This window comes from Poecile atricapillus, chromosome 23 (genome assembly GCF_030490865.1).
Source record: "Poecile atricapillus isolate bPoeAtr1 chromosome 23, bPoeAtr1.hap1, whole genome shotgun sequence".
NCBI lineage: Eukaryota > Metazoa > Chordata > Aves > Passeriformes > Paridae > Poecile > Poecile atricapillus.
Genome location: NC_081271.1, coordinates 2603178 through 2661149, shown reverse-complemented (window position 1 = coordinate 2661149; position 57972 = coordinate 2603178). Strand labels below are relative to the sequence as shown.

At 50.9% G+C, this 57972-nt stretch overlaps 4 protein-coding genes and 1 long non-coding RNA gene across 5 annotated transcripts; 3 read left to right on the top strand and 2 right to left on the bottom strand.

Moving 5' to 3' along the window:
• Positions 1 to 6077: 6077 nt before the first annotated feature.
• Positions 6078 to 10471, top strand: LOC131587572 (high affinity immunoglobulin alpha and immunoglobulin mu Fc receptor-like). The gene is made up of 6 exons (XM_058855573.1): positions 6078 to 6114; positions 6599 to 6716; positions 6813 to 7000; positions 8267 to 8596; positions 8668 to 8997; positions 9555 to 10471. The coding sequence occupies exons 1-6, from the start codon at positions 6078 to 6080 to the stop codon at positions 10469 to 10471; spliced, it is 1920 nt and encodes a 639-aa protein (XP_058711556.1).
• Positions 10472 to 13886: 3415 nt separating this feature from the next.
• On the bottom strand, positions 13887 to 17387 carry LOC131587840 (uncharacterized). The gene is made up of 3 exons (XR_009279443.1): positions 17316 to 17387; positions 15866 to 15958; positions 13887 to 14208 (listed from the first exon to the last, which is right to left on the bottom strand). It is a non-coding gene; the product is annotated as an uncharacterized LOC131587840 (long non-coding RNA).
• On the top strand, positions 15518 to 30639 carry LOC131587839 (polymeric immunoglobulin receptor-like). The gene is made up of 11 exons (XM_058856118.1): positions 15518 to 15674; positions 19184 to 19279; positions 19995 to 20324; positions 20483 to 20812; positions 21418 to 21741; positions 22412 to 22726; positions 23623 to 23743; positions 24222 to 24340; positions 28963 to 29082; positions 29198 to 29259; positions 30061 to 30639. Exons 2-11 carry the CDS (start codon positions 19198 to 19200, stop codon positions 30184 to 30186), a joined length of 1929 nt encoding a protein of 642 aa, XP_058712101.1. The 5' UTR covers positions 15518 to 15674; positions 19184 to 19197; the 3' UTR covers positions 30187 to 30639.
• A 3580-nt stretch (positions 30640 to 34219) lies between these two features.
• On the bottom strand, positions 34220 to 36413 carry LOC131587786 (interleukin-20-like). Its single transcript, XM_058856024.1, has 5 exons — positions 36255 to 36413; positions 36087 to 36152; positions 35535 to 35687; positions 35038 to 35112; positions 34220 to 34930 (listed from the first exon to the last, which is right to left on the bottom strand). The coding sequence occupies exons 1-5, from the start codon at positions 36411 to 36413 to the stop codon at positions 34853 to 34855; spliced, it is 531 nt and encodes a 176-aa protein (XP_058712007.1). The 3' UTR covers positions 34220 to 34852.
• Positions 36414 to 50247: 13834 nt separating this feature from the next.
• Positions 50248 to 56415, top strand: IL10 (interleukin 10). Its single transcript, XM_058855989.1, has 5 exons — positions 50248 to 50450; positions 51716 to 51778; positions 52041 to 52193; positions 54642 to 54707; positions 54936 to 56415. The coding sequence occupies exons 1-5, from the start codon at positions 50286 to 50288 to the stop codon at positions 55026 to 55028; spliced, it is 540 nt and encodes a 179-aa protein (XP_058711972.1). The 5' UTR covers positions 50248 to 50285; the 3' UTR covers positions 55029 to 56415.
• The last annotated feature ends 1557 nt before the right edge of the window (positions 56416 to 57972 follow it).

Sequence of the window (57972 nt, the reverse complement as noted above, 5' to 3'; positions counted from 1 at the left end):
CCTGCTCCTGTTCCTGCTCCTGCTCCTGCTCCTGCTCCTGCTCCTGCCCCTGCCCCTGCTGCAGGGGCCGAGGCCGCCTCAGCTCCACCTGGAGCACCTGCAGGTGCTTTCCTGCAGCCCAGCTGCTCCCTCTGCCTCCTGCTGCTGGAGACTTTTCTCCTCCTGGTACAGCTTTGTGTCAGAATAATTCACTTCATTGCTCAGCTACAAACCAGCATTTCCCTGCTCCTTTCCCTGCATCAGCACCTCACATTCCTTGGATTCTTTCCGTGGGTCAGCACCTGCAGCTCTGTACTAGGGTGCCCTCCCCTTGTCTCAGCAGCTCCAGCGAGGTTTGGAGAGGGATTGAAAGCCTGGCTTGTGGCAGCCTGAGCCTTTTTGGTATTCACAGACTGTCTTGGAAAGGTTCTGCTGCTGCAAGGTCAGGGATGGAAGGGATTGAGTGCAGCTTAGTGCTGCCAGCAGTTAATTAACATCAGTAAATTGTTTAGTGCAATTGCCTCCACGGGTCGGTCCCTGTCTCTAAGGAAAGCCTGCGGTAGTTTGGAAATGAAATTGCCTGTAAGGAACAAGGGCTCTTGCTTTGTCATCATCATCAAATCATGGAATGGTTTGGGTTGGAAGGGACCTTAAAGCTCATCCAGTTTCACTCCCCTTCCACAATCCCAGCTTGCTCCAAGTCTGGGTGGGGGACAAAGCAACACAAAATCTACCCCCAGGTTCAGCCAGAGCCCAGCAGAGCTCCTGGGTTCTTGTCTGGGGACCCCTGAAACCAAAATCTGATTTCATGCTCTGGCAGGGGATGGGATGAGCTTTAAGGGCCGCTCCAACCCAAACCATTCCATGATTCTGTGAATCTTATTCTGGGAATATTTAACTTGATTTGTGCCTGGAAGGCAAAATCCCAGCAGAGCCCAGACACAAAACAGCCACGAAGAGAGATCACAGCCTTGCAGAAGCAGCAAGTCTCAGAAGAGCTGGTAAATGTACCCTCAGTGTCTTCATGCAGATTATCCAGACTGAGTTTATGTGTCAACAACGTTAAAAACAACAAAGAAAACACCCAGCTTTGCATTTTGCACAGAATATTCATCTAATTCCTAACCATCAGTCCCACCCTGGCTCAGACGTGTCATTTCCATGTCTGCATGAGCCTGTCAGGACCTCCTGTCTCAGTTAAAAACACCTTTCATTAAAAGATAAAAATTCAGGAGCAGTGGCTGGTGGGATTCTGGCAGTGTCAGGGAACAGCAGCTGCACCAGGCCACAGCAGAAATAATTTGTGTTAATAACAGCTCTTGTGTCTCTAGGGTGGCACTGGGGGAGCCCTGGGGCTGAGAGGTGGGGAGGGAGGCTTGGATGCTGCTGAACCAAGCTGGGAAACACCAAACCTGGTGCTGAAACACCAAAGCTGGTGCTGAAACACCAAACCTGGTACTGAAACACCAAAGCTGGTGCTGAAACACCAAAGCTGGTGCTGAAACACCAAACCTGGTGCTGAAACACCAAAGCTGGTGCTGAAACACCAAACCTGGTGCTGAAACACCAAACCTGGTGCTGAAACACCAAAGCTGGTGCTGAAACACCAAAGCTGGGCTCCAGGATCGAGCTGGGCTCGCTCCAGCTCTGTGGGAGATGCTGGAGATGTCTGAGGCTTTTTATCCACATTCCAGGATGGTTTGGAGCTGAGGCTCTGCCCTTCCCTGCTCACAAGGAGACAAGAACCCTCTCCAACCCCACCATGCTTCTCTCCATTATCATTTCTTTTCTTTTTGCCCCTGTTCTTTGTTTCTAAAGGAATTGTAAACGAGAAAAGGCCCAACCTCGTCACTGCAGCTCCCACCCGTGCCAGGCTTGGCCCCACAGAACCAAGAACCTGCAAAGAGGAGCCCCACCAGGGACATTCCAGCCTTTTCCTGCTGTATTAAAACAATCAGGGTTTCTTGGTTTGGGTTTTGATTTCCTCCATTTGCCAGTGATGCAAACTTACCCAACAATATCTTCACCCAGAACCAGACCCGGTGTTCCTCGTTCCTGCTCTGAAATCCCAGGTTTGGGATCACCCTGGCAGGGCAGGGGATGAGGATCTCCACTCCCCTGAAACCTCAACTCTTTCCTTCCAAACACCTTTGGATCTGGAAGTCCAGGAAGAGACAGACAGGGGCAGTGTTGTTCCTTGCAGAGGGGTTCATGTGCAGCAAAACCACCCCTGGCTGCTTCCAGGCAGGAGTTTAATCATTAAGTGGGCACTGTGGAGCAGCCAGGGGTTGCTGTCATTTATTAATTGCAGCTCTGAGCACAGGCAGGCTGTGCTGAGGTGCTGGCAGCAGCCTCCACATCTGCACGGGGATGGAACTCCTGGGATGGAGCCTCTGCCTGTCCTGGTGCTGCTCCCAGGGAGAAGATTCCCCGTCCAGCACGTGTTTGTCAGAGGAAGGAAAAGGAATTTCCTCCACAAGCACAGCCCAGAGGAATAAATTCTAAAAAATTGAACTCTCCTTTAGCAGTGGAAGGTGCAAGGCAGTGCCCCAGGAGGGTCTCCTGTAATTCCATGGTTTATGAATCTCTAAAATAACGCTGGGTGTTCCCAGGGGGCTCTCACCATCGCTTGTATCCCATTTTATCACTCACACAAAGCCAGCCCTGGTGCTTTGCTGCTCTCATGGCAATAAAAACCCTCAGGCAGAGCAGCTCTGCTGGAGCCCAGCCAAAAGTGGGGGATTTTGGCTCAGCTTTGGTACAAAACACGACAATTACTGCCATATAAGAAATCATATCACGATTAACAGCGCAAAACTGCTCGGTGGGGATTTATCTCCAGCCAGGGAGGTTCCAAAGGCCTTCAAGGATTGTCCGACACAGGAAACAATCTGCTCTTCACACCCTGTCTGACCTGAGAGGGGAAGATCAAGGCTCTGGACCCCACAGGACTGGAGAACCGTGTGGTTCCTCTGAATGTCCCTCTGAACCCCTCACACTCCTCACCTGAGGATGTTCTGCAGATCCTGGAGCTGCTGGAGCCCCCCCACAGGTGCCAAGGGTGGGTTTTGTTCTGCAGCCAAACATTTTTAATGCAAGGCAAAGCAGCCCAAAGTCCCTGGCATGCAGTAACTGCGATGCCTCCGTGGTTCTGGAGCTGTCGGTGCATCCAAACTCCTCTCAGGGATTTGGTTCCTGCAGAAGAGGAATTGTGTTTGTGGCCAGGAACAAACTGCCCTGAGTTCCACCTTCAGACTCTGTCATCTGAACCCACCCTCTTCACACTTCTGCGACCGGTTTAGGACAAAAATTGAAGCAGAAATCGTCTTTTTGACCCCAAAACAGGATCAAAACACAGACATGAGCTCAGTGAAGGTCCAGTCAAACCACAGGTGGCTGAGGAAGCTTTCTCAAAGTTCTGGCTGTGAAGTTCTGCCTGGAAGTGCAGCAAACACCATTTCATTACATACTATGTATTTTATATTTCAATATTTTGTCTGCAGAGCAGGGGAATTCCTCTCAAACTCTGCATTTTCTGCTCCAGGCATCTTCATCCTTTTTTTTTTTTTCCCCTTCCATGATGTCATCACATCCCAAATAGCTAAAAAAGATCATTTTGGGGTCTTTTTGATGACATCTCTGCTACTCCTCTGAGTATTTTGACCATCTCCACTTTGCTCAGAAATGCACATCAAGACCTCAGAAGATTTTTAGTGCAATTGTTTTAAAATCTACACATCAATATATGGAAAAAAACATAAAACATCAAGAGAAAAGCAAATACTGACTGAGCTGCAAGCTGCAAAAATAACTTTATTAAAAAGAAAATCTGAGCTGGAGGTGGAGGAAGAGAAAATTTCCAGAAGCATCACAATCAAAGGTAGGTGAGCCTGAATTTGCCCTTAAAATACTGATTTTTGGAGTGATTGTAGGAGAGAGATTTCACCTACAGTCTGCAACAATTCTGAAATTCAACATAATTATTTCTATAAAAATAAAGGTAGTGATTTATGATGGTTTTTCTTCCCATTGTGCCTATTTTTTTTTTTTTCCTTTTAAAGCTATAAATTAAATTTTCTGCCCTTTTTGGCCTAGAACACCCAAAAAACGATATGGGTGAGGTAAAATGCATCCCAGTTCTGGATGGCAGCAGGATAATGGTTTAATCAGGTGCCAAAAATGGATCCTATAAACATTTTGACAATATAAAGCTGAAATAAAGACAGGAAAAGCCCAGCCATACATGGTTTACTCCTGGGATTTCTTTAGCTCCTTCTTGTCTCTTCCTGCTTTACATTTAATGCTTATTTGTGGGTTAGCATTAAAAAACAACTCCTTGCCTTAAAATTAACATTAAATGAGATTAAAACAGAGCTGAGGGTTCTGCCCTGCAGACCAGAAATGAGGAATGCTCTGCTGGACATCAGAAAATATTAAATAAGCACAGAAATCACATTTTTACTGACTTTTTTTATTTTTTGGATGGATAAAAGCCATTGAGCTCTTTACAGGGAATTTTTGTTAGCTCCTCATTGCTTCAAGTCCTCCAGCCTGGTGGGAATTGAGTGGAAATCCCTTTTTTTTTCCCAATTCTGTCTCTGTTGGCTGCAGTGAGGGAAGTGCTGAGGTTCTGCTGAACCCTCTCTGCCCTGAGTGAGCAGAGCTGGGGGGTCCTGAGATGTTCCCATTGCCCAATAAAAATAAAATAAAAAATAAAAATAAAAATAAAAATAAAAATAAAAATAAAAATAAAAATAAAAATAAAAATAAAAATAAAAATAAATATAAATATAAATATAAATATAAATATAAATATAAATATAAATATAAATATAAATATAAATATAAATATAAATATAAATGGAGATGACTGAGGGAGTGACAGGAGATGTTTAAGGATGTTGGCACCCCTGAGATCTGCAGCTTCTCCTGTTGTTTCTTGAGATGAGAAAAAGAAAAGGGAGAAAGAAGAAGGGAAAAGGAAAAGGGAAAAGGGAGAAGGGAAAAAAAGAGAAGGGAGAAGTGAGAATGGAAAAGGGAGGATGGAGAAAGGAAAAGGGAAAAGGGAGAAGGGAGAAGGGAGAAGGAAGAAGGGAGAAAGGAAAAGGGAAAAAGGAAAAGGGAGAAGGGAGAAGTGAAAAGGGAAAAGGGAGAAGGGAAAAAGGAAAAGGGAGAAGGGAAAAGGGAAAAGTGAAAAGGGAGAAGGGAGGATGGAGGATGGAGAAAGGAAAAGGGAGAAGGGAGAAGGGAGAAGGGAGGATGGAGAAGGGAGGATGGAGAAGGGAGGATGGAGAAGGGAGGATGGAGAAGGGAGGATGGAGAAGGGAGGATGGAGAAGGGAGAAGGGAGAAGGGAGGATGGAGAAGGGAGGATGGAGAAGGGAGAAGGGAGAAGGGAGGATGGAGAAGGGAGGATGGAGAAGGGAGAAGGGAGAAGGGAGAAGGGAGAAGGGAGAAGGGAGAAGGGAGGATGAAGAAAGGAAAAAGGAGGATGGAGAAGGGAGGATGGAGAAGGGAGAAGGGAGAAGGGAGAAGGGAGAAGGGAGAAGGGAGGATAGAGAAGGGAGGATAGAGAAGGGAGGATGGAGAAGGGAGGATGGAGAAGGGAGGATGGAGAAGGGAGGATGGAGAAGGGAGAAGGGAGAAGGGAGGATGGAGAAGGGAGGATGGAGAAAGGAAAAGGGAGAAGGGAGGATGGAGAAGGGAGGATGGAGAAGGGAGGATGGAGAAGGGAGGATGGAGAAGGGAAGGTTTAATGCCACAGCACCACAGCAGGTCCCTCACACATTTTTGGCTGTTTCCCGTTCCCAGCGATGCCTTTACCCCATCCCCAGAGCACAGAGTTCAAAGCAGGAGTGTGAGATCTGCAGAGCACCATTAACATCTGTTTTCCTTTTAAAATCCCCCTTTTTCTGGCCTGGGACAGCTCAGAGACTCGGAGCCAGCAGGGAGGCAGCGCCCTGCCCTGAGCAGCCCCCAGAGCATTCCAGTGGTTGCCACAATCTCTCTCTTTTGTTTGATAACGCAGAAATCAGCAAAACCCCGTCCCCAGCGTGAGATTGGTGAGGATTGCAGAGGGAGCACTCCGGAGGGCTGGACATGGTGCTTCTCCTCCTTTTAGCAGCTCTGCTGCGAGGTGAGTCAGGGAGACACCGAGTCCCAGCCCTGAGAAGAGCAGGCTCAGCTGGAACTGGGCACACAGGCTGTGTTCTTCTGGCTGAACCTCCCTTGGACACCAAACACCTCCACCTGCACTGGAAACCAGTCTGAGCACCCCCTGCCCAGTCCAGACCTGCAGAGAACCAGCAGAGCTGGCCAGAGCTGGGAGGAGAATCCTCCCACAGGGGAAGGATGCTGCCAGCTCAGGCAAATGCCAAAGGGTTTTTCCGATAATTTCTGCCTTTGAGCTTTAACTCCAGGTCTGGGGGGGTCCTGGAAGGGGCATTGAGGGTCTCCCTGTCTGTGCCAGTGGTTCTGTGACACTGGGGGCACTCGGGGAGGGGAAACACCACATCCAAAATAGATTTCCTGAGCTCCTTGTCCCCCTCAGCAGCACAGCCCTGCCTCGGAGGAGTGATGGCTGTGAGTAACCAAAGCCTGTTGTGTTTGTGCCCCAAAAGAGCCCGTGTCCAGCAGCCTGTACAGCTCCAGGGCTCTGGCAGGAGGCCTCGGAGGCTCCATCACCCACCAGTGCTTCTACTCCCCCACCCCGGCCAACAGATACGAGCGGAAATATTGGTGCAAAATAGCAGCGAACGGGGTGTGCTACACCATCATCTCCTCCAGCATCATCTCCTCCAGCAGCTTCACCTCCAGCAGCTTCACCTCCAGCAGCTTCACCTCCAGCAGCTTCACCTCCAGCCACTACCGCGGCAGGGTGGCCCTGGGGGATGTCCCCCAGAACGGCACCTTCACGGTGACAATGACACGGCTGAGGAGCAGCGACTCGGGCACCTACAGGTGTGGGATCGGCAGCACCAAGCAGGGGCTCTACGTCAGCATCAACCTGACCGTCCTGCCAGGTACCGCTGGGGCCTGGATCCTGGGACAGCTCTGGGAGAAGGGGCCGCAGGTTTTACTGCTAATGTAGTGATAAATATTAATATAATATTGTATAGTGTATATTATATATAATTAATTATATTAGTTATAGTATTTATTAAAAATAAATATATTTATTGTATTAATTATACAATAATTATAATATATTATATTATATTATATTATATTATATTATATTATATTATATTATATTATATTATATTATATTATATTATATTAATAATTATAATTTTATATAATTAATTCTATTATATAATTATATATTTATTAATTATATCAATATAATCAATGTTATATATAATTATATTATATATAGTATTAAATATATAATATATAATTATATTATAATTATATTATAATATAATTATATTATAATTATATTATATATAATTAATTACATTATATTATATATATAATTGTATAATATATAATTAATAGAATATGGCTATTAATTATAACTTATATTAATATAATATGTTGTATTGATACATCATTATATTTATATTATAATAATTGTATATTTATAATTATAATTTATATTGTAATATATATATTTATAACAAAATATATATTATTGTATATATTATAATATAGAATTGTATTTATGTTATATATAAATATATATAATATAAATATATAGGAATATATTATATATAGATATATAATATATAAATATATTATATATAAATGTAATACATAATATTAATACATTATATTAATATATTCTATTATAAAATACATATTTATAGAAAATATATCATATATATAATAGATATTATATTATATATTATATATTTAATATTGATATACTATATTATATCTAAACTATCATACCTATGTTATATATTGATATATGATATGTATAATTTTGGGGTATAAAAGCAGCCAGGTTTGGCCAAATCAGCTGTTCAGAAATGTGAAAGGAAACCCTTTCCTGACGTTGGAAAGCCAGGTTTGGAGACTCCGGGGAAGGGCACAGGGGAAATGTCTGAGTGAAGGGGATTTGGAGAAGTAAAGGAAATAACTGCTGGAGATTCAGGGTGTGAACTATGTGTGTGTGGATATTTTTGAGGTGTTATAATCTAAAAAAGATGAATATTTATTATTTATCTATTTACTATCCTAGGGCAGAGCTCAGGGGCATGGCCTGAGCTGTAGAGCCCGAAGGATGGGGCAGTTTTTGGGAGCTGTGTGCTGCCAGCCCCTGTCCTGCTCTCTCCCTGCAGATGCTGCCGTGTCCAGACCAACCCAGCTGGTCCGAGGGGATCTCCACGGCTCTGTCACCATCCTGTGCCCCTCTGGGGACACCCAGAGTCACCACAAGAGGTTCTGGTGCAAAGTGGGCAGAAGGAGCTGCACTCTCATCGCCAGCTCTGATGGCTTTGTGGGCAGGAGGTACCAAGGACGGATTGTTATCACCCCTCAGGACAGCTCTGGAGCTTCCAAAGTCCTGCTAAACGACTTAAAGAAGGAAGATTCGGGGCTGTATCTGTGTGGGACACAAGGCCCGAGGGGTCAGGAGAGCCTGCAGGAGGTGGTTCTGCTGGTGGCCACAGGTAGGACAGGGCATGGGGAGCTCAGCGCTGGCTGAGGGGCGTGAAATGCTAATTCTGCGTCCTCCCTGCAGCCTCTGCCCTTCCCAGGAGACCCAAATTCCTCAGCGGCACCGTCGGGGGCTCGCTGTCCTTCCAGTGCCACCACGACCCCAGGGGCACCTACGAGAAGAAGTACCTGTGCAGGTGGCAGGGAGGGAGCTGCCCGCTGCTGCTGGATGATGAGGGGTTCGTGCTGGAGTCCTACCGAGGGCGGATACAGATGTCCAGCAGCGACCCCGAGCGCGGGAGCTTCACGGTGCTGCTGAGGCAGCTGAGGGAGGAGGATGAAGGCTGGTACTGGTGTGGGGCCAGGAGCGGGCACACGGAGCTCACGGCCTCCCTGAAGCTGCTCATCCACAGGGGTAGGTGGTGGCACGGCCTGGGTGGTCCCCAAACCATTCCACACCGTGAGAAACGGCATCAAAGGAAATGAAATCTCCTTTAATTGTGAGTGAGCAGCCGAGGCGATGGGGGAGGTTTTCAGGGGTGAGAGAGCTGAGCTTTCTAAAGAAATTGGATAGGTTTGGGTTCTATTATTGATTCACTACGATGCAAACCCCCAGGAGCTGAGATCCTGGTCCTGGCAAGTGCAGCACAGGGAGGTGTTTGGCTCTGAGGATAAGCTGAAGGTTATCTTGAGAAACTGCAGAGTGGGAACAGCCAGATCCATGGAACTGCTCCTCTGGCAAAGGCAGAAGGAGTGGGGTTAAATTAGGATGTTTGCCAGGTATTCAGGTTTTCACTGGTGCTTTCTATAGCACTCCCAGGAGAGCAGAAATGCCTCAGTCTGGTGGTTTTTCACGTGAGAAGCGAGCTGAAATGTGTAAATCTTTGGTAAATCCAACAAACACATTGCCTCTGCCAAAGAGTGGGGATTAAAGCCTCAAAATGAATTTTTATTAAACAAAATTCTCTGTAGGAACCTGCTCCTCATGGGACCCAGGAACAGCCACGGCACCAAGTCCTGCTGCCCCCAGCACGGCCAGGCACGGGAGCATGGCAGATGTGATGGGCACTGTCCCCAAGGACACCACCATGGACACTGTCCCCAAGGACACCACCATGGCCAGTGTCACCCACAGCACCACCATGGCCAGTGTCACCAAGGACAGCACCATGGCCAGTGTCACCCACACCACCACCATGGCCAGTGTCACCAAGGACAGCACCATGGCCAGTGTCACCAAGGACACCATGGCCAGTGTCACCCACACCACCACCATGGGCACTGTCCCCAAGGACTCCACCGTGGCCAGTGTCACCCACAGCACCACCGTGGCCAGTGTCACCAAGGACACCATGGCCAGTGTCACCAAGGACACCATGGGCACTGTCCCCAAGGACACCACCATGGCCAGTGTCACCAAGGACACCATGGCCAGTGTCACCAAGGACAGCACCATGGCCAGTGTCACCCACGGCACCACCATGGCCATTGTCCCCAAGGACACCACCATGGGCACTGTCCCCAAGGACACCACCATGGCCAGTGTCCTGAAGGACACCATGGCCAGTGTCACCAAGGACACCATGGCCATTGTCCCCAAGGACACCACCATGGGCACTGTCCCCAAGAACACCACCATGGCCAGTGTCACCAAGGACACCACCATGGCCAGTGTCACCCACGGCACCACCATGGGCACTGTCCCCAAGGACACCACCATGGCCAGTGTCCTGAAGGACACCATGGCCAGTGTCACCAAGGACACCATGGCCATTGTCCCCAAGGACACCACCATGGCCAGTGTCACCCAAGGCAGCAGCTCCCTGCTACCCTCTGCCACCCCTGGCACCTCTGCCACCTCCCCAGGTGAAGCCTTTCAGGAGAGGTGAGTCCACAGCCACACCCTTGGTGCTCCTCACCCTGTCTGCCCCATTCCCCAGGGCCCTGTGGAAGTTGTGCACGGCTGAAAACACCTCCAGGAGACACGAAAAGGGAGAGAAGGTGGCGAGGTCACCTCGTGTCCCTGCACACTTTGAACTTGTCTCTGACCCTCCTGGTGCTGGCTGCTCCTGTGGAGCAGATGCCAGAGTCAACAGCCGTGCTCCTGCCTGATTCCCTGGGCTCAGGATGGGGACAGGACCTTGGGAATGTTGCTGAGGCTTGAGCAATAGCCCTGGTGAACGTGTGGCTGCTGCACAGCTCAGGGCACCCCTTCCCCGAGCCCTGCAGCAGCCAGGAGCCCACGGGCAGTGTGGGAGCTCGCTGTTTAACCAGGAGGGAGCTTTGGCTGAGGTTCAGCCAAAGCCTGGCAGTGTTTTGGCCAGGAATTGTTCCCTGGTTGTTCTCCACACCAGTTCCTGTGTCTCACCCCAGTGCAAGCGGCTTCCCAGTGGATTTGTCTCCTGTGCTCCCTGTGAGCAGCTCCAGCTTCTCCCCCAGCTGTGGCCACCAGCCAGCCCTGCTGAGGGGATGTGGTGCAGATGCACCAGGAATTGCAGGGTCAGCCAGAGCTGGGCAAAGTCCACAAATCCAGTTCAATCCCGAGATTGGCACCTCGGATCCGCATCCACCCCCATCCTCCCCACCCCAGCTTCCCCCAAGCCACATCTCCCTGTCATCCTGACAGGAGGAGGGAAGGCACCTTCCAAAACTGTGACAACTCACCAAAAGATGTGTTTCTTGTGAATTTGTATTGTGCAAACAGCTCATTTTCCCTTTGGAGGCACTAATTCAGCTGGCAGCACAAACCCCACACGGCAGCCGTAGAAATCACTTCCTCATAAGCCAAACTCCAGATCAAATGATTGCAACTCTCCTTGACTCTGTTGACTTTTCTTTGATTCAGTCAGAGCTTACAACTCCTTGCTACTCTTTAGTGCGAAAACACCCACCTTCATGAACCACGAAGGTGACTCCAAACCTAATTTAACCCTGGTGGTTGATCTTCCCAGCTCCTCAGGTGAGCCACGGCTGCTCCCAGCTGTGTTACCAGCTCTGCTTTTGCTGATTTGCATCACCATCACCATCCTCACCCTGGCCAAAATCAAGCTTCAAAAGCAGACAGGTAAATTGGCCAGGAAACACCTTTTGGGGTGGCAGTGGTTGTTTTGGTTTAAATTTCCAAGGGCTGGAGTCTGACCCGTGGAATGTTTCCATCTCCTGGACACGTGTCTGTTCTGCAGCCCCAAACCTGCAAGCAAAGTCCTTGAGGGGTTGTTTGGTTTTGTTTTCAACCTGCAAATGCAGATTTCAAATTTCAAATGCAAAGCAAATGAAGGAAATGCTGAAGCCCTGCTGAAAGCAAGGCTGGGATTTTGTGCCTGGAGGGTTTGTGGCTCTGTGGGTGATAGAAAATCCTGGAGGGAGGGACCTGTGTGGTGTGAGTGGCTTCACTCTGGGCAGCTTCTGCAGCCAAATCCAGCTTATTCCATGCAAAGCTGACAAAGACAAGCCCCAAAAAATCCTGTGTAATAACTGATTTGCAAAAACATGTGCATCTGTCTTAATCCAGACCATGTTATGTCCATAGAAATAAACTTAGGGACAGAAAACCTTTGTCCATGACAGTGGTGAGGGGACATTCCTTATTCACAGGAAGGAAAGTGTGAAATAATGGCCTCATTTGGTGTCTGACACACTGGAATAATTAGAGAGGTGCTAGTGGGGGTGTTCCCTGCAGTGCATCTCTGTGTTTTGTTTTAAAGGAGAAGAAAGAAGCACCACGGGGAGCCTGGAGCCAGCTTTGGCTGGAAGGGAGGAAGGGATGGAGGAGCCCTGGAAGGGAGGAAGGGATGGAGGAGAAGCTGAGTCCAGGAGAAGAGCAGGAATTCAGGATGGGCTCTGGCAAATGTAGGTGGGTGTTTGCTGCAACTGGCACTGCCAGTATCACCTCCCTTGATAAAAGAGAATAAACCAAATTTTGAGCAGGGAATCTGTGGCTTGGTAAGGAAAACACCTCCACAGGAGAGGCACCAGCTCTGCAGTGCAGGAATTACAATCCACAGTCCAAGAATCACATTCTGCCGCCAAACTCCTGCCTTTATTCCTTACCAAGGAACGTTAAACCATGGATTTCACAAGACTTGGATTAAATCCTACATAAAGTTTATATATTTATTGTAGGGTCGATTATAATTTTCGATTTCAAGTAGTAAAGCTCTTATCACCCTTCCTGCCTCTTTCAATAAATCCTGATTACTTATCAGAATTACACAGAAGTAATTATTGTTCACTGTGTTGCAACCATGCCATTCTTCTGTGTTCTATTGTGCAGGACAATCTCTGCTATCCTTGGAAATATCAGGATGACCAGCAAATGTAAGAGTCTATGTAAGAGTCTCAGATTGTTGGTGCTTTTTTAGAGAAAAGCTCCTGTAAAAATCATCTGGGGAAATATTTTAAAGTGTATTTGATCTGTGGGAATTTCTAGCAGTGAGAAGGACTCCGCTGAATAAAAAATTAGTGGAAGAGTGGCTCAGAAATTTGGTGATTTCATGTTCTCACTCCAATGCACTCAGAGCCAACAGGGGTTTTCTGGTCCTAAATGTAAAGAATAGAAAGAAAAATTACACCTCCCCTAAAACCTTGAAAATAAACCAACATTCTGTGAAAAACTCCTGAAAGGGAGAATGAAACCCAGCAATTATTTGTGCCTTTTCTTCCCAGATGTCTGGGCTGGGGTAAAAGCTGGGATAATTCTCTTAACTGAGCAGGAGGTTGGCTCCAGAAGTCCCTTCTCACCTGGGTTTCTCCACCTTTCTGTTCCCAGAGCTCCTTAAAATATCATTTAAAATACCAATACTGGCATAAACCCAGAAATACCTATGAAATGACTTCTACAAATACCACAGAGAGGCAATGCCAGATCACAGCTTCTCTTCTGTTTCACTCTTTTACAGTCACTCTATGGAGAAAAATTACTTTTCCAGGTGCCTGATGAAGACTTGAGCCAGAATCTGCTGTGAAAGCCTCTGGGTACCTGAGCTGGGAATTTTCTCTGTGGAAAGACAAGCCCCCAACACCTCCCAGTGCTTTTCCCAGAACCCAAATCCCCTTTGGTGAGAGCTGAACCCCCACACTGCCCAAACTGCTCCGTGTTTTGCAGAAGAGAGAATAAAACAACGCACCTGAACCCAGCTATTTGTGGGTTGTTTCCTTGAGGGAAAGGTAAAAAAAAGGAGTGGGGAGGGAAGGATCTTTGTGGCTTCAGGGTTGCTCAGTGAGAGGCAAAATATCAGAAAATCACAAAATGGTTTGGGTTGGAAGGGAGCAGGTTACTAAAAATAAAAAGGATTTTACTTTTATTTGGTTTGGTTTTTTTTAAATCCTGATCCATGGAGTCATTTTGCAACACATAAACCACGTCTGATTTCAGTTTCTCAGCCACCCACGTTCCCAAAGTGCTATTTTTCCTTCACCTCTCCTGCAGGGATATCCAGAGCTTCAGGAGCAGCTCAGATTCAAACACAGCCCAGCCCCGAGCAGCAGCGCTGGTTTCACACTTGGATCGTGGCTCATGCTGCAATCTGCACTCCCCAAATAAAAGCAATCCGAAGGTTGTTTGTTTTCTGGAGATGCCAAAATGCTTTGGAACCTGTGACTTGGCAGGGAAACGCTTCCTCATGTGCTAAAGCAAGGAAATACATTTCAAATATATTTACATGAGGCCATGGATTGGATTTACTGGAAATGCTGAGGGTGAAAAGGGGGGTTTGGTTAAAAAAAACCTATTTATTAGCCTTGGGTTCATTTTTCCTCCTTGAGATGCACCAGGAGTTAAAGGTGCCCATATTTCTGCCAGGTTTTCCTCTGCCCACAGCCATCCCACCTTCCTCTGCAAGGTCTTAAAAGCACATTTCCATCGCTCTGCAGGAGCCAGCAGGGAAGGGATCCCGAGGGATCCGTGCCTGGGAGAGTGGGAGCTCCAGGAGAGCAAACACAGCTGTGTCCACTGTGGTCCAGCCAGCACAGCTCGGTGGCCACGAGGCAAGAAAGCAATGCCAGGATTCCCTGGAGAATGTTTGGAATGGTGGGAAGTGTGCAAGGGATTGGGGTTTGTTCCCATCGAGGAGAGGGGGTGGTGGCTCAGTCTGAGATCCCCACCAAGCACAGCGACAGCCAAAAGCTCCTTCCTCACCCCAAGAGATCCTTCCTCACCCCAAGAGATCCTTCCTCACCCCAAGAACTCCTTCCTCACCCCAAGAGATCCTTCCTCACCCCAAGAACTCCTTCCTCACCCCAAGAGATCCTTCCTCACCCCAAAAGCTCCTTCCTCACCCCAAGAGACCCTTCCTCACCCCAAAAGCTCCTTCCTCACCCCAAGAGATCCTTCCTCACCCCAAAAGCTCCTTCCTCACCCCAAAAGCTCCTTCCTCACCCCAAAAGCTCCTTCCTCACCCCAAAAGCTCCTTCCTCACTCCAAGAGATCCTTCCTCACCCCAAAAGCTGCACATTCATGGAAAAAATGGAGCTCAGCACCCTCAGCTAAACAAAAGGCATTTCCAAGGCTGGCTTTAGGATGTGACAAATCTGTTGAAGATCCCAGTTCTGGGTCAGGATCTTGCTGCTCCCAGGCACTGCAGGAGCTGCCATCCTCTTCAAACACATCAGTTTTCACAGAGTGGGCGAGGAAAGCTCCGTGTGACCCCCCCAGTCAGAAGGAATTCCTGCTTTTGCATCATTAAAAGGAGGCAAAGCAAGGAACCACAGCTGCCCTGGCTGCTCAGGTCCTGCCCAAACAAAAAGCTGGCACAGAGGCACCCAAAAGACTCTCCATGGGTTTGACCACAGAGAGACACCAAGCTCCTTCCCAAAGGAGGCAGAGGAGCCCTGGAGTTTTCTGGGAGCCCCCCAGGCTGGGGTGAGGACACCCTGGAGGGACAGCAGAGCTGGGCTGGGCTTTGCCATGGGCAGAGCTCACCTGGCAGCGCTGCTGGATGTTGTTCCTTTAAGGCACAAGAGGTGGAAATGCAGGGCTGAAGGTGCAGGGAGTATTTAAAGCAGGCTGGCACTGCCACAGCCCCGTGGGGACACAGGACACTCACAGCACGTCCCAGCAGCCGCCCGAGAGGGAACGCCAGAAGTGCCTGGGGTGTAAGTAACGCTGCTTTGGCATCTTTGGGAATGCACAAAGATTTAAGGTTTTGTAAAAAAAAAAAATATTTGAGCTTTTGTAGGGCTGTGGTGGGATGGGGAAGGAGAAGAAAATGAGTCTTGAGCCAATTTTGAGGATCCCTCCTCACATGGCAGGGAAGGTTTGGAACCATTTCATGTTCAGAACTCACTGGTGGGAGGCTGATTTCTTCTGAAGGAACCACAGGAACAGCCTTATGGCAGTTATGGTTTCTTCCCTGCAGCAGATTTTTAATACTTAGTTTCTAAAAAAAAAAAAAACCTCAACAGATTAATTATCATTACAATATTTGCTTTAAGTTTTAACATGGGAAATAAAAGTTAGTAAATATTACCATAGTAATCTGAATTTTGTGACTCAGCCTGAGGTCATTGCTGGCTTTTGAACCCCAACCATCAGATTTTGAAATTTTAGAAGAGAATTGCTGCAGTTGTGTCCTAAAGGAGCTGCTTTAGACGCTCCCTGAGAAGTTTGTACAGTTACAGGAAGATAAATAGAACCTGAAGCTTAAATGAATGGACTGGACGTGGTCTCCTAAAAGTGAAATCAGAGGAGCCCCTGTCCCACTCAGACCAGTGAAGGGTCCTACACCCCTGAATTCCCACTCTGCACAGGGAACATTCCTATAGATTTAATACATTCCTCAAGTACAAATAATCATCACCTAATTGCAATTGTTAATAAATCCACACTGGCATCATCCATCCCTCCAGCCTCTTGGGCCATGGGATGTTCCTGCTCCTTGCAGGCAGAGGAGAATTAAACTAAAATAATTTCATGGTGCTGAAGTTGATTTCACTCTCCAGCCCAAGGAACAAATGAACCATGAAGGTCTGATCTGAAAAACAACAAGTGGGTGCATGGAGGATCTGAAAGGAACATAAAATCAGGTCTCAGGTTAGTTAGTGGATCCAGCAGCTGAAAGGAATGTAAAATTGGGCCAGCAGCACAATCTCAGCTGGGATTTCAGTCACTGCCTTGAGAGCTGCCTGTTTATTCTATTTTAATTTCTTTTCTGAAATAAGTTGCTCATATGTTTAACTGACACAAACATTCTTAGTTCAGAGGGTCCCAAGCACTGCAGGTATTTCTAAAAACTGCTGATTTCTTGGTAAATCCTGATACTCTTCAGCAAGTTCTACCAAAGTGTTTCTGCTCATTGCATCACCAAACGAGCCCCTCCTGTTTATTTTCTCAATATTGAAAAGGAGTCATCTGCTTAGAAGTGGAAATGTTTATTTTCTGCATGTGGTTGGGTCAGCTCAATCTTTTATCTGCAAGTTAATTGCTCATTCTTAACCCCATGAAAATGGGGTGGAATGGTGGTTTTTCCCCATTCCACTGCAGAAAATAAAACCCATGGCAAGGCAAGATTAGCAGTGAACTTGATGGGCATTTGAAGATGTGAGTAATCCAGTCCTGTGCAGGATGAAATTTGTTGCTGAGCCTTTTTTCTGGGCACAGAAACCTCCAGAACTTCCTCACAGCACAACTCTCTCTACAACAATTTGCATCTGCACAGCTTCCCCATGGATCAAAAGGATTTGAGGGGGGAAATATTACCTGTATATAAAATATATAGAATATATGCAATATATTACCTCTATATTATTATTTCTCAATTATTTGAATAGCAGCAAACATTCCACAAAAATCCAGAAGGGCTCCCAGGCTGGAATGACAAATGTCACAATTAAACATTTAGTGTTTTGTCAATCCCATGGCCTTGACACTGTTCATTGTCAGGAGCAATAGTTAATATCTAATGTGCTGGACTGGGCTGATCCCTGGCAATCCCTGCAGCAGGAATTCAGCAGAATTTGGGAATTGAACTCTGATATTCCGTACCCAGACAGAGCAGCTGCTGGCTCAGGTTTGCACAATTTGATGGGGTCAGGTCCTGGTCTCTTCCAAATTATAAATCTGAAGATAATTTAAATCTGAAGATAATTTAAATCTGAAGATAATTCTCCCTAGGACTGACAGAATCCCAAAAGCACAACAGAAACCTGGGGAAAGTCTTGTAATGGATGAGATTTGGAAGAGCCAGCCTGGCCAGAGAGCACTGCTGCTGGAAACCTGGAAAATACCAAAATTTAGGCATAAAATAGCACTGGAGAGGAAGGTGATGGTCCCAACCCAGGTCCAGAGAAACACCCAGGAAATTACCATCAGCCAGTGTCAAGGGTAAAGACACTAAAAACACATCACTAAAATGTCCTTGTCACGCAGTGGAGCTGCAAGGAGGTTTAGAGCCCAGCACCAAACCAAAACTGAGATTGTTATTCATTCCCAGGACCACATGAAGACAACAACAACAACAACAAAATTATCTGTCCTGAGCTGGAAAGCAAGAGAAAAGGTCATTATGTTGTAATTGTTCCATTTACACTTTAAACCAGCTCAGAGCTGTAGGTGTTGGTGGTGCAAGAGCACGGGAAGCACAGGTTTGGGTAGGCAGAGATCTTGGTAACCCTTCCAGAGCTGACAGAACAACGTGGGCTGTACCCCAAAAGCAGCTGGAATTTTTGAAAAAATCAGGATAACGGATTATTTCAGCTTTGGCAAAATGGGCAAGGCTGAACTGGGTCCTGCTTGCACCACAGGCTGGAGGGCAGTGAGGCAGAGGAGCTGCTGTCAGCCAGGGGCAAACATCAAGGCCCTCTTTGTGCCACGGTGTTTGCTTTCTGCAGAATTTGTTATGTTTGCCTTGCTGGCTACTTCTGGGATGTGTTTGAAAGAGAATTTTTCATGCTCAGTGAGTTAATTATTAGCCACGGACAAGTGGCCATTGAGCAAGGAGAAATCACAATACAAGGAAGAGGCACAACAGAACACCTTTCATCTTAACAGGGAAATAAAAGCTTTTTTTCTTCTGCCGGGAATTACCCTTAATAAAATCGTGTCACTTGATGCCCCGAAATCAAATTTCTCTGATTGTTTGTAAAGGTTTTCCTTGGCACCTCTTATCAGCTCCTGTGGGTGCCTTCTATGAACTTGGAACAGGCAGGTGGATCAAGATCTGGGCTCAGGAAACACACATAAAATCTGATTTTTGGAGGAGTAGAGCTGAGCTGAATCCCTACAGCTCACTCAATTCCTCAGCAGCTGAGGAAAGAATTAAAAAATAGAGGTGAAAATATCACCCTATTTATCTTTTGTGTGTCCTTGGAGAGACCAGGGAAACAGAGTCAGCAAATACAGGCTCCAGTCAGGAATTCTGTGGCAGAGGGAATATTGGGGTGTTGGGATGAGATCCATGGGCAGTCCTGTCCTGTGCAGCAGCCCAGGTTAGAACAGAGATATCAACTCCCTTTTTTCCCATCCAATTCCTCAACAGGAGCAATCCAAACCCGTGTTTCTCTCTACTTTACACAGCCACAACCTTCATATCCTCCAAGCACGAAGCTTATTAGACTCTTAACACTTTGCAAATGTGATTATTCAATATCTTCTACGTCTTTTCCAGGGAATGCAAGAAAAATGACATTACTGCTGTTCCTCTTCCTGCTCGCCTTGCTCCCAGCTGGGTCTGCAAGAGGCAGATACCTCCCCAAGGCAGCCAGTGAGTGTCACCCACCCAGGGCACAGATTTTGGGGTGGCCAAGGACCAGAGGTGGCCCTGGGAAGGGAGGAGGAGGGTTTGGGTGATGCCTGGAACAGGCTTACCTAGAAGCAGGGGACAGACAAAGTTAAAAAGATAAAAGTGGATATATTTAATGAATAATAATGAGTTTAATGAAGGACCTTCAGGTACATTAAGGGCAGATGAAGCCTCCCAAGAGGTTACACCCAAAATGGACAAGGTCATGAGTTTCTCAGACTGAAATAAGTTTGGGCCATTTGCATATCAGGGGTTAATTCTCCAATTCCAGCTTCAGGTAATGAAGTCATATTCCCCCAGTTCGCTCCCCCCACAATTCACTTTTGTTTATGATTTTCAAGGCCTGAGGTTCTCAGAAGGATTATTTTGTCTGACCAGAATGCAAAGAGAGCTTACCAACACTCTCTATGGAGCTTGGAGTTAGGCACTAATGCAGTACAGGACCTGAAAAATACAAAAGCTGAAATTCTGAGACATCATGGGGAGCATCTTAATCAGGTCATGGGGCCTTGCAGGCCATGGAGGCCGCACAGCTGTGGGGACACACGATGTGGACATGATTTCCTGAGCCTGAGGGAGTTTCAAGGGAAAGTGTTTTGGGGAACAGATCAGCCACTGAGAGCCTGAATGTGGCTCAGGAAATCCCGTCCTGACACGCAGCCTGTTCTCCCCGCAGTCTCCAGCCCCGTGTTCGGCCCTCGGCAGGTCTATGGCGTGCTGGGCGGCTCGGTCACCGTGAAATGTTTCTACCCCGGCACGGCGGTGAACAGACAGGACAGGAAATACTGGTGCAGGGAGGTGGGCTCCCGCTGCGTCACCGCCGTGGCCACGCGCTACGTGGCTCCCGACTACCAGGGCAGAATCTCCCTCACCGACCACCCCGAGGCCGAGAACTTCCAGATCAACATCTCAGCGCTGGGGCCGGAGGATGCCGGCACCTTCCAGTGTGGCGTGGGGGTCAACGGCAGAGGGCTGTCCCACAGAGTCATCCTCAGCATTGCTGAAGGTAATTACAATCTTTATGGATCTTGCAATCCCTAAAATACCGTTTGCTTTGAGATTTTCCCCCCCTCTCTCCCTTTTAAACGAGGCCTGTGGGGTGTCTGGGAGCCGCAGGTGCTTTCAGGGAAGTTTCATCCAGCCCCTGACTGTGTCTGTGCACAGCCCCACCTGTTCCTGAGGCAGCTGAGCTCTTCTACTTGAAGCTCCGCAGCACCTGGACCGTGTCCTGCAGCTTTGGCGAGGACACCGTGGACTTGAGGAGGTACCTGTGCAAGAAGGAGAAGGACGGCTGCCGGAACATCATCGACAGCCATCGGAACATTGATCCGGATCTCCAAGGGAGAGTTCTGCTGACTTTTGAGGAGCCTCCAGGCTCCTTCAGTGTCACCATGACTCAGATGGACTGGGAAGACACAGGCTTGTACTACTGTGGGGCTGGTGAATATGGGAAGGAAGGAAAATCGAAGGAACTGGACGTGTTTATCTACGAGGGTGAGCTGTTCCCAGGGTGTTTTCCCCTTCCTCTCGCCTTTTCTCCAAAAGCATCACCAGCAGTCTCACTTTATTTAGCAAGAACTTGAATTTCTCTTTGCTATTATCCTATTCTCTCATCTACACACTTCTTTCTATCAATTTAACCACCTGTAAGTACTAAACCATCACTAAATAAAGCTTGTATCCAGACTTCACCTTCCCAGAAGTGGATAGCTCTGCTCCCCAGCCCAAAACTCCAGGAGACAAATTCTACCTTCCTGCCCCAGTCTGAGGCAAGCAAGCTGTCTCTTCAAGCCCTCAGTTCCTTAAATCTCAAACTGACAGATGTAGAGGGTCCCTCTAGCAAAGGGAACAAAGCTTTGCAATTTCTGTCCACAAAGCCAACAGCACTCGGTGAATTTGGGAAAAAGCAAGGCCTGACTGATCCTTTAGGATCAATTCCCACCAGTGTCAGAACAATCTCCTGATGTTTGCACCCCTGAGCTTTGCTTGGCCTTCCTTTAGCCATGGCAGCTTTGTTGGATCTGATAATGTTGATTTTTTTTAGGAGACATGGACACAAGTGAGGCTCTTATAACTGCTCATTTCATTCTTGCCAACAGACAAAAACTTCCCTCAGTTAAAGACCACAGTAACTGGAAAAAAAGGAAGTTCAGCAACCTTCGAGTGCCTTTATGATCCTCTAACGAAATCTTCCACGAGGATCTGGTGCAAGTGGAGGCCCCAGGGATGTGACAAGATCATAGACAACACCGGCTACGTGAAGTACAACTATGAAGGAAGAGTGGCCATGTTCGAGAACCCCAAAAACAAAACTGTCACCGTCATCCTGAACCAGCTGCAGGCCAAGGACGAGGGCTTTTACTGGTGCATGTCAAATGAACTGAAGGAGCAGCAGTCATCCACGGAACTGAAGGTTGTAGAAGGTAAGAGGTGAGCCCTGGCAGTTCTCTGCCTGTTCAGGAGGGACAGAACCACCCCAAGCGAGCAATCTGCCTTTTTGGGAAGAGACGTGAGCTCCAAGCCTGAACTCTGTAATTCCCAAGAAAATTAGGAGAAACAGAAGCAGTTTCAAACACCCCAGCAGCTTCAAAACTGACACAGGGAAAGTTTCAGTTTTGTGGGAATGTTGCTGCTGAAGATGAATAGATCACAGGTCGAGGTGTGGTGAAGAGAAAGGGAAAGTTTATTTTTCCTCCCAGGATTTATAGGCTCCTGACCATGGCCAGGGATTGGATGGTCAGGATAACACTTTCTCACTGCACTGGCCATGAGAGATGCCCATCACAAGACATGGAACAGAAGGAATGTACACATATCTATGTTTACAGTTACTGTCCTGGGAAAGTCCTTAGAAAACCATGTCAGCAAGCTCAGAAGCTGAGTTTTCAGGGCGACATGGGAATGCGTTCACAGAAAATTCTTATGAAGTATTTCTTAGAAAGAAATACTTTCCTGCAAGAGAAGAACCATAAACAACACCTTTAGTGTTAATTAAGCAGCACAAGGAGCATTTTCCCTCGAAGCTCCATCCCCACTACCTGCTGGCCACCCCACCACTGAACCCCAGCACTGATGTCCTGTTTGTCCTTGCAGGAGAACCTGCGCTGACGGGACCGAAGGAAGTGGAGGCACAAGTGGGCTCCAGGGTGGATTTAACCTGCTCTTACCCCTGCAAGTACTACTCCTACGAGAAATACTGGTGCAAGTGGAACTCCACTGGCTGCTCCATGCTGCCAGCGCTGGATCAGGGGCTGCCAGGGCCGGGTGCCACCTGTAACGCATCCACCAGGACGGTTGTGCTGAGCTTTGACCCGCTGGCGGAGGAAGATGAAGGCTGGTACTGGTGTGGGGTGAAGCGCAACGGTGCCTTTGGGGAAACCATGGCCGTGGAGCTGCGGGTGAGCACAGGTGAGCTCCAGGGCAGGGCTTTCCCTGCTCGTCCCTTGTGCCCAGGGAGGGCTCTCCATCACCGCTAGGCTGCAGCAGCTCGAAACAGAAGCGCAGCATCCCGGGCAGGTGCCAGCAGCGCCCTCCCTGATTTGCACAATTTCCCTTCACGTTTTCGTTCGCTCAGTTTTGACTTCCCAGTCATAAAAAGCTCGCCTCTTTCCACAGTAATTTTACTTTTAACCCCGTGCTGGTTAATTGCTCCTATCACAATGTGTAGCATCATTTAGTTTAGGCAACATCTGGCACCTTTCAGGTAAAGGAATGATCAAGTTCAGAGATCTTGCTCCAGGGAACTTCTTATCTTAATAAACAGGAAACCAGTAAAGAGCAGGAGAGGCTGACACCAACAGCAAGGGGCTTAGCCTCGGCTTTGGTGGAGTATTTTGGAATTGAAATGGTTTTGGGGGGAGGAATATAGTTAGAGGCAGAGAAAGATTAGAGCCCTGGGTATCTGATATTTACCCACCCTAAGTGAGTGATGGCCAATGTGGAAACAGAGTGAAACAGCCCCATATCATTGTTTTTGGTGGGCAAGGAGCCAGGAATAAAAACAAAGCAAGGATGCAAAATTCAGTCTGGAAATTATTAGAGGCAGGACTCAGAAATGCAAGCCTTTTTACTTAGAAATGCAAGACTCTTTTAAAATTCAGAGGCAGAGAGATCCTACTTGAGATTTTTGCAGTAAAATATTTGGCCTGAGAGCATTTCAGGCCTCAAACCCCCATTTTGAAGATCCTCTCATGGAAAGCCAAAACCCACAGCAGCTCCATGTCCACCAAACACATCCCTGTAGTTTTTGTGTCCAGTTCTCATGCTGCTGCTCTCTAACCACCCTCCTTTCCTGGGACACACAGGGAGCGATGCCAAGCACAGCCCAGAGCTCCTGGATGTGGATTCCAGCCGTGAGTCTGGAGCTGTTCCCCCAGGAGGAGCCTACAGCGATGCTGAGGTGCGAAAAGGAGCTGTCCCAGAAAGGTTGGTTCCCTCCATCCCCTGCCATTTCTCATTTTTGTGGGGTTTATACAATCCCATTGTGTTTACACACCTTGTGTGTGTTGTTTAGCAACACAAGAAAAAACTCAGCCCCGAATAATTTTGCTTTAAATGTCAGAGAAGATAAAAAGTGAGAGCAAAGGGCAAGATGACTCATAATTAATCTCTAATTCAAGAAATTAGTATCAGAAGGAAATTATTAGAAATTCCAGGTACTATTTGAAAGTACTTCTGTTAATATTAGAGAACTTTCCTTTGTGTATTTATAACCAAGCTGCTGATGTAGCTGTTGACTTCAAGCCTATATTTTTATTTGGGTTTTATTTTATTCCATGTGCTAGAATCCAGTTAATTGATTGAATTGCACCATGCTCACTCAGAATTACCATCCCACCCAAATTTAGCCTGCTGGATTTTCACATGCATCGCTCTCAGTGAGATTTCTCTCCCTCTGTTCCAGCTCTGATGAAAGCCATGGCTCCAACACTCTGGCCTTAGTGCTGGGCCCTCTTGCTGGTCTGATCCTGATTGTTGTGACAGCTTTTGCCATTGTCAAATACAGGCAGCTGAAGAGATCTGGTGAGTCCCTGCCTCTCTGGGCTCTCAAGAAACAGCAGCAGCACTGAGTTCAAGTGCTGGGCTGAGCTTCTCTCCTGGTACCACACCAGGATGGGCAGGAAGGTCCCAACCCCCTGCTCCTCCTGTGACCCATCCAGAGAGCTCCAACCCCCTGCTCCTCCTGTGACCCATCCAGACAGCTCCAACCCCCTGCTCCTCCTGTGACCCATCCAGAGAGCTCCAACCCCCTGCTCCTCACACTGACCCATCCAGACAGCTCCAACCCCCTGCTCCTCCTGTGACCCATCCAGAGACCTCCAACCCCCTGCTCCTCCTGTGACCCATCCAGACAGCTCCAACCCCCTGCTCCTCCTGTGACCCATCCAGACAGCTCCAACCCCCTGCTCCTCACACTGACCCATCCAGAGAGCTCCAACCCCCTGCTCCTCCTGTGACCCATCCAGACAGCTCCAACCCCCTGCTCCTCACACTGACCCATCCAGAGAGCTCCAACCCCCTGCTCCTCCTGTGACCCATCCAGAGAGCTCCAACCCCCTGCTCCTCACACTGACCCATCCAGACAGCTCCAACCCCCTGCTCCTCACACTGACCCATCCAGACAGCTCCAACCCCCTGCTCCTCCTGTGACCCATCCAGACAGCTCCAACCCCCTGCTCCTCACACTGACCCATCCAGACAGCTCCAACCCCCTGCTCCTCCTGTGACCCATCCAGACAGCTCCAACCCCCTGCTCCTCACACTGACCCATCCAGAGAGCTCCAACCCCCTGCTCCTCCTGTGACCCATCCAGAGAGCTCCAACCCCCTGCTCCTCACAGTGACCCATCCAGAGAGCTCCAACCCCCTGCTCCTCACACTGACCCATCCAGACACCTCCAACCCCCTGCTCCTCACACTGACCCATCCAGAGAGCTCCAACCCCCTGCTCCTCCTGTGACCAATCCAGAGACCTCCAACCCCCTGCTCCTCACACTGACCCATCCAGACAGCTCCAACCCCCTGCTCCTCACACTGACCCATCCAGACAGCTCCAACCCCCTGCTCCTCACACTGACCCATCCAGAGAGCTCCAACCCCCTGCTCCTCCTGTGACCCATCCAGACAGCTCCAACCCCCTGCTCCTCCTGTGACCCATCCAGAGACCTCCAACCCCCTGCTCCTCCTGTGACCCATCCAGACAGCTCCAACCCCCTGCTCCTCCTGTGACCCATCCAGACAGCTCCAACCCCCTGCTCCTCCTGTGACCCATCCAGACAGCTCCAACCCCCTGCTCCTCACACTGACCCATCCAGAGAGCTCCAACCCCCTGCTTGTCGTTCTAATTGGGAACGGCGGGAAGAACGACACGGACTCTCAAGGGAGTCAGATCAGGAGAGAATCTCTAGTTTATTGTTACAGCCATGTTATATAGACTGGTTCGTCGAAAGTACAGAAAGGAAACTCTTATTGGTTAGTAAAATACTACATTACCATCATTGGTCAGTGGGGTTTACCACCCCCTGACCTTCTCCTGTAAGGAAAACACGGGAACAGACAAACAGCACCTGCAGGCTGTTTTGTGTCTTTGAGGATTGTTTTGAATCCTCCCATGAATTTCCCAGGCTAGCTTCTCAGGCAGGCCTGGCAGGCCATGGGGCCTGCAGCTTGCTCCAAAGCTAGCATCTACACCTGCTCCTCACACTGACCCATCCAGAGAGCTCCAACCCCCTGCTCCTCACACTGACCCATCCAGAGAGGTCCAACCCCCTGCTCCTCCTGTGACCCATCCAGAGAGCTCCAACCCCCTGCTCCTCACACTGACCCATCCAGACAGCTCCAACCCCCTGCTCCTCCTGTGACCCATCCAGACACCTCCAACCCCCTGCTCCTCCTGTGACCCATCCAGACAGCTCCAACCCCCTGCTCCTCCTGTGACCCATCCAGACAGCTCCAACCCCCTGCTCCTCACACTGACCCATCCAGACAGCTCCAACCCCCTGCTCCTCACACTGACCCATCCAGAGACCTCCAACCCCCTGCTCCTCACACTGACCCATCCAGACAGCTCCAACCCCCTGCTCCTCCTGTGACCCATCCAGAGAGCTCCAACCCCCTGCTCCTCCTGTGACCCATCCAGACAGCTCCAACCCCCTGCTCCTCCTGTGACCCATCCAGACAGCTCCAACCCCCTGCTCCTCACACTGACCCATCCAGACAGCTCCAACCCCCTGCTCCTCCTGTGACCCACCCAGACAGCTCCAACCCCCTGCTCCTCCTGTGACCCATCCAGACAGCTCCAACCCCCTGCTCCTCACACTGACCCATCCAGACAGCTCCAACCCCCTGCTCCTCACACTGACCCATCCAGACAGCTCCAACCCCCTGCTCCTCCTGTGACCCACCCAGAGAGCTCCAACCCCCTGCTCCTCACACTGACCCATCCAGAGAGCTCCAACCCCCTGCTCCTCACACTGACCCATCCAGACAGCTCCAACCCCCTGCTCCTCACACTGACCCATCCAGAGAGCTCCAACCCCCTGCTCCTCCTGTGACCCATCCAGAGAGCTCCAACCCCCTGCTCCTCCTGTGACCCATCCAGACAGCTCCAACCCCCTGCTCCTCCTGTGACCCATCCAGACAGCTCCAACCCCCTGCTCCTCACACTGACCCATCCAGAGAGCTCCAACCCCCTGCTCCTCCTGTGACCCATCCAGACAGCTCCAACCCCCTGCTCCTCACACTGACCCATCCAGACAGCTCCAACCCCCTGCTCCTCACACTGACCCATCCAGACAGCTCCAACCCCCTGCTCCTCACACTGACCCATCCAGACATCTCCAACCCCCTGCTCCTCACACTGACCCATCCTGAGACCTCCAACCCCCTGCTCCTCCTGTGACCCATCCAGACAGCTCCAACCCCCTGCTCCTCACACTGACCCATCCAGAGAGCTCCAACCCCCTGCTCCTCACACTGACCCATCCAGACAGCTCCAACCCCCTGCTCCTCCTGTGACCCATCCAGACAGCTCCAACCCCCTGCTCCTCCTGTGACCCATCCAGACAGCTCCAACCCCCTGCTCCTCCTGTGACCCATCCAGACAGCTCCAACCCCCTGCTCCTCCTGTGACCCATCCAGAGACCTCCAACCCCCTGCTCCTCCTGTGACCCATCCAGACAGCTCCAACCCCCTGCTCCTCCTGTGACCCATCCAGAGAGCTCCAACCCCCTGCTCCTCCTGTGACCCACCCAGAGAGCTCCAACCCCCTGCTCCTCCTGTGACCCATCCAGAGACCTCCAACCCCCTGCTCCTCACACTGACCCATCCAGAGAGCTCCAACCCCCTGCTCCTCACACTGACCCATCCAGACAGCTCCAACCCCCTGCTCCTCACACTGACCCATCCAGACAGCTCCAACCCCCTGCTCCTCACACTGACCCATCCAGAGAGCTCCAACCCCCTGCTCCTCCTGTGACCCATCCAGACAGCTCCAACCCCCTGCTCCTCACACTGACCCATCCAGAGAGCTCCAACCCCCTGCTCCTCCTGTGACCCATCCAGACAGCTCCAACCCCCTGCTCCTCACACTGACCCATCCAGACAGCTCCAACCCCCTGCTCCTCACACTGACCCATCCAGACAGCTCCAACCCCCTGCTCCTCCTGTGACCCATCCAGACAGCTCCAACCCCCTGCTCCTCCTGTGACCCATCCAGAGACCTCCAACCCCCTGCTCCTCACACTGACCCATCCAGACAGCTCCAACCCCCTGCTCCTCACACTGACCCATCCAGAGACCTCCAACCCCCTGCTCCTCCTGTGACCCATCCAGAGAGCTCCAACCCCCTGCTCCTCCTGTGACCCATCCAGAGAGCTCCAACCCCCTGCTCCTCACACTGACCCATCCAGACAGCTCCAACCCCCTGCTCCTCCTGTGACCCATCCAGACAGCTCCAACCCCCTGCTCCTCACACTGACCCATCCAGACAGCTCCAACCCCCTGCTCCTCACACTGACCCATCCAGAGACCTCCAACCCCCTGCTCCTCACACTGACCCATCCAGACAGCTCCAACCCCCTGCTCCTCCTGTGACCCATCCAGACAGCTCCAACCCCCTGCTCCTCCTGTGACCCATCCAGAGAGCTCCAACCCCCTGCTCCTCACACTGACCCATCCAGAGAGCTCCAACCCCCTGCTCCTCACACTGACCCATCCAGACAGCTCCAACCCCCTGCTCCTCCTGTGACCCATCCAGACAGCTCCAACCCCCTGCTCCTCCTGTGACCCATCCAGAGACCTCCAACCCCCTGCTCCTCCTGTGACCCATCCAGAGAGCTCCAACCCCCTGCTCCTCCTGTGACCCATCCAGACAGCTCCAACCCCCTGCTCCTCACACTGACCCATCCAGACAGCTCCAACCCCCTGCTCCTCCTGTGACCCATCCAGACAGCTCCAACCCCCTGCTCCTCCTGTGACCCATCCAGAGAGCTCCAAATCCCAGAGTCCCGGCTGAGACAGAGCCCAGCCCTCCACGGGCTTTGCCCATTGTGTCACAGCATCGCCTGGCACAGAGGGTTTGGGTCTTGTTGTGCTCCCACCCACTCTGAGCAAGACCTGAGGGATTTTCCTCCTCCCTGTCACCAGACCTGGTGTCCGTGGGGAGCTACAGGACAAACATCAGCATGTCAGACTTCGAGAGCGTGAAGGACTTCAGTGCCAGCAACAGCGCCAAGGAGATCCAGGACACCCCCATGGGAGGGGATGGTGAGTGGCTGAACCCAGCCCAGCCCTGGGGTCAGGCTGAAATACTCCACAAAAGCCACAGAAACACCTGCCAGCCACTGCCCCCTCCCCAACACCTTCCTTTCTCTGCCTGCAGAGCCCACCACCACCACCATGGATGCTCCAGAAAGCGCTGCCGAAACAACGAAGGCAAAAAGGGTAAGAGGAGGCAGGAGAGAGGCCACTGACCTGGGAGACGTGGCCACAGCCCTGCAGTCTGTCCCAAAGGGGCTGTCTCCTCCCAGGGGCTTTATTTGTACCCTGGTGCTCTCCATTTTTCCCAGATCCAGCCCCCGTGGGTGGATCCTGACACCCCTGTCCTGACTCCCTGGTTTAGCAGAGACATTAACAGATGTCACGTTGCTTCAAGAAATGAACCAAGGCAGCCCCAGGCAGCATCAGGAAGGTTGGGTTTGTTACCAGAGATTTGAATCACTGGGATATGCAGATGGCTGGAAACCATCACATCCCACTTCTCAGTGGCTCAGGGGACACAGGGAAGCAGGGAAGGCTTGGCCATTGCAGGGGCTAATTTTATTTTTATTCTTTTTTCTTTTATCTGCCTTTCCCTAATTTTCTCTACCTCCCCTCCCCTCGGGTAAGGTCATGGTCCAGTGGCACCATTTGGCAGTAGCTGCAGGTGCCAGATTCAAGCCTGTAGGGACTTTTCTTTCAAAGCCCCTACCAACAGGAGAGGTGTAGGTGTTGTCAGTGCCAGGAGCTGAACTGGAGTGATCAGTAAAGAAAGCCTAGCAGTTTTAGGACAGGGGAGTGGATGCCAGCATCCAGGCTTGCCAAGGAATCCCAAACTTAAAAGCTTTTGAGATCCTCCCAGGATGACACATCAGCTGTATCATCCCACCCCTCCAGTGTCCCTGTGTCATCCTGGGATATCCCCAAAATGCTGCCTTTCCCCTGCTGCCCATCCCCATCCCCTGACTGTGCTCCTGTCCTTCCCAGAGCTCCAAGGAGGACGCTGACCTTGCCTACTCCTCCTTCCTCGTCACCTCGGACAGCATCACCCAGCGCAGCTCCGGTGGGGACAGCACAGTCCTGGACGTGTCCCCCAGCCAGGACCGGGTCTGAAGGGGAGGTGGCAGCGCCTGGGACTGCCTCTACCTTGAGGATCACTACACAATTCACAATTCATTGCTCCCACAGTTTGCTATAACTTGACTTTTTTTTTTCTTTTTGCTTAAATTCAGCTTGGAGTGGTGATTTAGGAGGAATGGTTTGATTCCGAAGGGGGCTGGAAGTGCAGGTCTGAGTGAGGAGGTTGGGTTGGGAAACAGCAGGAACTCGAGTGGCTCGTCCCACCAGCAGCCCCAGTTCCTACACTGGGCTCTCACTGGCCAGAAGGAGCATTGTGAAAAAAAAAAAATCCCATTTTCTTTTAAAGGCATCTGGAAAACCCTTTAGAACAGCATCTGATGCTTCTGATTTCTCTAAGCTTTCCCGACCTGAGGGCAGCACCTGCAGGCCAGACACGTCTGGAGTGTTTGTATGCATGATCAATAAAGAATCCAGTGGCTTTCAGCAGACTGGGGAACTCAGGGTCTGTGGGATATCACAAGAAAACCCACCCAGAGAGGCACAGAAAGGGTGGGAAAAGCTGAATATTCCACAGATAAAGCAGCTAGGAAGCTGCAATGATGAAGAGGTGACAACGGCAGGCTGGGTTAGCTGGCAGACACTGGGCCTCACTGAGGATAAACACAAATTATCCCTACATTGCAGATTCCAGAATTTCACTGAGGATAAAACACAAATAATTCCCGAATTGTGAACTTTCAGTGTCTCCCTCCTGCTCACTTCTCACATCCACATTGCACCTTCCTGCCAGCCCTCAGAGGGAGGTGAGGGCTCACCTGCCGCATCCCCAGGGCTGCATCCCCTCAGTGGGAAGGGGTTTGGGTCTCGGGAAAGGCGTGGAGGGCCGGGACAGGTCCCTGGAAGGCCGGGAAGGGTCTCTGGAAGGCCAGGACAGGTCCCTGGAAGGCCGGGAAGGGTCCCTGGAAGGCCGGGACAGGTCCCTGGAAGGCCGGGACAGGTCCCTAAAGAGGCCGGGAAGGGTCCCTGGAAGGCCGGGAAGGGTCCCTGGAGAGGCCGGGAAGGGTCCCTGGAAGGCCGGGACAGATCCCTGGAAGGCCGGGACAGATCCCTGGAGAGGCCGGGACAGGTCCCTGGAAGGCCGGGACAGGTCCCTAAAGAGGCCGGGAAGGGTCCCTGGAAGGCCGGGAAGGGTCCCTGGAGAGGCCGGGAAGGGTCCCTGGAAGGCCGGGACAGATCCCTGGAAGGCCGGGACAGGTCCCTGGAGAGGCCGGGAAGGGTCCCTGGAGGGCCGGGACAGGTCCCTGGAGAGGCCGGGACAGATCCCTGGAGAGGCCGGGAAGGGTCCCTGGAGGGCCGGGACAGGTCCCTGGAGAGGCTGGGACAGGTCCCTGGAGAGGCTGGGACAGTTCTCTGGAGGGCCGGGAGGGGTCCCTGGAAGGCCGGGAGGGGTCCCTGGAGGGCCGGGACAGGTCTGTGGAGAGGCCGGGAAGGGTCCCTGGAAGGCCGGGAAGGGTCCCTGGAAGGCCAGGACAGGTCCCTGGAGAGGCCGGGACAGGTCCCTGGAGAGGCCAGGACAGGTCCCTGGAAGGCCGGGAAGGGTCCCTGGAGAGGCCGGGACAGGTCCCTGGAAGGCCGGGAAGGGTCCCTGGAGAGGCCGGGACAGGTCCCTGGAGAGGCCGGGAAGGGTCCCTGGAAGGCCGGGACAGGTCCCTGGAAGGCCGGGACAGGTCCCTGGAGAGGCCGGGACAGATCCCTGGAAGGCCGGGACAGGTCCCTGGAGAGGCCAGGACAGGTCCCTGGAAGGCCGGGACAGGTCCCTGGAGAGGCCGGGACAGATCCCTGGAAGGCCAGGACAGGTCCCTGGAAGGCCGGGACAGGTCCCTGGAGAGGCCGGGACAGATCCCTGGAAGGCCAGGACAGGTCCCTGGAGAGGCCAGGACAGGTCCCTGGAGAGGCCGGGACAGGTCCCTGGAAGGCCGGGAAGGGTCCCTGGAGAGGCCAGGACAGGTCCCTGGAGAGGCCGGGACAGGTCCCTGGAGAGGCCGGGACAGGTCCCTGGAGAGGCCGGGACAGGTCCCTGGAAGGCCGGGACAGGTCCCTGGAGAGGCCGGGAAGGGTCCCTGGAGAGGCCGGGACAGGTCCCTGGAGAGGCCGGGACAGATCCCTGGAAGGCCGGGACAGGTCGGCGCCCGCCCGGAGCCGCTGGAAGGGAGGGAATGCCTGACTCAGGTGCAACAGGAAAGGCGTGAGCCTGGAAAGCGTCCCCGGAGGGAAGCGGCGACAGGAGAGCGGCCCGGTTTGGAAATTTCTGAGAGGAGAAAACCCCTTTTGCTCTCCCTGTGCAAATCCTCTTCCTCCTCAGCCTGCCCCACGGCCTTTCCCCAGCTCCGCTCCTCCCTCGCCTCCCTGGGAGCAGCCGGGATGAGCTGAGCTCCGGGAGAGCAGCGGGAGCTGACAGGGTGGGTGGGCTGAGCATCCTGCAGCCCTCCTGCATCCTGCAGCCCTCCTGCATTCATCTTGCAGCCCTCCTGCATTCATCTTGCAGCCCTCCTGCATCCCTCCTGCAGCCCTCCTGCAGCCCTCCTGCATCCTGCATCCCTCCTGCATTCATCCTGCATTCATCCTGCATCCCTCCTGCATCCCTCCTGCAGCCCTCCTGCACCCCTCCTGCATCCTGCATCCCTCCTGCATTCGTCCTGCATTCATCCTGCATTCGTCCTGCATTCATCCTGCATCCCTCCTGCAGCCCCTCCTGCATCCCTCCTGCATCCTGCATCCCTCCTGCATTCATCCTGTATTCATCCTGCATCCCTCCTGCAGCCCCTCCTGCATCCTGCAGCCCTCCTGCATTCATCTTGCAGCCCTCCTGCATCCCTCCTGCAGCCCTCCTGCATCCCTCCTGCATCCCTCCTGCAGCCCCTCCTGCATCCTGCAGCCCTCCTGCATTCATCCTGCAGCCCTCCTGCATCCCTCCTGCATTCGTCCTGCATCCCTCCTGCATCCCTCCTGCACCTCTCCTGCTGCAGCCCTCCTGCACCTCTCTTGCATCCCTCCTGCAGCCCCTCCTGCATTCCCCGCTCCTCCGCACTGCTGGCACTTCCAGCTGACATCTCCTTCCCACAGGGGAGCAGCCCTGGGCAGCTGCGGTGCCCTGCAGTGGGCAGAGAAGTGTAAAATCCCTGGTTTAGGTGGAGGCACTGAGGCAGGCATGGACTGGGGGCTGCAGCACACAGGGTGTGATCGATGCACAGGATGAACTGCAGTGATGGTGACATAAGCTGAAAGTGTGGAATAAAACCCTCAGGCTGTGATCCAGAGCCCACAAGGATCCATGAGGGACTCACCAAGCAGTCCCTGCTCCTTCAGCTGGTGCCAGCTGATTTCCTGAGGTCTGGGACGAGCTGTGGCACTTTGCTGCATCCCAGCATCATTCCCAGGGGTTGTTCTTCTGAGAATTGTGAAATGTCCCAGATGCCTCTCATTCCTAAAAGAGTGATGGAGCTGAAAAATCAGCTCTCCTGAGCACTGCCAGAGCACGGGGAGATGTGTTCACCTGTTTGTGCCCTGGATAAATGAAACCCCTGAGAAAGTGAATTAACAGAATCAAAACCCAGAGAAGCTTTCCTTTGGCATAAGTGAATATCTGAGGGAGGACAGTGAGCAAAGAGAGATCTTTGCTTTGAAAGTGAATCACCAAATGCCACCCAAGGTGACATTTGTGCCCCAGGGAAATGCTGGTGCTGTGCCCCAGCTGGGATTTAGAGCACGCAGAGGGTACCAGCAACACCCAAAATGGGAGAGAACAGCCCAGAGCTATAAATAATGCACAGTTTTGGGGACAAACTGGGGGAATTTAGTGGCACTGAGGTCTGAGTTTGGTGTTTCTGGCGTGCCCAGAAGGATGCATCAGCCCTGGCATGCTGGACTGACAGCATCTGCTGTAAAAGGACACCACAGAGAATTCAGGAAGTTTCACCAGCAAGAATCATATAATTCCCCAGAATTTTGACCAACAGACTCAGCACAGTTTCAAGTGGGGTTTATTTACAGTCATCACACCCAATTTCCACAAAACTCACTACTGAGTGTCAGTAAATTGCACAATACGCTCAAGAACCTTTTTCTGTTCAGCAACCACATATCTTACACAGAAACTTTTTTACTGATAGGGCAGAAAATATCATCTCAAAAGGAAATAGGGATTTCTGAGGCCTGACATACCTGCTAGGACCTGTTCTTGGAAGCATTTCTCACACTGTACTCCTCATTTCAGCCAGATCCATCAGTGGCAGCAGCCCTGAGACCGAGCCCAGGTTTGTGCAACATCAGCTGCACCAGAGTCCTCCCAGCCAGCTCTCAGCACTCATTCCCCACATTCCCCAGACAAAACAATCTGTAATTTAAATAATAACTTTATGACATGATCACAGCTTTATGTCTGCCAGCAAGAGAAACCCTTGTGGGTTTTCCCTGGGAGCATCCTTTGGTAGCAGCGGTGTTGATTTAATCAAACTCGTTATTTCTGTCTTAATGAAGGCTCTGCTGATGTCCCTGGCTGGGAAAGCACTCCAGGTTTGCCTGAATGCAGCTGGAACTGCTGAGGAACTGCACTGATGCAGTGATTTATTGTCCCTCTCTTCTCTGCAAAGCCCCTGCAGCTCCTCAGCCCCAGCCAGCCGTGGGTAATTAACGCCACCCACTAATGAGATTTCTCCATCCAGTCCAAGAGGATGTCCAGCTCCCCCAGGGATTTCATGGCTGCAGATGTGACATTCAGCTGAAATGATACAAAGGAATGAGCTGTAACCACAGACCATCGGTACAACCCAACATAACGAGAATTTAAATACCTGTGTTAATTACCAGGCTCAGTCACCAACTCACCCCTTCATAGTTTGCAAGTATTTGCTTGAATTTCTCCGTGGATTCCTCCCCACACACACAATTATTATTCTCATGCTGCAAAAACAAGATGAATTCATTAGTCTGGGCGGTTAATTTTTAAAAATAAGATTTCAGTTTCTGATTTTGCTGGGCATCATATACTGAGACACTGTGGAACTGTGGGAAAGGCTGCAGGACCCCAAACCAGGCTTTAGCTCACAACAGCTGATGTAACAGACACAAGGATAAATATTGGGTTTTAGGACCAAAGGGGGAGTTTGCTGGTGAGAAAATATAAAAATCTCTCAGTGGACAGAACACTCTTGACTCTGCTTTGTATTCTCATTAAAACCATTTATATAACCCAGCTTTATATTTTATATTTTTAAATTTTATATTTATATATTTGTATTTTGCGGCTTTCTAAATCTCCCAGGTTGGTTTACAGGTGAAATATTGAGAGATGCAGCCAGGCTGGAGCAGAACCCAGGACTTACACACTGCTCGAGCTTCCTCCTCACACTGAGGAAGGAATTGGCGATGCTGCTGATTTTCCTGTTCACAAACGAGTCCTCGGTCCTGCAGTGCTTGAAAACTTTGTCCACATAGAAGGTGAAGAGCTGGTGAGTGATGCAGCATCTGTCTGAAGACTAAGAAAATGAATTTAGTTACTAAAAGTTGTTCCAAAGGGGTGTAACCTGCAGTCACTCTCTGGGATAAAGCATCTCTGACAGGAAGCTCGTGGTAGCTGAGCACAGCAGGACAGTTTCATTCAGAGAAAGCTTCTTCAGTGGTGCTTGATTGAAGTTGATAAAATAGATGGGAAATCATTTTAGGCTGATTTTCCAGGAGATCCATCCTCAGCAAGTCTCACAAAAGGAAATCAGCTGATTTTGCAGCTAGGTATCAGAGGCTGAGACCTGGACTGTGCCCAGTGCTTTGGGGTGTGAGAAAGCTGAAAATTCCTGATTTATGACAGATTGCACTTCCCAAGGTCACAATCACCTGCTTTTGGATGCTGTAAGGGCTCCCCAGCCAGGGCCACCTACCTTGACCTTGTGCAGGGAGTGAGGGTGGGACAGGATGCTCAGGGTCCGGATGGGGTCTCTGGATTGCTGCGGAGAGGATGGAGATGAGCAGGGAGCTGCTGGCTCCAGAGGGGCTCCAGGAGCTTCCAGGGGCTCCCCCAGTCCCCCAGGAGCCTGGGAAATACTCACAATATTGGCTTTAATTGCTGTGAAGCCAGCCCTGATCTCTGTCATGCTCATGGAAACCCTGCAGGCTCCAAAGTGGAAGATTTTGTCCCCAGCTGTCGGCATCAAATTCACCCAGCAGGACAGGGAGAAGAGGCAGAGGAACAAGGGGGATCCTCTCATGGCAGCTGCCTGGGAGACCTGCCCAAGGAAGAGAATACTCCTCTTTATTTTCCTGAATAACACCACTGTGATCCATATGAAAATATGGATTTTATATAAATTTATATAAAAGAAATTTTATATAAATTTTATATAAAATTCGTACATCTGCACTAAAAACCCCACGCTCATTAGTATCTCTTACCCATTTCTTTTTTGCTCCCCATGAGCAAGAGAGAAAAAAAAATCGAATAAAATCAAATATTTAACAGAAGAGCTCAAAAGGAAAAAGAAAAATAAATAAAATACTAGTTTAAAATGCATCTAAATAAACAGAGTTCTTCTGAAAAAATGTTATCAGAAAAATAAATACAGTGAAGTTAAATTTTTAAGTCTTATGACACAGAAGGAACAGGAGGTTACTGACTGAAAGTAACAGATTTCAAAGTCTTATCCCAAAAGAAAACAGGTTCCCTCTGGAATAGCATAAATCAAACACAAGTTTTGTTAGCACTGAAAATTAAGGATATTCATAAAAAATGTATTTCAGAGATAGGAGTACAAGGAAATACCCAAAAGGACATAGAGCAAAGGGATAAAATCAGTGTTTTACCTTCACCTCTCTCACCGACGTCTGACCTGGAGAGCTCCGAAGGACGCGTTTTTATCCCGGTACCAGGAGGAAATAACTCTTGGATTAACTTTTGGGATTTTTCTTGCTTTTCCCAGCACTTATTTCCCTTTGTAATTTGCTGAATTAATGAGCTCGTGCAAGGGACCAGCTCTCTCTCCTATGGGTGTTTCCCTCACCTACGGAGGCGGGAGCTCTTGGCATCACTGCGTGGCTTTCCTTTTGGGAAAAGGGATGTGACCCAAAGCAGGGAGCATCCTGGGGATCACATCCCCAAAACACCCAACATGGAGCAATGCTGGCAATCCCCTCCTGGAGAGGGGCCGTTCCCAGCTCCTCACAGAGGTGTTGGGATGTGGGAATCTCAGTGGCATCACCCCACGGGGGTCCCAGCTCCCCAGAACTTCTGGCAATGGATCCTGTAGGAGTGGTGAAACTCAAGGCCAGGGTTTTCTCCATCATTGTCCTGGCACAAGGGGCCTTCCCCTGCCACTTTCAGGGAATCCTGGTCCCAGATGAAAGGATTCTACTACCAGGTTCAGGGAATGCTGTTCCAAATCTCCTCAGTTCCTGGACACTTCTCCGTCCAGTGTCCCTGGACACTTCTCCATCCAGTGTCCCTGGAGGACACTTCTCCATCCAGTGTCCCTGGAGGACACTTCTCCATCCAGTGTCCCTGGACACTTCTCCATCCAGTGTCCCTGGACACTTCTCCATCCAGTGTCCCTGGAGGACACTTCTCCATCCAGTGTCCCTGGAGGACACTTCTCCATCCAGTGTCCCTGGACACTTCTCCATCCAGTGTCCCTGGAGGACACTTTTCCACCCAGTGTCCCTGGACACTTCTCCATCCAGTGTTCCTGGTGTTGGAGATGCACAGGAACGCGAGGTCAGGGGCTTTGGAGGACACAGCTCCCACCCTGTTTCCCAGGCTCAGAGGTGATTCAGGTGATGATTGTTCACAGCCCGAATCTGTCACCCTGCAGAAGGACAGAAATGTCACTGACACCTTCCCAAGTCCCCCAGGCCAGTGACATCGGTGACCATCCCACCACAAGCTTTCCCTGCAGAGCAAAACTGGTGCAGCCAAGGAGCAGCCACATTCTCCTCGCAGCATTTCAGCCCCAGGGAACCAAGATTTGTCAGCTGGGGCACATGGGGATGTGGCAGCACTGCTGCAAACCCTGGACCTCTGTGCTGTTGGCTCTGAGGTTGGTTTGGATATTTCTGGAGCCCTTTTGGAGAGAGCTTCATTCAGTCTACAAACAAAAATGTACAGCTGAATAAACCCCCTGGAGTTTCTGTGAGCAGGAGGGATGGACAGCTGGACTTAGAGGGCACTGGGGGTGGCAGAGTCACCCCTCTAATGCCAGAGGCTGCCTCTGGAGCGGGTTCCTGCCGGGAGCAGCAGCCCCAGCGTGCCCCTGTTGCAATGCAGGTTACCCTGTGCCTGTGGGCCAGGGCTGTCCTGCACGGATCTGCTGGGTGACTAATGAATTTATAGATAACCAAGCTCAGTCTTGAGCAGAGATCTGTCACCAGGGGAGGACTAGGCAAATGGATTTTCTGCCCAGGCTAGTCAGGGTGTTGCACACAGGGTTACTGGAACTGCCCCAGATGTGCCCACTGTGCCTCAGCCTGCTGGAAATCAGCCAGAGGGCAGAGCCCAGGCTACAGATGGTTGGATTTGCCCTGGCTGAGGTTTTGGAGGGATCTGGGACAGAACAGGGCTGTTAATCCCCACCTCCCTCCCCCAAATCCCAGCTGCTGCCTAGAATTGCAGCAGAAATTTCACTGGAAGCAGAGGAAGTAGCAGCATTCCTGGGAGCCCTGTGCACACCCAGCCCGGGTGAGGAAACAAGGGAAGAGGCAGTGAGTTCTTACTTCATTATGTAAATGGAAGATGACATGAAAGGATTTCTTTCTTTCTGTTTTCTTTTCCTTTTGGTAACTGAACTGACGCCCAGGATGGGTCAGCCAAGTGCCAGAAGGCAAGGAAGAGATGTGGCTGTGGGAGAGGTGGAGGAGACATGCTGGGATGATACAGGAACAGGAGGGAAATGTTGGATTATTGGGGCCCAGGGCCTTGGACAGATCTCTGCATGTTTCCCTCAGCCTCTCTGTCCTGTCAAAAGAAACAGCAGGACCCCCAGCACAGGGGCAAGGAGGAGGAAAACCCCATTGGGGTGGGGGAGAGCCTGGAGAGATTTTCATGCTGGGGTTTTACTGTCTGTGAAGTGGTGGTGATGGAGAACCCCAAGTGCTGGACATGGGGGGTGGCCAAAAGCCCCTCATTTCAGAGCAGGGTGGAAACAGCAGGTTCCCAGAAAGGTTTGGGTTGGGATGGACCTCACCTAGGGACACCTTCCACCATCCCAGGCTGCTCCAAGCCCTGTCCAGCTCGGCCTTGGGCACTTCCAGGGACCCAGGGACAGCCACAGCTTCTCTGGGCACTCTGTGCCAAGGCCTCACCACCCTCCCAGGGAAGGATTTCTTTCCAAAATCCCATCTGTCCCTGCCCTCTGGCCGTTTAAAGCCATCAGCACGTGTTGGAGCAAACCCAGATGGAAGCAAATCACCCCAGCGTGGCTTTCCCCAGGCTGTCACCAACCTGCCAGCTCCAGCAGCATGAAAACACCCTCAATAAAACAGCAAATCATCCCTCTTTCACTCTGGGAAGGAAGAGGGAAAGAAGGAGCAGGGATTTCTGGAAGCCAGCACTGTGACCCAGCTGCAGATGAGCTCAGTGAAATGGGAAGCGATTCCCGCAGGTGCTCCGGGCAGAATTAAACCTTTGGGGCACTGCAGCACCGGGAATGGGGCAGGGAAAGCTCCTCTCCCCAGCAGCACTTCCAGCTAACGGGAAAGGGCTCCTCCCTCGGGATTTTATGGCAGGCACGTTGTGACAGGGCGCTCTGAGGGTACTGACAGCCCAAACCACGAGCAAAGGCAGCAGGGAGGGGTTGTGAGCCAGCTCAGGAATTAAAACTCAGCCCTGGGTGCCATTCGCTTAGCTGAGAAATGATTGATTTCTCAATCAATGCCGTGGCGAGCACACAGGCACGGAAGGGATGAGAGGGAACATCCCCAGAGCAGCTGGGAAATGCCGATGGGAGGAAGGAGCCGCTCGGAGCATGCGATGATGCTCAGTGACAAAACATCTCCGGGGCGGCAGAAAACACCAGGCACGGGGCTTGGGGCTGTGACTAACCCAGGACTAACCCAGGACTAACCCAGGACTAACCCAGGACTAACCCAGGACTAACCCAGGACTAACCCAGGACACCGTCCTGGAGAGCCCGGGAGCGTGACAGGGACCAGGCACTGGAAGGAGATGAGACACTGACTCAGCCCCGGCTGTTGAGAAACTCAGCCCTGCCCCATCCCCTGTGCACCCCACTGGTGTTACTGGGAGTTCCTGCAGCCCTCACCCAGCTCCGTTAATAATTCATTGCAAAGAATTCAGTTCATCCCAAAAACACCCCCAAAAATCCTTAAAGGAATTGTCATCGAGCTGTTCTGATCCCAAGGCTCCCCGATCTCGAGGGCTGGTCCCAGATCACGTTTAACATCAGGTTTCCAGTAAAGTGTCTCAGGGTGATAAGGCAGTTTCAATAGTGCCTTTCAAGGCATTTTTTGCACTCTAAGAAGTTCTGATAACACTCGACAGCCCAGCCTTGGTCTGACATTCTTTGTCATCGCCCCTATTTCACAGCAGCTTTAGGCAAACCATCATTTCAGATATGAGCCTGATAATGGTTTTTCTCAGGTCCCCAGAGCCAGAGAACGTGAGTGAGAGAAACGCTCCCAGAAATTTTCATAAAGGAGGAATTGAGCTTTAATAACAACATCCAGCAACAATATCTGGGCTCAGGAACCCTTCCTGATCTCCTTCAGGAAAAGAGCTGCAAAAACCAACTCAGCCATGTGAAACAAAAATGATTGTGGGGTGTTATACCTGCCCTGATAATGCTGTAGCTCACCAAAACCCATCACAGAGTTGTAATTCTGTTTTCAGCAGCAGAAGAAAATGTTTCTGCCTGTTTTTTTTGCACTGGAGTAATTTCTTTGACACCTGAAGCGATGTAATTTGTGAGCCAGCCCTGCCCTCTGCGTAGCTGGGCTTCAATGGAAAGGTGAAACACAGTTCTCAGCCCCTTAAAAACCAATATTTAATTGCAAAGAAATCACTGTCCCTCCAATCCAGAACCAAAACCTCGTTTGAATGAGCGCTAACCTGGCAGCATCCTCCTGAGCCCGGGCACGGACAGCAGCACCCTCCAGGTGCCACCCCTGGTGCCATGAGCTTGGCACTCTCTGTCATGGAGACATCCTCTGCCAGCCCTCACACCCAGACTGTTCTTCTCTCTCTTAATTAGTGCAGCTCATTATGGGCACAAAGCCTGGCCAGGGCCAGCTCCAGCCCTCGCCCAGCCCCAGCTCTGCAGTGCTGCTGACAGAAGTAAAAAAGAAAAAAAATTGTTTTTCTCGGTAAGCTCGACAAATGAGTCAGAAAACACTGAGTGAGGAGGTGCTGCCGGAGAGGCACATCGTGTACCCTCTCCCCAGTCACGTTTCGAACCACAACCACTCGAATAATTCTGAAAATCAAACACTGGCTGCTGCTGCTGCCTCGTAGGGAGCAACAGGCTGAGCGTGGCTCGGCTTGGGGAAATGCGATTTTTATTCAGCCAAGCTCCAAGAGACATCCAGAGCAAAAGTTCAGCTGCTTCCCGGGACTCTTCCTGAGAGGTTCACAGCAGCCAGGACTCTCGGCAGCTTTAGGATGGGCAGAGCTCCTTTCCCAGCTCTGGGGGGCTCAGGGACCTTTGGAGAGCCTGGGACGGGCATCCCTCACCCCAAGACAATGTCCCTCACCCCAAGATCATATCCCTCACCCCAAGACAATGTCCCTCACCCCAAGACAATGTCCCTCACCCCAAGACAATGTCCCTCACCCCAAGACAATGTCCCTCACCCCAAGGAAATGTCCCTTGCTCCAAAACAATTTCCCTCACCCCAAGGAAATGTCCCTCACCCCAAGACAATGTCCCTCACCCCAAGATCATGTCCCTCACTCCAAGACCATGTCCCTCACCCCAAGGAAATGTCCCTCACCCCAAGACAATGTCCCTCATCCCAAGACAATGTCCCTCACCCCAAGACAATGTCCCTCACCCCAAGATCATGTCCCTCACCCCAAGGAAATGTCCCTCACCCCAAGACAATGCCTGAATCCTCCTGATTTATTGCATCAGCCATGGTTGTCCCTCTGGGGCTCCTCCTGCCACTGTCAGACACCAAGAGCCCAGCCCAGGGTGTCCCCAGGTGCAGCAGGAAGGGGACAGTGCCACGTCCCCCAGGGAGCATCACCCCCATGCTGGGGGTGGCCCTGGGCTCCCCCTGTCCTTGGCCAGCTCAGGGACATGTGCCAGCAGTGCCACCACCTGTGCCAGCTCCTGCCCAGCCCAGATGTGACACTTTCCCTGTGACTCACCGATGACACTGCTGCTGCTGCTGCTGAGACAGGATTTCACCCTGAAAGGGGAAAGAAATCGTAAAAAAATAAAATAAAATAAATAAATAAAAGGAAATTGTCTTTTTTTTCCCCCTCCTCTTCTGAGACTCATCTTTGAGGAAGAGGAAAAGCGTGGTGGAGGATCTCGAGCATCAACAGATGTTCTGCAGAAAATGCATTTAAGTCACCAAGGTGGGGGGTGTGGAAGGTTAGATAATTGTTTCCCCTGCTCTGGCAAAATGTGAACTCATATTTTGGTTATCATAAATGGCATCTTCCCCACAGGGAAATGCATATTTCAGGCTTTTAGAGTTAAATCATTCAGCTCAAAAAGCTTTTTTTTTATTTTTTCAACTATCCAGCACTTGGGTTTCAGCTGCCACCTCTGTGTCCATGGGAGTCCACCCAAAGTTCCCCTGTGCCCAAACCCAGGCTCTTCATGCTCTCTGTGATGCCATGGCCCACCCCACAGGAGCCCAGCTCACCCCTGCCCAGTTCAGGGACCAACTGGGGAATTCAATTTGCCCTTGGGAAATTTTCATCCCCAAACTGCAACAGCTCAGGAGCTGCCCCAAAAGGGGAGGGAATCATCCATCACATTCCAAGAGCGGTGCCACCAGCAGCACCAACACTGCTGGGAGCAGCTGTGGGCTCTGGGCCAGGGTCTGCTGGGGTTCCCAAACCATCCCCAGCTCTCCTCTTCCTCCCATCCTTATTTCTGGAGAGCTCAAAGTGCTGTGACAGCGAAAGTCACACGGAGCATTTCACAGAAACGCAGAATCACCCGGGCTGGAGGAGACTTTTGAGATCACCTAGTCCAAAACCAACCACAGAACCTCCATAACCACCCCTAAACCATATTCCCAAAAGTTTCTTTTGATGGAAAACCAGGCTTGGGCCGTGTCTGGAGCAGCCAATGGATCTGCCAGTCCCACGCAGCCCCTGGGTTTATCCCGAGGGTGAAACGTGCTGACAGTGCAGGCAATAAATGACACCCAATAAAGGAGAAACTGAGAGCTGGCTGCTATCAGCTCCAGTTTTGAATGATCCAGGGAGCAAATGAATCACTCCAATAGCCAGCCAGGTTCAGCTTTCACCAAAACTGAAAGCTGTGTTTCAGTAAATTCGCTGTTGGCTTTGTACGCAACCGGCTCGCGGCGCCGGGTTTCGGTTTTGGGTTTATATTGCCCATCTCAATTTCACAACCCTGAGGAGCCAAGGCTGGTTTCGGGATGGATGCACGTGAGCCTGGCGAGTTCTGGCCCCAGGGCACAGAGATGGGCACTCAGGAATGGGTGGGGAAGGCTGGCACAGCCACTGGGCTCCACCAATTCCTGCCTTATTTGATAGCTTGTCCTGTGGGAAGGGGAAAAACCAGGAAAATCTGGCATTGTTTGTTTTCCTCTAGGTGTAAATTCCTGAAAAATCATGTTCTGCTGCAAGGTTGATTTTTCCAGAAGCTTCTCCAATTCCCCTGGATAGCTCTGCCTGATCCTGGCACACATGAGGAGCACCAGCTTGGCCTTCTGTCCCCTGACCTCGGAGGACACTGAAGGCTCTGGAAAATGCAAAGCATTTCCTCCCTGCACAACCCCTTTTAGCCATCAACATCAATCAGGGGCATTGTGAGCTCTTCATTTCACTTTGTATTTTCAGCAGACACTGCTGGATGCTGCTGAGGAGTGAGGATGAAGTTCCCATCCCTCCTTTCCCGACAGCAGAGGAAGTTTGCTTCAGATCACCTTTTTTCTTCTTTTTTTTTTTTTTTTTTTTTTAATGTCTTCTTATTTTTAAACAGTGAGAGGGGTTTTCCACCACTCAACTTCATCTTCCACTTCCTAGTTACAGTCCTCAAAAGCGACAGGGAGAGCAGTAAACAAACAGAGACACAAATGCCTGGTGCTGTTAATGAAGTAAATCTTCCTCAGAATGGTAAATCCCAGGGAAATTGTTGAAGAAGCTGGAGGAGAGCAGTTCTGAGCAGGAGTGGAGCTGAAAACCTGAGCCCCCATGGGGAGCAGCAGGATTTCAATTGAACTCTGCTCCTTTTATAACTCAACTTCTGCCCCCATGGCAGGGGGTTGGAAATAAATGATCTTTACAGCCCTTTCCAACTCACTCCATAATTCCATGATTTTTTTCTTGGGGTCTCCATATTAAGTCAGGAGAAGGAGGTTGGATCAACTGTTCCCTCTGTAAAAAACCAAAACAAAACAGAAAACAGAAGGGGGTGATGAATACTTTTAAAAGCCTCTGAAAAGCTCATTTGGTGGATCATTTTTTAATCAAAAAAGCACAGCAAAGCTTTTGGAGCAGAAAGACACAGAGGAAGCATGTGGAAAATCCCCTGGCAGCACCGAGGATGCTGCAGCAGAGCTCCGAGGATGAGCCACCATCCCCATCCCCAGCTGCGCTTGGTTGGGGTGGCAAAGAAAACCCAGGATTTCCAAACCCTGCACAAAAACCACCCCAAAAGTCCACGGTGGGAGTTGCCAGACCACTGCTGGCCACAGGGGCTGGTGCTGCTGTGGAAAGGGAGTGAAGCTCTGAAATTCACCCCGGGGTCACGCGGAGATTCCGAGCAGTGGCTTGGCCTTCTTTGATTTCTCAAACCCTGATAAAGAGTTTCTGTCTTATGACCCCTCAGCACTATAAATAGGCTGGGTTTGTGTTATTGGTCAGAGTTTTGGTGATAAATCATGACAAAGTCAATCCAAAAGATCCACACATTTCATCCCCACCCCTAAGTAATATCAGAACTAGAAAAAAGAAACTCCTCCAAGCAGCCCTTGTGCAATGAGCTGCTCAGGGCAGGAGATGCCCAAAATTTCTTCTGCAGAAGGCTCAGAAAAAACCCAAAAAAGGCAGTGAAAGTGATATTTGGGGCAATGGATTATATATTCAGGGGGTTTGTGGCAAGCTTTTACACTTTTTAGTCGTCTGCAAAGAAACTCACTGAGGAAACCTCACTTGGGGAGTGCAGAGTCCCCAGTCCTGAGACACCAGTGCCAAGATCCTGCAGGTTTCTCTAAGAACAGTGCTGTGAGCCTCATAAAATTCCTGCCAATCACTGATTTCAGGGGAGAATGAAAGAGATGACAATACAACAACATTTTACTCCTCTGTTTGCTCTGTGGAGTGGGAAAAGCCCCATGTGGATGATCACTGACCTCACCCACAACTCCTCACACGCCTCAGAGAGAGGTTTAAAATGGTAAAACATGTGGAAAATAGGGAATTAAGCACAGCTGGCTCTTCTAGGTTGGCAGAGGGCGCCCTGGAATTCCAGGAGGGTCATTAAATTTGAATATTATTCAATCTCTGCCTTGGGCTGCAACAGAATTGCAGATATTGGGAGGTTTATGTAGGTTTGTGTGCCATTAAAATGTGCAAATATTTCTCAGTTAAGTTAGTCACCAAAACCGAATCTGCAGAGGGGAAGGAGTCTCCATCACCAGATTCTTTCATGTGGCAATTCCAGACAGTTCCAACTTCATTTACATCACGTGGAAGTTCTGGACCTTCTAAGAACTTATGTAACTCTCACTCTGTGTCACATTAGAAGTCACATCAAATTCCCAATGACACCAATTCATGACTAATAACCCATCTCTGGACATGATAAACCGGTGATATTGGTTAAATTTCCACAGAGCAATTTGGGATTTATCTGTTGAGGTCGGCGCGAGTCACGCCGCGCGTTCCGGCCACGTTCCCACATGTGAAATATCCGAGGTCACGCCTCGCCAGCTGGAAAAATTCTTGAAAAAAACACAAAGCAGAGCACTTGGTGCTTGACCAGGAACTGTTAGTCATCAGCACTGGGCTGCTGAGAGAGCAATGCCATCAAACATGGGGTGAAGGAAAGGCCACCAAGTCCCTACTTCCCCCACAAGCGTCACCGGCAGCAGATCGTCCGGATCTGGAGGGATGAGAAATGGGGAATTTCTGAAAAGGAAAGAAAGAACAACGCCACTGTGACAGCCTGGAAATGCAGGGGATCCTCCAAGTTATGTCTAGAATAGATAGTGAAGAAAATCACAGATCACTGAGGCTGGAAACGACCTCTGAGGTCATTGAGTCCAACCTGTGACTGATCCCAGCCTTGTCACCAGAGGAGAACACTGAGTGCCATGTCCAGGTGTTCCTTGGACACCTCCAGGGATGGTGAAACCCCTGCAGGGATGGTGAAACCCCTTCAGGGATGGTGAAACCCCCCCAGGGATGATGAAACCCCTCCAGGGATGGTGAAACCCCCCCAGGGATGATGCTGCACAATGTCCCTCTGTCCAAAAGCAATGCAGAGACCAAGAAAGCAAAATAGAAAAGTAATAATTGGTGACATCAAACCTTGCCAAGAGAAGAAAAACCCCTTCAATTATCAGGGTGAGCTGCCACCCTGCTCCAATGATGGGACCCTGAGGACATCCAGCCCCAAACCCTGGCCAGGACTGTGTCCAGGACCAACCTTTCCCCATGGCACATTCTGGGAGAAGGCGTTTGCCCACTGGCCTCTGTTTTAGTGCAGAAGCAGCGTTTGCTGCCCCGCTGGTTCTTGTGAACCTGCCACTCTCAGAAGTTGGTGGGAGTGGGGTAAAAGCACACAAATGGCTTTTGAGTAACTATGGATGCTAACTCTGAAATAGAGAGCACAGTGCCTGTGGAAATTGCAGGCCACACAGCTTTCTCAGTCTTGCCTGGGAAAGTGGCCTGGGAATTCATAAGGAGGAATTAAAACAATCCTCAGAGATAGAGAACAGCCTGGCAGGTGCTGTTTGTCTGTTCCTTGTTTTCTAGCAAGAGAAGGTCGAGGGGTGGTGAACCCCACTGACCAATGATGGTGATGTGTTAGTTTACTAACCAATAAGAGTTTCTTTTCTGTACTTTTCACCTATCAGTCTATAAAAAAGAGCTGAGGTAATAAACCAGAGAGAAATTCTCCTGATCGATTCCTAAGAGAGTCTGTGTCGTTCTTCTCGCCGTTCCTAACAGAGCGACAAGTAACACGTTCTCCTTCCTGAAGAGATCTTCTTGGCAAAGACAAAAGCTGTTTCCTGAAGGTTCAGCGCTACACCCACGGCCCCCGGACACTCTTTAGGAAAAGGTGTTTTCTTCATTCATGAAGCTCGGTGTAGTAGCGCAGCCACCGCCTTTCCACAGCGCTCAGCACGGCTGAGTCACAGCGAAACTGCACCGTCAAGATCTCTGACGAGGCAGAGGAAACGCAGGTAAACACAGCAGAGAATCGCCCTGCGCACGCCAGAGTTTCCTCTGCGGAACGGGCACGGCTGCCTGACGCTGCTGCCAGCCCCAAAACACAGCCTGGGCTTCCACAGCGGGCTGGAGGCAATTGCACAAGAGCCAGAGCGGCCAGGCACGCTCGGGATGTCAGATGTGACCTCATGGAGAGCCAGGGCGGCTCCAAAGATGAGAAGGTTGGAAATGAGCGCTCAGCTCATGGGCAGGGTGGAAGGAGGCTTCCAACGCCGTGGGGCTGCTCCATCTCCTGCTGTTTCCAGGGTATTTCCCCCAGGGTGGATGTTGGGCTGAAGGTTTTTACTGAAAAAGTGATAAATTGCTGGAATGGTCTGCCCAGGGAGGTGGTGGAGTCACCATCCCTGGATGTGGTTAAAGAAGGATTGGATGTGGCACTTGGTGCCGTGGTTAATTGAGGTGTTGGGGCCGGGTTGGACTCGATGATCTCCAAGGTCTCTTCTCTCTGGTCATCCTGTTCTGTTCAAAGCCCCTCTGCCACCTATCCCATAAAAACACCAGCTCCTAAAGCCACAGCAGAGCCTCAGCACTGCAGGGGAGAGCCTGGGGCTGCCTCCTGCCCTGCAGGGAACGGGATCAGCTCCAGGATTTGAGGATCCAGGATCACAAAAACCAACCTCACACATCAGCTCCCATGCCTTGATGAAGCTCCAGCAGCCATCCAGGTCCTGGCACTAAAGATTTATTGACCCCTGGCAGGTTCAAATGAAGCAAAAACATTTCCCTGTGTGGGATGCCAGGGAAAGGTGGGATCCTGCCTGTGGAAATTGAGTTTAAGACAGATTTTGTCCGAGCTTCCTGCCCTTCTCCTTTCAGATGGATGCTGCTGACAGTCAAGGGGAGAAACCCCATGGCAAGGGGAACAAAAATGGGCCACCAAAAATGTGACTCAGGCCATGATTCAGCTGCACTGATGTCCCTGCAATGATTCCCCGGCAGCAGCTTCCCCATCTCCTCTGGAAGAGGCAATGCCAACAGAAAAAAAGGGAAAATAAATCACAAAATCCCACACTTTCCCTACCTCAGACTCTCCAGTTGCTGATGTTTCATCCCCTTTGCTCTTACACATGTGCATGCCAAACATTCCTCTCTCCTGCTCCTAAAAATAAAGTGAAAATCTCTCTCTCAGTATGCAGGAACAAACAATACTTTGCATTTTCCCAGCTGTTTTTTTTTTGCCAGCAATAAATTCCCTCTCAGAGGTTCACAAATTCAACTTGAAAGAAGATCAGTGTGATGAAGGAGACAAGAATTTAAGGGATTTGTTCCCTAATGGAGGAAGGCTTCCCTACTGGGCAGAACGAGCTCTTTTAAAATAACATGACGGATTTCAAAGAAAACATCCTGATTTCAGAAAATCTAAATTTATCTCCCCTCTCACTTTCTTGGATACCAAATTCCTGAATAAAGAAGTGAAATCTTTATCCCAAGGAAGCAGGGGACGTGGGCTGAAATAGATACAGAAAGAGAGGAGAAAAGAGAGGGAAACGGAAAATCAGGAGACGTCACAGGAATTCTCTGTGGCTCCAAAGGGACACTTTTATCAGAGCTGGGACAATAAGACAGGACATGCTGCTGCTTGGATGGGGCTGCTGTCCATTTCTAGGAAACAAACTAAGATTTAAAAGCCTGGAAACTGAATTTTCTTGACCTGATTGTGCACTTTAACATCAGGCATCCAAATAGTGGGAGAAATCCTGATCCTGCCCTGGAGGATCCACAAGGGACCAGAGCAGGGCTGGAATCTTCCAGCTGGGATCCACTGATCCCCTTGGCATCCAGCTGATATTTGGGAGCACAAACTGAGCTTGCTGAGCAGTGAAAATTCACATTGGCTTCAGCTGACATGTGCATTAACTGGAAAAAAAAAACCCAAATGAATTAAAAATGAAGATTTCAGATGATGAGTGTTTGCAGATTAGAATGCCAAAGAAGAGACAGAGAATTTGTACAGATCATGAAAAGCAATTCCGCTGAGTGATGCTCTCTACAGGTTTGATACTGAGATTTAAAAGTAGCAACACTTTTTTTTTTTTTCCCCCTAATCATACAACATTTATCTAAAAATAAAAGATGGAACTGTTAGAATAAAGCAACCTCAAGCAGCACCTTGGCTTCTTCATGTATCTCTGCAGCTTTCCTCCTCAGCCACAGCTAAATTTACAAGAAACAAGAAATGTAAAAATAAAAAATGCAGAGTCTAAGCACAAAAAATTGATGGGGTGTGAGGAGAGGAGGGGGGTCAAAGAACAGGAAACCCAAGTTGACGGGAACCCGAATGACATTTGGGCTTAATGAATGACTTAAAACCCCAATATTGCTCGTCAGGAAATGGGGAGAGGAAATGGAGTGATGTTTTGAGAGTATAAATGAGGGGCTCCATCAAGGTGAAAGCTGCAGATCTGCTTTGTACCCTCCTGTGGGATCCAGCCCAGAGCTGCAGCAGAGGGGAGCAGCCCTTGGCCACAGAATGAGGATCTGCTCCAGGGGCACAGCCGTGCCCATCCTGCTGCTGCTGCTGCTGCTGGGCACCGCTCCCACCCGCGCCCAGCCCTCCTGCCTCCACTTCCCCGAGCTCCTGCCCGCCAGGCTCAGAGAGCTGAGGGTCAAGTTTGAGGAAATTAAGGATTATTTTGTAAGTATCATTCGTTTTGTCCTCTCGTTCTGCCTTTCTTGCAGAGCTCTGGGATCTGGAGGAGGGGGAAGAGCTTCCTCCCAGCAGAGATGATTTGGCTGCGTTGGGTTTCGGGTGAGCGAGAGCAGCTCGGTTTTGCTGCTCACTGAGAGAAAATCCGCCAGGCTTTTCTTCCTAGTTTTAATGACAATGAACTCGAGATTTCATAATGAACCTCTGCAAAGCTTTCTAACCAAGCTTCCCCCAAAGCGTTGCAAACCGAGGTAATCACTGAATTAATAGGAAGGAAATTGTTTTTTCTTCAGAGCAGCAAGGTCCAGCCCTGCTGAGGTCAGTTCCAGGTGAAAAGGGAAATCTTTTGCTACAGCTTTTTTTCATCTGGAAGAAGCACAAAACCTGCCCAGGGTGTTTTATGAGCGGGGGAGCAGAGCAGGCACTGAACAGCTGCAGGTGCCTGTGTAAGGTCCCTGCTCTGCACCACGGGAACCTCAGGGCTCCTGATGCTCTCAGAGCCTCTGCCTTGGCATCAGCGCTCACAGAGGTGCTTGGTCACCTCCCTGTTATTGTTTTACTCCATGCCAATGTGTTTTAGCAATAAAACAAGGTAATTCTCCAGATTAAATCTCAAGATAATGTCATGGCTTGTATTTGTCATAAAAATGAAGGCAGGCAAGATTTTAGATGTAGAGCTGGCTGTGAATCTCCAAGATAATGTTGGGAAAGAATATTTTAAACCTCTCAGGACAGCTTTTAATCCTTGCATGCTTTGGGTGGTGCCAGCCCACCTCACCCCACTGCAGCTGGTGCAACAGAGGCACCACGAGAACAAACTCCCCTTTTCCCATCAACAGGAGACTTCCAGGGGTAACCAAAGCGGGGGAATGATCCCTCCTGCCCTGGCAGAGAGGCTGGGGTGGCTCCCGGGGGCTGCCAGGACTCTGACACCTCTCTGGAGAGCTCTGCTGCCTGCAGCAGCAGCCTCAGACAGCCCCGGGGAGAGCAAGCGGCTCCAGCTCAGCCCGAGGAGTTTCACATTAATAAATTCAATGGCACTGAAGGTTGTGATTTCATTTTCTTGCTGGCCTGACCTAACAGCCCTCGTGCTGAGCAGAGTGATTCCTCTGCCCGGTGTGCTCTGCTCACACCTGCACTGGTGCCCTTTGCTGCAGGGAGACCCTAAATGCAAACAAGGGAAGGATCATTTATTAAAGCAAATGGAAAGAGCTGCCTGAAAAAACTCATTTTTCAATTCCATCCTCCCCCAGCAATCAAAAGATGACGACCTCAGCATGCAACTGCTCAGCTCTGACCTGCTGGAGGAATTCAAGGTAAGAATCTCATTCCCTTGCGAGTTCCTCCTCCTTCCCCATCCTCGGGCGGGCGTTTCCTGAGAAGGGGAGCGGGCTGGGGACATGTGCTACTGTCACCCAGGCTGGCTGTGCCACCCTGCAGGGACACGTGTGGCCGTGCCGGGGCTCGCACGAGGTTGCCCCGTGGCCAGCGCGGCTCCCACGCCCGGTTCCGCTCTGTACAAGCCCACGGCCGCTGCTGGTGGCCGTCCCCAACCGGGTCCCCGCTCCTGTCCCCCAGGGGAGCCTCGGCTGCCAGTCGGTGTCGGAGATGATGGGGTTCTACATGGAGGAGGTGCTGCCCAGCGCCATGAGGATCAGCGCTCAGCACCAGCAGAGCATGGGCGACCTGGGCAACCTCCTGCTGAGCCTGAGAGCCACCATGAGGCGCTGTGTGAGTGGGGCTCAGCGGAGCGGGGACACGGCCGGGGCGGGCAGAGCGTGCCCGGGAGCAGCGCAGGGATGGGGGATGGCTGGGGAGGAGGAGCAGGGATGGAGGGATGGAGTGATGCAGGAATGCAGGGATGGAGGGATGCAGGGATGGAGGGATGGAGTGATGCAGGAATGCAGGGATGCAGGGATGGAGGGATGCAGGGATGCAGGAGTGCAGGGATGCAGGGATTAGGGATGCAGGGATGCAGGGATGCAGGGATGCAGGGATGGAGGGATGCAGGGATGCAGGAATGCAGGGATGCAGGGATGCAGGAATGCAGGGATCCAGGGATGCAGGGATGGAGTGATGCAGGAATGCAGGGATGAAGGGATTAGGGATGCAGGGATTAGGGATGTGGAGGTGCAGGGATGCAGGAGTGCAGGGATGCAGGAGTGCAGGGATGCAGGGATGCAGGAATGCAGGCAGGGCACTCCAGGACAAGGTTTGTGCTCACATCGGTGCAGGGATGCAGGGCTGCAGGGTTTCAGGGCTGCAAGGCTGAAGGGTTTCAGGGATGCAGAGATTAGGGATGCAGGGTTTCAGGGTTTCAGGGATGCAGGGATGCAGAGCTGCAAGGCTGCAGGGCTGCAGGCAGGGTGCTCCAGGACAGTTTTTGTGCTCACATCGGTTCAGGGATGCAGGGATGCAGGGATGCAGGGATTAGGGATGCAGGGATGCAGGCAGGGCGCTCCAGGATAGGCTTTGTGCTCACATCGGTTCAGGGATGCAGGGATGCAGGGTTTCTGGGATGCAGGGATGCAGGGATTAGGGATGCAGGGTTTCAGGGTTTCTGGGATGCAGGGATTAGGGATGCAGGGTTTCTGGGATGCAGGGATTAGGGGTGCAGGGTTTCTGGGATGCAGGGATTAGGGATGCAGGGATTAGGGATGCAGGGATGCAGGCAGGGTGCTCCAGGACAGGCTTTGTGCTCACATCGGTTCAGGGATGCAGAGATGCAGGGTTTTTGGGATGCAGGGATGCAGGGATTAGGGATGCAGGGTTTCTGGGATGCAGAGATGCAGGGATTAGGGATGCAGGGTTTCAGGGTTTCTGGGATGCAGGGATTAGGGATGCAGGGTTTCTGGGATGCAGGGATTAGGGATGCAGGGTTTCTGGGATGCAGGGATTAGGGATGCAGGGTTTCTGGGATGCAGGGATGCAGGCAGGGCGCTCCAGGACAGGCTTTGTGCTCACATCGGTTGAGGGCTGATGGTGCAGGAGCGCTGCGGGCAGCCATCCCTGCAGACACAAAGGGAGGCACGAGGGGACCTGTCCCTCACCTGGATGCTGGAGCTGCTGAAGCCTCACCTGGCCGTGAGCCCAGCACTGCAGGCAGCAGGGACAAACCCTGTCCTGCACAATGCACAGTGACCTCCTGCACAGGGAGCTGCTGTCCCCAGGGACCGGCAGACGGGACAAACCCTGTCCCGCACAGGGAGCTGCTGTCCCCAGGGACTGGCAGACGGGACAAACCCTGTCCTGCACAGGGAGCTGCTGTCCCCAGGGACCGGCAGACGGGACAAACCCTGTCCTGCACAGGGAGCTGCTGTCCCCAGGGACCGGCAGACGGGACAAACCCTGTCCCACACAGGGAGCTGCTGTCCCCAGGGACTGGCAGCAGGGACAAACCCTGTCCCGCACAGGGAGCTGCTGTCCCCAGGGACTGGCAGATGGGACAAACCCTGTCCTGCACAGGGAGCTGCTGTCCCCAGGGACCGGCAGACGGGACAAACCCTGTCCTGCACAGGGAGCTGCTGTCCCCAGGGACCGGCAGACGGGACAAACCCTGTCCTGCACAGGGAGCTGCTGTCCCCAGGGACCGGCAGACGGGACAAACCCTGTCCCGCACAGGGAGCTGCTGTCCCAAGGACCGGCAGACGGGACAAACCCTGTCCCACACAGGGAGCTGCTGTCCCCAAGGACTGGCAGACAGGACAAACCCTGTCCTGCACGGGGAGCTGCTGTCCCCAGGGACTGGCAGCAGGGACAAACCCTGTCCTGCACGGGGAGCTGCTGTCCCCAAGGACCGGCAGCAGGGACAAACCCTGTAACACACTGGGAGCTGCTGTCCCCAGGGACTGGCAGCAGGGACAAACCCTGTCCCGCACAGGGAGCTGCTGTCCCCAGGGACTGGCAGACGGGACAAACCCTGTCCTGCACGGGGAGCTGCTGTCCCCAGGGACTGGCAGCAGGGACACGGGGCTGGGGACAGGCTGAGAGCCCAGCCGGGCTCACTCCGGGCTCTGTCCGTGAGCGCACGGTGCGAACATCTGGAATTGCTGCGCCCAGGGGGAAGGGGAAGGGGAAGGGGGGAGCAGCAGCCACAAGGGACAGGAGGAGGGGACAGCCACCACCACACCCTGGGGAGGAACCCCTGGGGCTGAGGCCGCCGCTCGTGTCCCTTTGCAGCACAGATTCTTCACCTGCGAGGAGAGGAGCAGGAGCATGAAGGACATCAAGGACACCTTCACCAGGGTAAGGCCACGCTCCGGGGCTGCCACGGCACGGCAGAGACAGAACCCAAAAAAACTTTAATAACCCAAATTCTTGCAGCAGAGGAATCCAGGGAGTGCCGATGGAGGGGTGGGAATTCTGGAATTGCCAGGGGATTGGGCAGAGACGCTGGAGGTGTCCATGGGAGGAGGATTTGTACATCACATGTCTGTGACAGGCACACTGAGCACACCCCCCTTTCTCCTGCAGATGAACACGAACGGAATCTACAAGGCCATGGGAGAGTTTGACATCTTCATCAACTACATCGAGAAATATTTAACAATGAAGAGAAGGAAATGAGAGCATCCCTGGGTCTGCATTTTCCACACCAAATCCTGCGACTTGTTTAAAAATCACTTTAGTCTGCAAGGGTCAAATTAAGTTATCTCAAGGTTCAGGTCAAGAGTTACAGGTTAATAACTTCCAGCTCAATATTGTATTTAAGAGTTATTTTTTTAATAGTTGAATTTATTATTTATTACTTCTAATACCTCAGTGTTGATGTTTACAGTATGTTTGGAAGAAAGGAGTGATGAGCTTGTAAATTATTATTTATTGTTCAATATTTTAATATTGTTTATCATAGTGTTATTTTATGCATAGCTTCAAAACACCCAAAGCAGCGTTTTTCTGGAGGGCAGACGATGAGCTGAGCTTATCCCCGGTGAATTCCACTCCTGATTAGGAGCAAGGCCAGCTCTGACTTCAACAAAATTTAATTTTAGGCAAATGACCCTCTCCTCATATCCTATATCTCTATTTATTTATGCAATCTGGTGGTTTCGTGTTTAGGAGGAGAAAAAAACCACAGCAACAGCTTGGTTGACTCCAATTTAGGCTTCAGCCTGTAGATTAGTCCAGACTAAATTAAAAAAAAAAAATTAGTTATAGGAATTAAATGTTTGGTTCTAATAGAACTTAAATATTGCTCAGTATCTGCCTACCAGAGCTGCTGGGTCAGCCACTCTGCACTTTCCGAAGTTAACCTTATTATTTCCCAGTCTCTGATTGGGTTTTACTCACTGTTTTACTGCTCTTGGTTTTCTTTTAGGAGTTAGAGGATATTTAATTAACCACCATTTTAAGGTGGCTCGGGTAATTTGCATTCAAATCCACGGGGCTGCTCCCAGCACTGCCGATGCTGGGGTTGGATTTTTAATCCCCACGAGCAGCAGGAGCAGCTTCTGTGCCCTAAAAGTGGCTGATTTTAGGGCTCAGCTTCCTCCTCACCCCGGCGGACACTGAGCCAGAGGAAAACGCCACAACCCCAAGAGAGGCTTTTACTTCTAATATTTAGAAGTGGAAGGGCCCCCACCTGATGAAACACTGCCAGTTTGGTGTTTGCTGTGCAAGTCCCAGCTGAGGGGAGGTTATTTATACGGGATTTATTCTTTGTGGACATTTCTGGTGGCAGCCTGCCCGCACGGGAATTGGATATTCCGGAGCAGGGCAGGAATGCTGCTCCATGGATTGCTCCTCCTGCTGAAAGTTCAGGCTCAAGGGCAGCCAAAGACTGTAAAACTTAAATTAATCTTCTTACCAGGGCACGTTAAGCTCTCATTGAGCCAATTCTGTGCTTAATTTTCCCTCCAAACACCTTCAATGTTGTGGGAGAAGCAAGGAGAGCCCTGGAGCCAAGGACAACATCAGCACGGCTCCTGCCACTGGGTGAACTTTCTCCTTTTTATCTGTGTGAAAAGAAATCCTTTATTTTTGCTAATAAAGACTCTCTAATGAATCCAGGCTCTGTGCTGTTCTTGTTGATGGAGCTGTAAATCAGCCCGGTGGCCACAGATCCAGGTGGGAAAGAGCCCGGTGGCCACAGATCCAGGTGGGAAGGACCACCAGGGAGATGCTGCCGGTGTTAACGAGCAGGGAAGTGAGAAAGCCTGAGCTCGGTGACTTTGAAAAGCAAATTTCTCCCGAGGTAGCTGTCACTGATCTCTGACAGCGGGGAAACACCAGGGGAGGAGCAGACACACAAATCATCCCCACCGTGTCCTCCGGCAGCATTTTCCCATTGCTGGAGCTCTGCCCATGGCAGTGCCAGGATGCACTGCTTAAAAAAACAGGGAAAAAAGCCCAAATGGCAGCTTGGAGAGCTGGGAGATTCAGGGCACCGTCCCAAGTCATCCAGGTGACCTAATTCCAGCCAGGATCCTGGCACCAGCATCACCCAGCATCTCTCCAGGCTGCACCCCGACCTGTGCTGGGGGTGGGCAGCAGCTCTGTAGATCCCTTAGGTCCCAGCACCAGCCAAGCCCAAAATATCAGTGCTTTTGGGAAAAAACCAGCATAAAACGCAGCCTTTTGCTCCTCCTGCCTCCCCAAAAGCTGCTGTGAGCCCTGGCAGGGCTCCTGAGCCCCCAGTGCTGATGCAGTTCCTGCCAGACTCAGCGGCAGCCTGGGTGGTACAGTACGAGCACGAGGCCGTGGCAGAGATCAAAGGTGGTGGTTTCTGGTTTTGTTATCCCACAGAAGTTGGGTTTCCTTGCTGGGTATCCTCCCCCTGAGAGCGCTGAAGCTCAGCAGCCCCAGTCCCGAGAGCCTAAATCACCTCCTGACCTCGGCTGCTCCTGCTCTGCCCCAGGGCTGAGCTCCCCACCAGCCCAAATTCTGCTTCTCCCCCTGGAGCCTCCTGCTGCTTCTGCTGCTTCTCTCTTCAGAAACTTTCCTCAAAGCCATAAGCACCTGCTGCTGAACTTGCTGTCAGGAAAGTAATTAACTTTCTTCATCCTCTCCTGCTGGCTCACCATGAGGATGCCAAATCCCAGCTGAACACCAGGGTGGAAGTGTCTCCTGAACACAGCAGGACAGACAGACAGACAGCTGCTGGGGTCAGAGATGAAAGATTTTTACCTTTATCTGTAATGCCTGACACCCAAGAAAGCCCTGAATTTCACATAGCACCATGGAGACAACTGTTAGAGTTGTGAAAAACGAGGCTCACATAATTTTTATAGAATTTAAAAATGTAATAAAAAAAACAATTAGGAGAAAAAAATAAAGTGAAGTATACAAATATGACCGGGTGTCTCTGCATTCACCTTACTAACAAAGGATTGTCCCTTAAAAACAGAACCCTACTACATATCCATAAATTCTCACACATATTCATACATTCTCTTAGGATCTTTGGTGTTCTTCTGTTTAGTTTTCTCTTGCCCCTTTCCCAATAGATCAATCTTCTTGGCACCATTGAGATTTACATTCCCTGATACCAGAAATGCAATAAATTCCTCCC

Coding starts and splice junctions, on each gene's coding strand:
- LOC131587572 (XM_058855573.1), top strand. CDS start 6,078: ATGGTGCTTCTCCTCCTTTTAGCAGCTCTGCTGCGAG. Junction 6,717..6,812: donor AGATACGAGCGGAAATATTG/GTGCAAAATAGC, acceptor CACCTCCAGCAG/CTTCACCTCCAGCAGCTTCA. Junction 8,998..9,554: donor GAAGCTGCTCATCCACAGGG/GTAGGTGGTGGC, acceptor AATTCTCTGTAG/GAACCTGCTCCTCATGGGAC.
- LOC131587839 (XM_058856118.1), top strand. CDS start 19,198: ATGACATTACTGCTGTTCCTCTTCCTGCTCGCCTTGCTCCCAGCTGGG. Junction 24,341..28,962: donor CAGGCAGCTGAAGAGATCTG/GTGAGTCCCTGC, acceptor CCCTGTCACCAG/ACCTGGTGTCCGTGGGGAGC. Junction 29,083..29,197: donor CACCCCCATGGGAGGGGATG/GTGAGTGGCTGA, acceptor CTCTGCCTGCAG/AGCCCACCACCACCACCATG.
- LOC131587786 (XM_058856024.1), bottom strand. CDS start 36,413: ATGAGAGGATCCCCCTTGTTCCTCTGCCTCTTCTCCCTGTCCTGCTGG. Junction 36,153..36,254: donor CAGCAATTAAAGCCAATATT/GTGAGTATTTCC, acceptor TCCTCTCCGCAG/CAATCCAGAGACCCCATCCG. Junction 34,931..35,037: donor TACTTGCAAACTATGAAGGG/GTGAGTTGGTGA, acceptor GTATCATTTCAG/CTGAATGTCACATCTGCAGC.
- IL10 (XM_058855989.1), top strand. CDS start 50,286: ATGAGGATCTGCTCCAGGGGCACAGCCGTGCCCATCCTGCTGCTGCTG. Junction 52,194..54,641: donor GAGCCACCATGAGGCGCTGT/GTGAGTGGGGCT, acceptor GTCCCTTTGCAG/CACAGATTCTTCACCTGCGA. Junction 54,708..54,935: donor TCAAGGACACCTTCACCAGG/GTAAGGCCACGC, acceptor TTTCTCCTGCAG/ATGAACACGAACGGAATCTA.